We start from the raw sequence: 72,089 nt of genomic DNA, 5'->3' as shown, positions 1-72,089 counted from the left end.
TTTTGACTTGCGCCAGTTTCTAGCAACACTTGATTCGATCATCAAAGCAACTATGCGCTTTGGTTGCTTCATTCTCCCTGCAAATCATAAGCAAACGCTTCCTGATATACTTGCTTTTGCACATGCACAAACAACCAAAACTCTCACACCTGCCTCGAACGCTCCTTCCCATCACGGGACGCTATTATCTGGCGGTCTCGTCAACACAACCCCACACCTTCCCTAAACACACACTCCCCCCACCCCCTTGCTTCTCCGCAACATGCTGTCCTTTGATGAGGAAAAAACTGTCAGTAAATTCCAGCTTGTTCTGCGAGCTCCTTCTGCGATTAGCGAGGTTAACGAGCTTCCCCGGCTTAAGCTAATGAGAAGCGTCTATACGCAAGGGTCACCGCAGGGCCCCCACGACTGAGAGCCGAGCCGCCCCTTCCTCGGCTCCTCGGTTTCTCCTCCTTTATTTGTCCTTTCTCTCCACAGCACAGGCCCTTTCTCCGTCCTGCTGGGGACAGATGGGGGTTCTCATTAAGACAGGATGTACCAATGCGCTGTAAACTACTTTTTTCCCCTTTTTCTTTTACTCCCTTTTGCTTTCTCTCCCTCGCTCTCTGAGAATCTTTGGTCTGCTGGAGATCAATTGCAGATGTAGAGGGACTGAAAGCAGACACACTGTCGGCCATCGCAGAAGGAGCCTCGCGGATCACCGCAGAGAGGAACAAACATCTAAATTTACACAGGGCTGTGTGCCATGGGACAGTCAGAGTCAATGGTTCTTCTTCTTATCGAGTACCATTTGGGGTTTTCAAGTTGGTTATACGGTTCTCTGGAGAAAGTTTTTCAGTAACATTCCTCGGAACTCGGAATCACATCTATTTAGTAACCATGGTGACTTCAGTTATGTTCTCATTTAGAACACTGGAGATTTGGAGAAATGTGGCATTCCATCACTTGCTCACCAATGGATCCTATGCAGTGAATGGGTGCCGTCAGAGTCACCAGGGTCCAAACAGCTGATAAAAACATCACAATAATCCATAAAAAACATGTCTGTAAAAAACAAATCCATCAAGACTCTTAACTTAAAATCATTATTTCTGGTTAAAATATGAGACCACAATCCATAATATTGCTTTCTGTAGTGATAAAAGTTGGCATGTCTGAATTAGGAGAGAAATATGCACGATCAAGCACTGTTTACAAGCCAAAACAGACCTAAATAAATATGTTAGTGGATTTTGATGTGAAAAGACAACACTGGAGGAAGCATTATTATGGATTGTGGACAAAGGGCCAGAGGCAATGGTTTAAAGTTAAAACGTCTTAATGAAGAATTTGATTCTTACAGACACACAGCTTTTGGCTTCACTAGATGTTAACTGATGGACTGAAGTGGTGTGGATTATTTGTGGATTATTGTGATGTTTTTATCAGCTGTTTGGACTCTCAATCTGACGGCACCCATTCACTGCAGAGGATCCATTGGTGAGCAAGTAATGCAATGCTACATTTCTCCAAATCTTTTCTGATGAAGACACAAACTTATCTACATTGTAGAAGACCTGAGGGTGAACACATTTTCAGAAAATGCAGTATATCACCTGTCAGTCAGCAGCACATTGACTCCACACAGGAGCCAGAACATGCCTCAACCTGCATCTGTGTGCATGTGTCATACATTTACATGTAAGAAATGATAACATGTTCCATGTTGAGCAAGAGGAAAAGATCCACAATAATGCAATTTGCAGATTTATGAATGCATCTGAATGTCAACTTATCGCAACTTGGATGTACAGTGTTCAAATATGTTTAAATGTTTAAATATACGTGGGGACTCATCAGCATGCTTTTAATTCTTGAATTATTCTACTTCAACTCATACTAGAGTCCCCTCAAAAAATGCCATTCACAACCCACAAGACATTTGAACAAGAAAGACTTATTTTTATGCATGTGGAATTGATTGGATCTTTAAAAGTGGATGTTGCACCCAGAATGAAGTCTTGTAATTGGGAAGCCGTTGAAAACGTAAGAGCGATTTCTGTCTTCAACATTTCCCAGGCAGAGCAAGTTATTCGATTTTGATAAAAGAAAAACGTTTGCTTTCATTAAAATGACTTGCACTGATAAATTGTGCACAATAAGATCAGGAACATGCAATAAAGTAAAAAGAGTCCGTTTTGATTCACGCTGACTTTAAAAGAGAGTATATGGAATAAGGAGCAAATAAAATGAAGAAATATTAAATGTACTTTTACTTATACAAATAAAATATAAATAAATATTTGAGGTATTTTATTTATATTTTATATAAAATATAAACAAACATGAAGTTATAAATTTATTTATTTATTCAAGGAAAAAGAAAATATTTTATATATATTTAATCAAAATACTGGAGCTGAAAAGTAGGCAAATGTCCATATTATTTAGTATTTGCATTATATAGAATACATCCAATTACATATTCACACAGTGTCATACTGGATATTTCTGAGGTCACGCAGCTGAAGAAGGGTTCCATGCATGTCTGTGCGATTCCCTCTCTACTCACATTAAACTCATGAGCTGTCGCTGAAGGCAGGACGTCTAACACGATGGAGGACAATACAAAGAGAATGATCAAGACAGGGCGCAATGATAATTCAATTAAAAGGTCCCCCTCCCCACAGGAACTTGAGAAAGCTTCTGTTTAGACCTAATTGAGTGCACCTCCTACGGCAGGAGGCGTGGCTAAAGTCCTGAGGGAGGCTCAGTTAATTTACTAATTAATCTTCACAAGACTCATCTGCATGGCCAAAGGGGGAAAAGAAAGATGGATAGATAGAGAGATAATAAAAATGAATTATTTTATATTTCACTGGAAGAGTTTGACCTTCCATGTTCTTACAGTGCGGCTGCGTTTCAAATCCTAGTTAGCGGCCAACCTAGACAGCATTTCATGGAACCATAAGTGCACTCCCAATGCAAAGAAAACTGATCAAAAATGTAGGCTGCAACATCATGCTGCATCCTAAGACAATTAATTTTATCCAAATTATAATGTACAAGTTTAGTGGGGGGGAATCAGATGGCAGAGTGTGGTGATTAAAAATGTTGATTATAAATGTATTTCACTTATAATGAAAAAATTTGAAAAAATCTACTTCAAAATGGACTGCCTAAAATCGTGTTTATGTTGTTAGTTTTGCATCTTAGTAATAATAATAATAATTTCAAATAGCAAACATTTAGAGAAAAAATTATATATAAAAAGAGTTATCTAACATTTCATACCAGGGTTGTTTATATTTAAAAAAATAAATAAATAAAACCATAAAGAAAATACAATTTGTTACATGCTCTAAAATAAATGTTAGCTGAAATAAAAAATTTAAGAAAAAATCAAATTTTCATGTAGTTTAACTTGATACATTAAAACAACTATAACTAAAATTGAAATAGAAATGTATAAAAACTAAACTATATAGACTATTTTTTATTATTATTAAAAAACAATAATGGTTTTAATAAAAAATACAAATGACAAAAACACACCAAAAATTACTAAAACTAACTACAATTAAATTGAAAAAAAAAAACAAATTATTTTAAAATATTCTAATATCTAAATAAATATTCTAATATTTTACCCATTATTTGTGTAATACGTTTTTTTTTCTTTTTTTTCCTCAAAGCCTAACAACATTCCAAATCCTAAACCCTTACTAAAGAGATTCCATTAGCTAGAATTCTGCCTTAGAAGGCAACTGTCTATGTAGGGAGAAAAAAGCAAGGCAGTGCACTAGGTTATGGTCCAGATTGTTCTGATTTGGTGGATTGTTCCTTTTTAAGCCATACTGGCGATTAAACAAAGGTTTTGTGAGATCCAAACTACTCTGGTGGTAAAGTTCTTCATCATGTTAGTCCTCCAAGAGTGTAACCAGCCTGTCTTACTCCATTACACTTTAACAGAAATAGTGTTTTATGGTGTGCAATGACTGCTCTGTGCCGATATAGTGTGTGTGTGTGTGTGTGTGTGTGTGTTCTTCAGGGTTACACTGAGCTCTGGGGAAGGACAGCAGTGTGTGTGACAATGTGACGCTCACTGGAAGAGACAGCGATGTAATTTGCCCTTCCAACACCACAGGCTCTTGCATAATATGCCCCCCTTCCACTCACGGAGCGTAAAAGGGCTTGTATGTTGGACATGGAAGCTGCAACACAAAGATACATTCTGTTCCAGCAATCGTTTAAATGAATAGTCCACCAATGGACTATTGCCCACCAATATGTTTAAAGCTGCTAAAGCTGGTAACCTTAAACATTTAAGTTCTCTCAACAGCACTGTAAAAATATATACAAATAAATAAAAACTGAGCAAACTTGAAAAGTTAAAGGCAACCAGTTTCAGAAGATTTGTGAGTTTTCTCAACTTGTTTTAAGTTAATGCAACAATAAGTTGAGAAAACCTCCAAATCTGCTGAAGCTGGTTGCCTTAAACTTTTAAGTTTGCTCAACTTCTTTTTTTACAGTGAATGATGGATTTGTTTCTTACAAACACACAACTTTTTGCAAGACATTAATCGATGGACTGGAGTGGTGTGGGTTATTGTGATGTTTTTATCAGCTGTTTGGACTGTTTGGATCATTTTCACTTCCTTTAAGCCTGAACTTAAAGCCTCTCTAATATCAGTATTAGTATAACAAACAACAGAATCATAATGTAAATATAAGCTGGTGCACTTGCCATATCTGTAACATTAGTGGATTTGTGTTACTTGTGTTATTTAACACCAGCTCGAGATCACAAGCATGCAATGAGCCTTAAGTTTCTACTCTATTTCTGTCTATGAGATTCAGTTCTATGACATTTTCCTCTGTCATGAAAAGGAGTCAGGGACGATGTTATGGCATGCACTATTGTGAAAAGTGCTGCTGCGCTCCAGATGAGAACGATTAGAAGAGACAAATTGTGATAAATTGGCTTGGTTTGCTTACTTGAACTGCAATTCATGCTCAGAAAGACGCATATGTTTAGGACATAAAGATGATATTATGAGAAAGTGAAAATATTAAAATTAGTCTCAGTAAAAAAACAACAACACAGACTTGTTGCAATAAACCCTGTAAATGAAAACTGGCCTGCTTACTCGTGTGTGTGTGTGTGTGTGTGTGTGTGTTAATTTCTTCCATTCTGTCACTTTCCTCCAGTGAAACCCTGCGTGTTTAAACACGTCTCTCTCTCTCTCTCCAGCTCAGCATTGTCTCAAAATGGCTCAGTACAACACAGAGGTTACAACTACATTTCTACACTAACTCTTAAGAAAAGTAAGTGATATTTGCTTTGGTAAGGCATTGCTATGAAAGTGAAGAGTGATTGATCAAAAACCTGTCTAAAGAATAAACTGCACGTGATTACAAGGAATGTGCTATTTAAATTGATTAAGAAGGCAAATTTTAAGGTGCAAACTGATGACTTTCAGCACAATATAACTGTACAATACTATAGAATACTGTACAATAACACTAAAAATTGCCTTCTATAGAAAACATTTAGCAATTAAAAAAAAACAAAAAAACATTTACTTTACACACACACACACACACACACAATATATAGTTTACAAATGAGGACAAATTTATCCCAAGTATATAAACCCTATGTGGCAGGACATCCCATCCAGTTTCGTTACACTTAAATATATTTAGCATATTTTTCTGAATATTTTCTTCATATTAATAAGATGAAAAACCTAACCATAAAAAAAAGAAAATGAAATGAAAATTAGAAGCATTGCCTTAGTAAACCCAAAACTGAAATAAAAATAAAGTCAATTAGAAATATTTTTTAAAAATTTTTTTTTTTTATTTAAAATGAAAACTGAAAATTTGAAAAACAAAGGATAATTAAAAAATTATCTAAATTATATAATAAATACTACTCTAATAAATAATTAATAATAAATAAATACAACAATTTTAATGTAAAATATTTAAAACATTCACAAATATTTTTACATCTCATTGTCTATTATTAAATTGTTTTAAAAATATTTATCTCCATTATATCAGCCACTGTGCTCTATAAACTGATAACAAATATGAGCAGAATATCACCAAACATGGGAATCATTTTCCATATATTCTAAGATAATCTGATTGGGTTTAATAGGAATGCATTGTGTCATTTCATCAGTGTAAGGAACAGCTACACCACAGGGCTTGAGCCTAAAGACATACAGTACAGACATGGGAAATAAATACATGCTCCTCTGTGTCAAGTTTTATTTAATAATGAGGATCTTGTGCAGGTGAATCTGTGTGATCTATCCGCTTGTCCACACGTATGACCGTGTGTAAGCATGTACCGTGTGTGAGAGCTACAAGATGTGATCGTTTCCTGTTTGTGTGTATCAGCCTTGAGAAGCCTGCCGAGTGTCAGAGGAGATCCCGAAAGCCCTCTGCAAAGCTCTTCAGATGAGACCTGCAGGTCGCTTTCTCCACCTCCAGAAGCCCCAAACACCCACTGCTCGCTGCCGCCCTCGGGCTCCCATGATGCCCGGACACCCACAACGCCAGTCTAAATCCATCTTCCTCTCCTCCTCTTGCCCACTTGGATTGGTCTACAACCACAGACGTTTGCCAAAGGCTCCCACAAAATTGTGGGAGAACGGGGTGTAAATTAATATGCCACATAGCATAATTATTAGAAAAAGGATATTTACTATAGTTGAAATTTTACGTACTTTACTTAACTTCTACTTTATGGCTTTTGCCACAATATCAGACATGCATCTTAATATGTGCACAATAATTTTACAATATTGTAATGTTATGTGATGAACTGATCCTGAAATTAATCTTTTTGATAAACTTAAATGCTTAAAATATCTTTAAATGACTGCAAAACATGGTAGTATATATAATATTATAACATAAAAAATATAATCTATAAACATTATTTAAATTAGATATTTTGAATATATACACTACCAAAAGTTTGGGGTCAGTAAGATTTTTCTTTTTTCTTTTTGAAAGAAATTAATGCTTATTATTAATTGTATTCATCACAGATTAAACTGATAAAAGAAATCTATCTTCTATTCATCAAAGATACTGATAAAATTAAATTAAACAAAACAATTATCCAGAAAAAATGTATGATGGTTTCCACAAAAATATGAAGCAGCAACTGTTTGCAACATTGATAATAATCAGAAATGTTCATTGAGCAGCAAATCAGTATATTAAAATGATTTCTGAAGGATCATGCAACACTGAAGACTGGAGTAATGATGCTGAAAATTCAGATTTGATCACAGAAAATAAATTACGTTTTACAATATAATCACATAGAAAACAGTTATTTGAAATTGTAATAATATTTCACAATATTACTGCTTTTACTGTATTTCTGATCAAATAAATGCAGCCCTGGTGAGTAAAAGAGACTTCTTTTTGACTCCAAACTTTTTAATAGTAGTGTAAGTGTAACAGATATACCAATGCCACAAGACAAAAGAGTTTTTTCCCAAATTTTGTGGTGACAAAGTGGTGGGGACAAAAATCATCCATGTTCCCATTGTAAATGACGTCTTTGCTATTTACTCGGTCTCATCACTGTACTCTCTCTCTGTCCATCTCCTCTCCGCCCTTCGTCCCTCCAGATTTTCTGAGAAAATAGCTGAGGGCCAGATGAAGGCTTTGGCTGCCTCTCTGCGTTACCAGCTAAGACAAATATTTCCCAGGACGAGTCCCGTTGCCCGCAGGATGTTTACACGCAGCTCCCCTCCCACCCTTGGCCTGGCTTTGCCTCTTTCATCCACTTCCTTCGCTTCATCCCCCCAGACACACACAGACAAACACAAACAGCGTGTATCGGCAGATCACCTTCACACGCTTTCGGTTCAACTGCCTCTGACCTCCTTGTCTTGCCCTAGATTTGCGTAACCTCACCCTGTAGGCCAAGTACACAAAACAGGCTGTCAGTTAGCGTAGCGTACGGTCTAGCCTAGCATAACACACAGAAATCTTTGAGAAGAGTATTCGTGCCACACCGAAAAGGAAAAGACAAACACAATGATACTGTAGACTGGAGAGAATGTCTAAAATAAACAACAGCGGACTGAAATGGAAAACAAAAAGTAGCAGGTATTTGATCATTTTTTAGATCAACATCTGTGAACGATGGCATCATCTGGAAAGCATAAAAAAAATTTTTTTTTAAATTGCTGGAAAAACACTTGAAATATTGCAACCAGTTTATTTAATTTGATGCATTCTGTGGTGGAAATGGCATTTTATTCCTAATTTTATAGCTGGCATTTTATGCATCCTAAATCCACAGTTAAATAATATTTTTACACTTAAATGGCATCATTTGACAAACTACAGCTTGACTGGAAATGATGCACAATAATGCAATTCTGTTCACCAGGGATATTTACTTTTTGTATCTGTCTTTTGCAGAGGTGGAAAGTAACGAATTACATTTACTCGCATTAATTGAGTAGCTTTTTTGTCTACTAATACTTTTTAAAGTAATTTTTAAAATCTGTAATTTTACTTTTACTCAAGTATATTTTGTTTGAAGTATTGTACTTCGCTATATTTTAAAACGCATTAATTACGGAGTAAAAGAAATCGCTTCCTGGAAACTAGGGAGACCAAACTAGCAGCTTATAAAATCTCGACATCAACCCTTCGCAAGCATGTAGGTAAGGTAAGTACCATTATACTTGCATCATTGCATTGGTGGTTAAAATGAAGCTTTGACAGTTTAGCAAAAGGTTTTGCACAAATTAGCCAACAAGATATATATATATATCGTCTGTGATAATATCGTAATGTTATGCTCTATTTCGAACCACCATAGCACAGTTTTGAGTCTCTGAGCAAATGACAGTGATTGGTTCCTGAATGAATCAACCGTTTAAATGATTCAATTCAAAAGGACTCACTTATTAACAGTAACTTGCTGACACCTACTGGTGGTTTTAATTTCTCATTTAAAGCAACTAGTTTGAGATTTATTGGCCTATCCCAGGGGTGTCAAACTCAGTTCCTGGAGGGCCACAGTTATATGTATATAACATATAGTTTTCAAATAAGCCTAAAGATTAGATTAGCTGCATCAGATGTGTTTAATAAAACAGTGCAGGGCTGTGGCCCTCCAGGAACTGAGTTGGACACCTTTGGCCGATCCCATTTTTGCCCCCTCCCCCTGTAATTTTTACTTAAAATAGTACATTTTAAATGAGGTACTTTTTACTTTTACTTGAGTAGATTTTTAGACTGGTACTTTTACTTGTATTTAAGTAAAATTTCATTAATGTAATGGTACTTTTACTTGAGTAAAATATTTTGGTTCTCTTTCCACCTCTGGTCTTTTGTTTTCCTCCCACATCACGTCTCATATTTCATCTCAAGCTCTTCGCTGGCACTGACGTCACCTTAGTAAACAAGTACACTAACATAAATCATTACTTGGGGCAAAATTGTTGGTTGTGGAGACAGTGACGCCACAACAGAGGGACAGACTAAATGTGTACAGAAAATATTTATAGAAATCATCAATTTAACGCAAATAGTTTGTTTATTTCACTCGTATTTGGAAATAAATAAATAAATATAAATTTATTATTATTTGAATAACACTTTTTAAATAACATTATTTTATATCTAAATAGAATTAGAATAATAAAACAAGTAAATTTTAAAGTAAATAATTATTAAACTAATAATAAATTAAGATTAATTGTGGATCTGAGACAAATACCCTTTATGTATTTTGGTGTTATTATTATAGCTTTAATCTTGTTTGAGATCCACACTTTCCATTTTAAAATCTGTAAATCCACCACGAAGTTATGAATTATTATCATTACTATTAATATTGTTGTTTTTATTATTCATAGGAGTGAAACGTCGATTTTAATTTCAATATTTTATTAATTTATTTTAATGATTTATTTTTTTACTTTATTTGTAAAATTTATGATTTCACCAAATAGCAAAAATAAATGATGAAATGTTCTCTGATCCTAATCAAAAAGAAAAAACAATACAATTCAACCGCTGAAACAGAAAAGTGTGCAAAGTTGCAAAGATATGGTTAGTTGGCATCCCACTAATAATATTAGACTAACCAGCTGTATGAATGCCTACTAGCAACTGAAAATATGGAGACACAGAGCAATTGAATCACCGCCAGTGTGAACGAGACATGAAGTGTTGTGAATACAGCTGCAGAATATTGTTCAAATATCCGACAAGGACGTCATCAGGGGCACTGTCCAGATGAAACCGATCACATGGATGTTTCAGTAATCTGGGCTGAATCATTACTAAGTGTCTAATTCATTGTCTTGTCAATGTCTTTCGTAGCTCTAGATAACTTCCAGTTTTGTTGCATGTCTTGACAGAAGGCCAACATTGAGAGGTCAGTGAGTGCACTTAGATTCACGAAGTGCGCCTTTACTCACCAACTAACCATGAATAAATACAACAGACCATGACGGGATGAGAAAAAGAAAAGGAGAGAAAGAAGAAGGGGGAAAAACATACAAGTGGCAGTTTTCATTTCAGAGAACAGAGAGCCTGTCCTTGATTAACATCTCTCCTAACGCCACGTATTTTGGAAACATCCAGTAACATTTGTATTCTCTGTTTCTGTAAATCCTTTCAGTCGATTAAGAGGAATTAAGGGCTTTGGTTCTCTCATGTTGCCTTTAAAGGGTTACACATCTCGCCTTATTAAATGTACTGTGCAAATTCAGCAAAACATGTCACAGCTTGACACGTTCAGACCTGAACTCTCTCACGGGCCGCATACTTCTGCTGCTATTGAGGACGCTACATGTTAAATACTGAGTATAATCATGTGAGAACTAGATCATACTTTCTGATGAAAACGTGAGTGGTGTTTGCAAAACTCCCCCCCACCCACACAGTGTTAGGGTGTTGTGGGCGGCTGCCAGGGCGTTGCAGTGCGGTTACCGCCTGTTTTATCATCCAGCAGAAAAAATAATCTGACTTCTTAGAAAAATGCACACATATTCATAAAAGTCATGAGATTTGAGGTCTCATTCATGTCTGAAGCACAAATCATGCAGCTAACAAGCTACCAGTGTTTAATATCACTGAGATATTACTATAGTTTTATGAATGCTTTGTAATATTTAATAAATGTATTTTTTTATAATTATTTTTTTTAAATTATTATTTTAATTTTAGTTTAAAAATGTCGTAAATTTGTTGTGTTTTTGTCATTTTTTTGTAGTTTTTTGTAATACATGTTTACTGTATATAGTTTTTATTCCTTTTTATTTCAGTTTCCATTTTAGAATATCAGCTTAAACTAAATGAAAATGAGAACATTAGTTGCATTAAAACTAGCTGAAATAAAGTAAGTTTAAGATTTTTATATATTTAAATTTATTTCAGTTAAATAATATATAATTATTAAATTGGAATATAAAATGTAAGAAAAAAAAAGGAAAAATTTTAATAAATTATTTCAGTTATTTCATTTCGAGTAACAAAAATGTTTATGGTTTTAGTTTTAGTTACCAACCCTGCAAAAAAGAAAAAAAAAAATATATATATATGCCAACTGTATTCATAATTTTCATAGTGAAGCTTGATTGTAATATTTTGCATACATTTTGGGTTAAACCATTTGTGTCCCAATATATTTAAGCACTTAATGAATTATATTTCTAATAAATATCTATATATTCAAAAATATTGCTTGTTTCTTCCACTATCTTTAATCTATATTTTCAAAATAAGCTTTTTTTTTCCTTCAAAAATGCATAAGCTCATCACAATGCTTTATGAAATTGCCTTTTCCATAAACTGGCTTAAAATTTTATGAAAAGGAGGAAAGATAATTAAGTTGTCCACATTTCTGGAACAGCCTCTGGAGGACACTTTAATTCAGCATAAAACAAGACTCAATATCTACTTGTTTTGCTTCAAAAGTAGATATACTTTTTATTCAATCATATTAGAAACCAAAGACAAAAATCCTGAATAAGAAAATCACTTATTGCAATGCAACTTGGAAGATAAACTACAAAAATAATTAATAGTGGAATATAGAATATTGGCCGGCAGGGATTGTAGGTGGGGGGAGTGAATGTCCAGCGCTCTCTCCACCCTCAATACCACGACTGAGGTGCCCTTGAGCAAGGCACCGAACCCCCAACTGCTCCCCGGGCGCCGCAGCATAAATGGCTGCCCACTGCTCCGGGTGTGTGTTCACGGTGTGTGTGTGTTCACTGCTGTGTGTGTGTTCACTGCTGTGTGTGTGTTCACTGCTGTGTGTGTTCACTGCTGTGTGTGTGTTCACTGCTGTGTGTGTGCACGATGGATGGGTTAAATGCAGAGCACGAATTCCGAGTATGGGTCACCGTACTTGGCCGTATGTCATGTCACTTTCACTTTCTTTTCTAGTCTCTGCGACTGTTCACTGGAAATCATAAACAATAGTATGTCTTTCCTCACAGTGTTTATCACCACCACCCAGAAATGCGATTTCCCAATAGCTGATCTGCTCCTTGCTCTGAAACATCTGCCAAGAAGCAGCACACCTTGTTCTTATGTGTGCTTCTCAGCCCATGATGCCTCTGAATGAGTGAGTCATTGCATCTGTACAGTTGGATTTGTTTCTCACACCCAAGACAATGACAAACCATCACAACATGAAAGAAGTCGAGTTTTAATTCATCTGTGATAAAGAGAAAACACAGACACATACCTGTGAAAGATGCATTGGGAGGGACTTTTGCAAACCGGATTTTCTGGTCTTCTTGCCTCTCTTCGCCGCAGTACCTGTTATATTCATAGTAACTGTCTTAAAGATCAAATGAGCTGCTGTGACAGTGGCACACAAAAAGAGAGAATGATTTGTCTGACAACTGATGCGTGCTTACATTGCTCAATGAGGAGAACCAGAAATGTTTTCAACACATTTGCTTTGAAAAAAAATGGCACTTTTGGTGACCCTCACTCACATCGATCCAGTCCTTCTTTTTCTGTGAAAGGAGAAAGCATAACAGCTTCTGTCCATCATTCAACAAAAGTAGAAAGTGATTTATAAAGCTCAGAGTTCTGGAGACTTCCAGGAGCTTTCGATTAATGTCTCCGAATAGATGAGTCAAACGAGTCTGTTGTCATTCAGTCAGAATTGTTGTCATACACAAGCTTCAAAGCAGCTACTCAAATGTTCAAAGTAAAAGTTCGCAACGATCATTTAAAATCGCGAAAGCGTCCAATTTTAGACCGATAATAGATGCGACAAATTTGCACGAAAGCAACAGCAACAATGTGCGATTCGCGAACAAATGACTCATTTGAATCGGTTCGTTTATTTGACTCAGTAAAAAGATTCACGAACTCGTGAACTAGGAAACCGTTCCCTAAAGCTACTTAAACAAAAAACAAAACAAAAAAAAACGTGATTAAAGCCACATATTTATTTTTGTTGTAATAAAAAACATTTTAAAAATTAAAAAAAATAATAATAAAAATACACTAAAATATGTAACTACCTGAACTGACATGTGCCCTTTTTATTTATTTTATTTATTAATTTATCATTATTATTATTATTATTAATGATGATGTTTTCCTTGTCACAACTAATACTGTTGTCATACATTGTCAATATTTTATATACAATTGCTCAACATTATTTGTTATTTGGACAATAAATGAAAGAAGAAGAAAAAGAGAAAAATATATTTCACAAAAATATTATTGATTATTATTTAGCAAGGTCAGGTTCAGTTTAACAGATTGTAAACTTATGTGGGGCAAATATGGCTATAAGGACACCACTGAATTATTAAACGACTTCTAATTAACTGTATTTGAGCAATTCTGTCATTTGTAAATAAGTAGGCTAATTTGGCCCTGATACAGTAATAATGTGGATCGGAGCCCATATCGTTTAGAAATGTTTGAGTTTTGTATCTTGTCTAAACTGAGAACAGCTGGAAACATTTCCAAGATAACTGTTTTACTTGCTTTATATTTTCTTTACAATCTGCTCATCTCTTTCTCACTCATGTCTATCTGTTTTTCCCATGTGTTTGTTTTGTTCGTCAGATACAGCCGTATCTATTTGCAGAAGTGTTTGTGTCAGCAGACTTTGTGTGCAACAGTCATGCTTGTTTAGCCGTGTGAAGTGAGATCGGACAGGTACATGCTGGTTGAAGCACAAATAAGTGAGAACAAGCCTGTGTCCGGCGTGCCAGTCTACTCTACAGTAACATTCACCGTACAGCTGCTCGATTTCGCTTTCTTTCTCCCCATTACATTCCAGCATATTTAATAGGGAGTTGAATTTCAAAACATTGAGAATATCAGTGAACCACAAATATTGGCTTCCCAGATGTTTAGTCTATTCACTCAGCAATGCATTTGTTTTAAAGGACTAATTCACCCAAGAATGAAAATTCAGTCATCATTCACTCACCCTCATGTCATCCCTTTGTATTTTTCTTTCTAATGAGAAAAAAAGTGAAATATTATACTATGCTAATGACTTGGAATAAAGTGCAGAAACTACATGGACTATTTTATATATATATATATATATATATATATATATATTATGCTGTATAGGAAATGGCCTTTTAGAGATTCTTCCAAATATCTTGCGTTGTGTTTTATGCTAAAAACCATGCATTTATTTATTTATTTATTTATTTATTCATTCATTTATTCTATATCATTAATACTCACTCTTTCTTTCTAGAAAATAGGAGTTTAGAGATTCTTCAAAATATCTTCATTTGTATTTCATGCTGCAATGAAAGTCATGCGGGTTTGGAATGATGCGATGATGACAGAATTTTCATTCTGGGTGAAATATTCCTTTAATAATGAAACAGCAGTCTCGCCCTCATCCACACATTCACAGGACTGAGTATCATTCTGATGGATCTGATAAAGGATTTGCTTTTTTCCTTCATTCTCATTGTTATTTAAAGACAGGAACTTTCTGACAAGGTGGCATAGACAGATTTCAACAGCATGCAGCTTCTTCTGCCAGAAATCTTTACCCTGGAATGTGGCCTGATACAAAGTCAAACAGCACCTAAACAAAAGCCAGAGTAAACACGGTACATCTATGGTATAGTTCACCTCCAGCAAACACATTTATAGGCATCATCTTGTCATGCCGAATGTATTTAGGGTTATTTTCCACCGCCTATAAATATACTTTGCATTTACTTGTTTTACATTGTGGCTTGTGACTCCACAAGACTGGTACTGTCTATCTTCACTACCATTGACCTACAGGGACTGTTCAGCATATAGTCAAGTTCTGAATCTGAATGAAAAAGTCAATTACATTTCGGAAAATCATTCTAGCCTATCCTGCATGGCGGTGATTCGCATTTTTATTACAGTTCGCCCTAAAAATAAAACTGTCACTTTGTAATCAAATGAGATACTTTTGTCATACATTTGATGATTTTTGGAACATTACAGCCCATAAAACATGAACATTCCGCTAAACACTCCATGATCACGAATTTTCAATTTTGTTGTTGGTTTCGATTTAAATTTTCAAATCGAACATTCTCTTGTTTTAAAAAACTAACGTGATACTGCAGCTACAGTCATCCTCCCTCTTTCCATCCAGTTTTGTGCTAAAAACAAGCCCGGACAGCTAACACACCCCCCAGATAAACACATACAGGAAATGAGTGTGGTTGAGTCATGATTCACCCTAGACTGGAAACACTTAATGTCTGTAAGATTCATTCCAGGTTTTAGACAAAGTGTGGCATGTTTACTGCACCAGATGACATTTTTTAGTGGTTATTTGTTGTTTTTGTTTATTGTGAGAGCTTGAAGGAAAGAGCCCTACTTTTAAGTCACTGCTAATTTTGGTATTCACATGAGTGCATTAAACTGTGCGGTTCTCAAAGGAAACTTCAACCCTTCCCATTAGAAAGTGGAGAAATGAATGGATTTTACTTAATGGACGCTCTGCTCTGGCGTTGATGAATGAGAATTGTGGGAAAATTGGAGAAACAACACAGAATGACAAAATCTCAATTGTATCTAGACACTGATAATATTACATGCAAAACAAATTAAGACTTGATAATGCCGTGTTTCAGATAAGTTTGCAACTCAGATTTACATTTTTGCAAATATTTAATTATTTTAATATCTATACTGATTGATTTATATCTACACTGAAAAAAATTATTTGTGTAAAAAATGTTTTTTTGCTAATATTATTATTGCAAACAGCAAGAAAAATTGATTTAAACATGAAATTTTTAAGTGTTTTATTTACAACTTTAAAAAAATAATTTTGAATATCTATCTATCTATCTATCTATCTATCTATCTATCTATCTATCTATCATAGACATATATAATTTATTTTTTATTTTTCTTTTACTCTTTTTTTCAGTGTTTCTCCTGGGATTTTTTTGCAGTTTGAAAAAAAAAATGGCATAGAAAATTTTTTACCCATACATTGTTAGTAAAAAATAAAAATAAAAAAAAAAAAAAAGAAGAAAAAAAGAAAGAAATAGCAAGTAACACATTGAATAAAACGTGAAATTTTTAAGTAGAAAAATGGACAGTATTTTCTTGTTTAAAAAAATAATTTTTACAGTGGAGAAACATCGTGTTTATTCAAAACAAAATCTAAGTAAATAAACAAAACAAAACAGTGAGCTATGAAATAAAAACTATAAAAGCTATAAAATCTTCATCTGGAAACATTCATCAGTAAACCTGAATTTGTTCACATCAAGGCGTTTAGATCTATCTGTTAGCAGTTCCTCACATGCTCATTTTAGTCTATTCTGTTTTGAATCGCTGTCTTTTTCACCTAACTGGTTCCAAATTTGCATGTTATCAGTATGAAGGTGGAAGGCCTTGATACCTTTTTTTAGCCACGTTAGACAGCTGGTTGAAGATGGCAGAACGAGTAATGAGTTTTACCTTTTGCTGAACCATAAAGATTGGTCTACGCCTTTAGGCGCTGTGCCTCACTCTCTTTGTCTTTCTTAATCGCTCTCTTTCTCTCTCATAGTTTCCAATACAGCCTTCCATACGGTGCTTACCGCAGGATCTCGTTCCTTGTACCTGGCTTAGTGAGTTAGCTCAGTAATCTCCAGGTCAACTTGACATGCATCCTGATTTTCAACTGTTTTATGAAAGCTGAATGTCTGGCTTATACATATATAACCAGACCTGCTCATCATCAGACAATTCAGAAGCTGCTTTTTAGTGTTTAAACATAAATCTTAAAATTATAGCTACAATCATCTAGTCTTAAAGGAATAGTTCAACCCAAAATGAAAATATCCTCACCTTCAGGCCATTCAAGACGTAGATTAGATTAGAGTCATCAGATTTGGAGAAATGTAGCATTCCATCACTTGCTCACCAATGGATGCTCTGCAGTGAATGGGTGCCGTCAGAATGAGAGTCCAAACAGCTGATAAAAACACTACAATAATCCACACCACTCCAGTCCATCAGTTAACGTCTTGTGAAACCAAAATAAACATTTTAAGATTTTAACCATTTTATTTCTGACGGCACCCATTCACTGCAGGGGATCCATTGGTGAGCAAGTGACGTAATGCAAAATTTATCCAAATCTGTTTTGATGAACAAACAAACTGATCTACATTTTGGATGGCCTGTGGGAGAGTACATTATCAGCAATTTTTCATTTTTGGGGTGAACTATTCCTTTAATGGTTATAGTCAATTTACTGAAGATCTGATGCATATTGTACGCTGGAAATAATTGCCTCAACAGCAAAAAAAAATATAAAATGCATGGCACACAAAAATATTGGCTGATTAATAGTAACTTTTGAGTAAGAACAAAAAAGTTTACTTCAAAGCAAACTTTTTTTTAATGTATGTAAATATTTCTTCAACTCCTTCCACCATCAATTGGATTTTAGAAAACAGCAAGATGTTGCTGCCTACATTTTGGACCAGCTTTCATCTTGGATACGTGCCAGAGTTATTGTGTTTCAGTTAATAAACTTCAAAGTCTAAAAAAAAGCCAAACATTGCAGATGTCAACGTTTTGCATGACAACAGAGCTTTGCCAGTTATAATCCAAGCCAAGTAACTCCCTTAAATATGGGAATTTCCATGTTAGGGCACATTTAGCCAGGATTATTCATTAGTTTTTCATTATTCATAACGATCAAAATGAAAGTGTTTTTCCAGCACAACCCAAACCAACTTTACACCTGTATCTCGACTGGGAGCTTTGCCACGTGTTTGCTGCCAAGATGGAGAGTTCTGGTGAAATGCAAAGCAAAATTTAACTGAACTAGACACATGAAGATGGATTTATTTCAGAGTCAGATATTCCTCAATACAAGAGCAAAATGTCCATGTATCTTATTATCAGTTTGACTGTGCTTTTAGAAAGCATGTGATCAAAATGACCCACAGAAAGGGATTTAATTTCTCAATCAGTTGTAATAATGACTCTTTAAAATCTCATTAACATCTATTGAGCCTGATAATGTCTTCTGAGCTTTAAAAGAGCAACCTGAGAAATCAAATCTGAATCTCTCCGCCGTGAATACATGGCACAAAGACTCATCTAGCACCGCCAAAGTTTTCTAGCTTGATTGATGATGCTGGAAAATAATGTTGATAGTGGTGCAATTATGGTGTTTAACAACCCGTTTGGTTTGGTTCCTCGAAGCCTCTTCAAAGTCATGTGGAAAATGAGATTGGTTTTAGAGATGGTGAGATAATGAGAGGTGTCATGTTATCTGAGTCACGGCGGGTCAAATCAAGAAGGAGAAATACTGCGTCCCATGCTGGGATGAGCAGGGTGTGTTCGGGAGGGTTTGGGAGGCTCTGGACGTCCTATTTAAAACCTGATTCCACCCACAGGAAGTCAAAACAAAAGCTTGGAGGGAGGGGCTTAAAACACACATTATAATGAACAGATATAGCTGCACACATTAGATATGGAACATTGTAATATAAATTAAATTATGCAACATTCATTGATTTGCTGGAAGCCATATGTAAATAGGTGCTAACTATAGACCTGTTTTGCATAAAGCTTTAACCAAACAAATTATAATAATTGGATTGCACAACAAGGATTGCGAAAAAATCTCTAGACACCCTTTTCTTAAAATTAAAAAAGATAATATAAGCACAACTGTTAATATAATACACAAATATAATATCATATCATCTGTGTATACTGTATGTAATATATGTTTGGAGTTAAGTAAATAACCGAACTCAATGAATCATTATTCACAAAGGACACGTACAAAGGGAGTCAAAGTGATCATCAATATAAAGGATCAACATGCATCATCAATGACAGGTGGTTTACTAACAGTCATTCACATCGTCCTGTCCGTCACATCATAAGCATCCCGGCTTAAATAAGCGTCCCGGGACCATGAGAATCAACCATATGGTGGAGCTAACAATGCTGGATTAACATCAACCGTCCAATCAATACAATCTGACTGCTTTGCAACAAGACTTGATGTCAGTAGTTTAACTGATAAAACAGAGAAAATACATCTCAAATTTGGAGTGGACAAAACATAGCTTGTAAAAATGAGACTGTGTAAACTATTGAACAGACTGACTGTCCATGCACCCCCATGGCCTTGTTTTTGTGCATCAAATTTAAGACAATTAGAGACAATTCCTTACAACAAGAGAGGGTTTTTGTAGGAAAGAACAAACAAAGTACTCTTAGAAATATCTGATAATGGCTTCAAGGCTGGCCAGGGAATTCAGCCAGGTTGTTTTGATTAGCGTTGTTTAGTGCATTATAGGAGAATAAACAGGACTAGCTGTGTATTGTTAGGCGGGACAGATGCTTTTAATTAAGCTGGATATGTCTTGTGAGCCGTGGAGTAATTTCTTGCACAGGAAAGTAGGTAATGGCCGTTTCTGAGAAAGCGAGAGCCATCTTGCCGTCTCCGTCGGTGTGACGGAGCAGACGCTTCCCGCAGAAACACGGACATCTGCTGTCTGCCATGGAGGGGTGAGGAGGCCGCGGCTTCGTTAGCGATAGCGCAGGCTAATTGACGTTACGTGTTGTGATGGAGGGAGGGGGTGTTTGGGTGACGCAGGCAGACCATCGCATTCCCACAGAACGCTCAAAGAAAGAAGGAGAAGGAGGGTCAGTTCATGATAGCTTACATGATCCATAACTCCCCCATAATACCCAACATGGGTCATTGTGCATTACTTAGTACTAATATAATTAACATGAAAAAAAAAATTATCAGGGAAAAAGTAAAAAATATAATTGGAAAAAAAAATGGTTTAAAAAATATTTAAATTTATTCAATTTAATTGTATTAAATTTAAAATGCTTCATGCGTTAACATTATCTAATTTTCTATTTTTGTTTTGTCTTTAAATAAAAAACACACTACCCAATTAACGCTATACCAGAATTTACTTCATTATCAGGAAGCGGTAGCAGAAACCATTGTGTACTATTTTGGTCTCCGATGATTTATTACTAATAAAATTAACAACAAAATTCTTTGTATTTCCCCACTGGATTATATTTTTAAAACAATGAATTAATTATTATTATTATTTTACAAATAATGTGCTAAATTGTTTTCAACACTTCATGAATTTACACACACACGCTCGTGACGCTACCAGAATGTACTCAATTATTAGGAAACAAGAAACCATTGTGTAGTGTTTGTATCAGCTATGATTTACATTTACATTTATGATTCAAATAACTGGGGGGGGGGGGGGGGGGGAGTCATTTTAATAAAAAATTAAAATTAGCCAGATTGGTTTGTGGTATTTAAAAGAAATTCTTAAAATGTATTTAAAAAGATAAAAATGTAATTTTAATAAAAAATAAAAATAAAATAAATAAATACAATAGAAAGTCATTATTTTAATGAACAATTCTAAATCTTTCATGCATTTTCTGTTAGATCATTATGTTTTTTTTTTCTTTTTTTCAAAAACAAAAAAACACTTATCAAGTGACACTGTCATACAGAATTTACTCGGTTATCTGTTCAAGTTTTGCTTTATGGTTCGCCCTAGGGTTAGTAATGATAAAGAGTTGTCTGTAGTTCCCATTAGTCTTCCATTGGTCACCAAACAAAGATTCCCTTCCAAAACACAAATACAAAAGTTTAAAGAAAGTAAAATCTGGCGCAACTGGGACTGTTCTTTGAGATCGACCCCCATCAGTGTCTGTATTTCCTCCCTGGAAGCTTCTGCTTCACCCAAACATGCAGAAGAATGCCTCCTCGTCTGTAATTTAAATTCATTCCCAGCATTTTCTGCAGGAATTCTTTGTTGTTCCTGCCCCCCGTTAAACGCACACACATCCCTCCCTCCAACGACTTTTATGTTCCCATTATTTGGCTTCCTCATACCAGCAAGAAACCCCTCGGCTCGGCTCTCGCAAACCATCTGTACGACGACATCCAAGTCAAACATGTGCTGCTAATGTTCTCAACACAAGGGCTTATTCGGAAACATCTTTCTGAATGAATACGCAAAAAAATCCAGGCGCTGGAATTACAAACCCCATTTAAAGTGAGCGTCTTAAAGAGTGGTTGCAGTGGTTTGGCGTTTCTGTTTCCATCAGTGTCACTGCTAATGACTGCTAACGCAAACCAGACTGTGACACGTCTTGAGATGCATGTCTTTTTGCAGAAATGCAGAAATGTAAATGTGTTACAAAACTAAGTAGGTTATTATTAGAAGAGATTCTCCGAAATATATAAATAGCCTCAGGATTCAAGAAATTAAAGCATGACAGCAAACAGCAGCGCCAATTTAAACACAAAAATACAATGCTACGAGTTTATTCAAGCACAGACAACAAATGTAGCATTAGCAAGTCAACATTTATGTGTTTGAGCTTTAGTTTGAGAATAGAATTGTTTTATTTATGTGCAGAAAGAAAAAAAGCTCTGCAGTCATCCGGAAGCATATTTTCCGCTATTGTCTTTGACCTGCGTTAGCATAGGTCATCTAATCAAGGGATGCAAGAAACCTAGATTTGGCCTTAAACAAATAAGCTTTGCACATCTTAATAAGGATATTTGCATATATTAAGAGTAATTTATGCAAAACCAGAGCACATGAGATGCTGTTAATGTTAGCTTAGCATAGCAACACGGCGTCTGAGAGAGGCCCAATGCCTTTGGCTATTTGGCTAATTAAATTTCATTTTATTCAGGTATTGATTTGATAAATAATATGAAATATTAAGGTTAAGATGTTATTATTAACTAAATCTAGACCATTAAAGGAAATTCTGTCATCTTTTACTCACCCACATGTTGTTCCAAACAAATGAGTTTATTCTTCTGCTAAACACAAAAGATATTCTGATGAATATTGGTAACCAAACATTTGATGGTAGCCATTGACTTCCAAAGTAGCCGATAAACTGTATAAACTGTTAGGTTGCCAACGTTCTACAAAATATCTTCTTTTGAGTTCAACAGCTGAAAGAATTTTGCACTGGACAAAATGTAACAATCTGTTAAGGATTTAATATGAAGACAAATAATGTAATTATTAAACAGAGCTGTATCAGAGTCTGGGCCTCATGTTTGTCTCCATATGTTTTTAATTATATCAGTTGCCATTTTCAGAGTTGACTTGCAGCCAGTGTAAACAAGCAGGATGCATCTTCAGGACAAAGCATCTTAAAGAGATGCAATATTTTCCCAGCACTTCCGTGTAGGCATCTCATCATGGGACGTTCAAAGTATGTGTTGATGCGGGTATGTGTCTTTCTGCATCCGCATTTCACACCGATCAACACATTTCAGGTTCAAGAGGAAGTTCTGCCACCAACACCTACAGCCGACCATCAAAGCAGGTCCATCAAAGTTGCAGTGTCTCAACTTACAGCCTTGTGCAGGAAAAGAATCCGAGTAAGTGGAGGCGGTTACAGCCAACTGTGGGCGAGCGGCAAAACCACACATCTGGTCCAACAGGTTCTGAGGGAGAAGCTCACACTTGCTCTACTGTCAGTTCAGTTGCATGAGTCAGTCACTCAACAGAGACAAACACGCACACTTGCTCACACACACCTGCGATTTCATTGCATATGAGAAATTGGGAGCGTTTGCTGTGAGAACGAGACAAGATAGGGGATAGTTTTGATAAGGAGATGCGATAGTTGTATCTGTATAACGGCGTATCAGGCATTTGAATCCTGAGGTTTAAACAAAGTGAGATCTACATGCTAACTTTACAAACAAAAGGCTATGAATAAACCGTTTCGCAACCGACCACATGGTGCATTAATAATATAGTGGCACGGTAAATAAAACAGAAAACCATCAGGTCAATATTCTCTCATGGCTTTGTTTATCTCTTCTCAACAGTCCTGTCACTTCATTTGAAACCGCACGGCGAGTTTCACAGTAGAGCATTTAAATATGAAAAGAGCGATGCGGAAACTTCACACACATTAATGTTGTCCTGTCACGCCAATTTGCGAGATAAGCATGGTTATGAAAAGAGGGGAACTGTCTGTTTCGAGAAAGTGAGAAACACAAACATTCAAAGAGCAATCCAGGTATAAGACAGGTGTTCAATAGGGTGAAAGCCCACTCTTCTTTTCCGAGGAAAGGCTTCGTTTCACCTGCTTTGTGCAATGATGAGCACTACTCTTCTTTCTGTGAGCATTGCTGACATTTATTTTAAAAAGGAATCTTTATACACATGAATTGGCCATGTTCGACATGCCTCACTGGCAGGGCATGCGTGTAGTGAAGTGTACAACTCAACATCATAAAAGGGGAGTCTTGGCAGACGCAAATCAAGAGTGTTGAGTTTTTATTCCTACAGCAATATTACACATTTCTATAAAGAATATCGATCCCGTAGCCTAACCACTATATGATATAAAACAAACCCCTTTATAAAAGATTAACACATCTTTTTTTTTTTAAGTGGAACCAAACACCATAATTGTACCAATATTTACAAATCCCATTAAATTACAACATAAATTAGAAAATATTTACATTTGGGGAAAGACAAATGGAACATTTAACTTCTAGTCTGACGTAAATGCATCAAAAAGATGAACAACAAGGTTGTACGCTCATACGAAACCGAACATGAACACACACCCAGCCATCTGATATTTGATTTCATCGTGGTAACTTAATCAAAGGTCTCTTTAATTGTTCTCAGTGGAAATTTTAAGCCAAATACATCTTGAGCATTTCTCGTATAGAAGAATCCACTGATCAGTGGATAAAGGGTCGTTTGGAAATCATGTACACTCATACACACAAAACAGTCACTCATGCCAACAACACTCCCACAAAGAGAAGAACAATAACACTGCGTCCAATGAAGTCAAGCATAGAACAAGTTATAATGTCTCAAACATAATCACATCCTTGGTCCATTGGGAGGTCAGCACCAAGGAGGAGGACACGGAGAAACCCAACTTCCTCCTCCCAGATTGGTAGTGAAAGAAAATGGTTAAAATCCACGTCAACTCTTGAAATGGTGTCTTTGGGAAACTCAACAACTTCCTCTTTGCAGTTCCCCTCTGAGAGACAACTTCCTGATGACCGTCTGAATCGTCGCTCGATAAAGAACTGTCTCGACTAAGGCTTTGAAATGTGTTTGTGGAGGAGAAAGTGCTGGAAGTCCAAGGCATGAACCAAGAGGGCTTTGAGTTTAAGCTTAATCTTGATGTAGGAAAACAAAGCAGAACGGAAACAGAATCGACAACTACGACGACAACGAAGAGAAGTCAGGTCTGGAAAAACGTCATTCTGCTACAAAAACAGTTGTTGCGTTCAAATGGTCCGATCGAGTTCGACCTCAGCCTCACTTTCTGTGTTTGTCCATCTTGTCTACTTTGTTGGTGCCGTCGGAAGAGGCCTGCGAGGAGTCTCCGGTCGAACTCACGTACATTTTGTCCACCTGCTTGAGCGCCTCGTTGAGGTAGTTTTGCAGCGAGGTCATGGCCGCACAGATGGCCGGAGAGCCGAAGCCGTGGGTGATGAGGCTGAAGTGAGTCAGGCAGCTTTGAATCCCTGGCTCGAGAATGGGAGCCGGCCTAGAGTTTCCCAGAGGAGATCGGTCCTGAGTCAGCAAGTCAGTGAACTCCTTACAGATTTGCCTGAAAGATTAGATGACCAGTTAAAGTATTAAACCATAAAGCAGAGATTTCAGAAGCCTGTTCTGCTTAGGTGGAGACACCCTCAGAAGCAGGGGGACTCGTTTCCAGACTGATGACTGCTTAATGGCTCCATCAAAATGGGCTTGGCCACCCTAACCTTAATGGAATTGGGATTTATGTGAAATGGGATGGTTACTCACTTGGCTGCCAAAAGCATAGATTTGCGAGAGTTGATCTCATTGCGTTCCACGTGGGGTCGGCCGAGGTACTCCGCGATGGCCTTGGCGGGAAACTCTGTCTCACAGACGTAGCCAAAATCTCTCGCCAGGTGTACGGCCTCACCTGCAGACAGGATCAGATGAGAATCAGGTGACTCACGCAGCATATGATTGCACCGCAAAGATGAGTCACCGTAGGATCCATCGCCTTGGAAATGACTCGAAATGGCATCACGAAAAAAGTAGTTTCCTGTCTAAGATGAGATGAGTTCAGATAAAAAAGACTCTCTCTTTTGCGGACGGCGGTGGTCACACTGCATGTCTTTAATGAGCCTTTGTAGCTAAAGGCGTCTAACAGTCCCCTAGACCCAAAAGGCTCTTATTGATAGACTAGCACATTATTCACAGTCATCGTCTTTAAGGTCAGTCTCTCCTCTTGGCTAGCGAACATGTGATAACAAGCCCTAATTCAGCTTTGTAGGGCTGTAAATAACTACGCCTTCTAGTCATGCTCCTGCTTCAGACCCATGCTCCCATTAGTGGTGAGAATGGTGACATTAAAAGAGAAAGCTAAAAGTATTCTGCATTGCTCCTGGTGCTAGTTAACTCGTGATCTTTGCGCTAATGTCTCTGTGACTCATTGGTTAGCTATACTCATGCAAAAAGGTGGACATGGAATGTCAAGAAATTACAGATTGCCAATACATGAGTAGAGCTTACATAGACAATCTTTGCATGTGATCGCAAAGTCTTTTGGCTTTGTATTAAACAATCACTTGTTCTCTAGATGTTCCACTGGAAATTAGACGCTAGACAATTAGACGCTGTTTTGTTTCGACTGAACAAAAAGTGGCCTGGTAACAAGTTCACAACGTTAAAAAAAATCAAGCCAAAGCATTTGTTTTAGCATTTAGCACATTCCGTGTTGTTGCAGTTCATTTAAACCAATTTAGACAGATTTAATGCAACAAGACTTTTAAAATCAAAACAGATTTCGTCATATGCCAAGTGATTTTCTGTCAACTCCAACTGCTTTTCAGCATCTACCATTGACTTGGTCAGACTGTAAATAGAGGCAAAAGTTGTGTTGTGTATTTCAGTCTTTAACATCCACTTCATGACATCCTCCACAGATTTTGCTGTTGCATATGACTGAAATATGCTAATGTCCTTAGCATTTATGCTAAAACTACTTTTACAGTAACAATAGTGGAAAAGTGACGGACATAAAGTGCTTACCTTCCACCAGAGCAGTGAGTAAGGTGACGTTAGCGGCCTTTCTGCGACCCGCCGGCAAGTTCAGTCCAATTTTATCCAGTTTTTCCCTCAAGGATCGACCGCCGTTCTTTGACTTTGCCCTTTATAATAAAATTAACAGTGAGTGTCATTAGTGACCTTTTGCTAAACCTGCCAATGCTAGGATAGAAACGGTTGCCATCAGTCATATTATCAGACATGTTTTTGTACGTTTCCTAGAAAACCCAGATGGACATGCACAGTTTTTTTTTCCACCTTTCCAAATATTTAAACATTTAGCATGAGCACATTTTCAGAAAATTGCACTTTTTACTGAAATCTCCAGTTATTTCCAACAACATGTTCTGATCAAGCAGCAGTAACCAGGAGAGCAGAGCTTAGAGAAGGCTTAATTACTGCAGGTGAAACACATGGATTTGATTTGTTTTGTTTGTGTTATACGACTTAGAGGCCAATATGGAAAGAGGTTTTGGGCCCAGATTCACATGGATAAACAGGCTCATGAAATAAAATGATGTCACAGCTCAAGTGTTTAAAATGCATCGCAACAAAAAACGCATACAAGCGCAGACAAAATCCCCATTGCTGTTTGGGCCTCTGTGATATGCATGACTAGAGTTGTGGCCTGGCATCACCCTTCACATGTGGGATAAGGGATTGTTAGCAGGAGGCATGAGTAAGTGCCCCCTTTTTCCGTCCGACACCTCCCCCTCCCAGCGCTTGTGCTATATGACCTACTTAACGAATATCAGTGTGTTTGCGTCAGACACATGGGAACAGAAAAATATTCCCAGTAATAAGGGGCAATGAGATTAGACTGTCTGTTTGATGACATCTTTCCCCCCTAACACTGCACATGTTGGCATATGGGTCAAAGGGTCAAATTAATATCAGCATCATCTCATCAATACGCACACAAATGGAGCTTGATGGTACCAAACATGAACCTGCATAGATTGATAAACACACACATTTAACTCTTTGTTTCCATTGATTGGTAAATGCGAGAGGGGGAATCTCACAAAAACATAAAAGTTTCAATTCAACCCAAAATAAAGAGACAAAACATAAGAAATAGCATTTTGCTGAAATAAAAAATAAGCTTTTTTTTTTTAAGACCATTCAGATTTTTTTGCATTTGGGCTAAATTTGCATGATAATTAAGCATATTTTAGCCATCAGTGTATAGTTTTGAGAGTTTTACCATTCTCGATATTCTCAAACGTTTGTTCACTTGCACAGACAATTTTTTCAGTGTACTGCAGTAAAATGACTAATAAAACAATATTTTTTATTATTAAAATCAGCATAGCTTAAAAGAAACTCTTAGACCATCATATATAAATATTTTATAATTTTCTTCATATATATTTATTTTTTTATATTTAATTGATACATTATTTTTGTACATTATGGTAATGAAAATTTGTGGTGAAAATGTGTGTAACTTATGAAAATGATGCCGCATGAGTATTTTTCAATGATATTTCAAATAGGCTTTAGATTTTGGGTGAAATATGACCTGGGCATGTTGTTGACTGGTTCCATGATAATCATCCAACCTTTTTTATTTGCTCAAGTCTTACAAGTATGTAACTTCTGAGTGAACATTTTTTGTATAGTACATCTTTTTTTCAGTGCATTTATATTGCCACATTAACATATTTTCAAATATGAATGTGCATTAGCTGCTCACCTGCGTAATACTCCTCCGAGCAGGGAAGCGTTTAGACACTCCGGTGGGGACAAGCGCCTCTGAACTTCTGCAACAGTTACTTTGTACTTGGAAGTGGAGCTGAGAAGAGATAGTCGACCAGGTACTGAACAGAAGACCTCAGTGGGATTTGACACCATTCCCAGCAGGGACTCTTTCTGATAGGGAATCCCAAACGGGCTTCCCTTCGGCAGAGACACCGGACCTGGAGATGAGAAACATATCGGTCAATCATACAGCTCCAGAAATACAGGAGAGAAAGAAAGAAACCACCAAACAATCTCAAAAATATAGACTCTGAAATTGATTTTTTTTTTTGCCATGAAACATGCTGCATTAGTGCATCTTCAACTCTCGTCCTTAACATTTTTTATTATTTGAAAGGTTTAAATCTCAAAAATAGAACAAAACTTAAGTTAATTAATCAGTGGTTCTCAACTGATGGGTTCTGATATATGCTTATTATAAAATGCAACTACTGTAAATATGTGACCATGCATAGTCATCACAGCAAAATAAATAGGAATATCAACTTTTAAAAGGTTGCAGAAATGCTTTTTTTTATGGAAAGGTCATGCCCAACTCAATTAAACTCATGCATTTGTATCTTGGCAGAAGCTATCAAATTAAACATATCAAAATGCATGCATTCAAGCTCAAAAATCATGAACAAAACCAAACTAAATAAAAGAAGGTTACTAAATTGCTTTAAACAAACACTGTAATGCTACTCCGTTGCAAATGTAAAGACGTTCTTGTTTACTTTTGCATGCTACACAGTTTTAGTGCTGAATTGGGTTGATGTAACATCCTGAAGGGTCCTAAAGCAAAACCTGTTGAAACCCAATGATACAAACCCTTCATTTCAGCAGCTAGTAATCGCACAAAACAAACAGACATTCAAAACTGTCTTTTGGTTTTGCTTATTTAAGACGATTTCGTGTCACAGCATAGGACTGAACAAAATACCCATGCATGTTTAAAAGCAGCCACACCCCAACTAGAGTTGATTCTTGTCTCCTTGTGCGTGTTTGTGTGTGTGTGTGTGTGTAGTGGGGCAGAATTGCGTTCTGACAGTGCCGTTTCAAAAGACTAAAAAGCAGGCCTAGGCCTCCTCTCTCTGAGCAAACACACCATTTTAAGGATTGCCCAACATCTACAACTTTGGCTGGTCTGCCATTTTGAGAGGAATCCTTTCTTTGGCTTTCCATTCATGCTGAAAGAGTGGCAGAATGCTCCGCGGATCAATGCCAGATTAGTTAAATGGACCACATGACCAAAAGGATTAGCGATATATGTATGAACCAGCACCACCTCAACTCCGCCCACCTAAACCGTTGGCTCGGACAAGCCGAAATCTGGAGCCTGACAAATCTGGAGCCAGCAAAGGTGCAAGATTTTATTCTTTAACATAAGCAGATCAATTCCTTCTAAAGTCCTGGGTTAATATATAATTATTAAAGGCGTCCTATTATGCTCTTTTACAAAGTCTTGATTTTGTTTTGGGGGTGTACTAGAACATGCTCTCATGCTTGGTGGTTCGAAAATCGCATTATTTTTCAATACATCTCTTCCCAGCCTGACACAAACGGCTCGATTAGTTCCGGGTTTGATGAAGGCCTGCCTTTCAAAAAACGAAATGTATTGTGATTGGTTAGCTGTCCCAGTGTGTTGTGATTGGCGAACAGCTTAGATGGCGTTTCAGTATTGCCCCGCCCCTCCAAAACAGCAAGTTCCTCAATATTGCCATATCAATTCAGACCTCGAGAATACTGAACAAGAGGATCGTGCAGAACCTTTGCACGCACGGATATTGCAAGACATATTAAAGTGGTAATGTTACCGTTGTTGTTGTTTTTTTGGCTAATTCACGTTTTAGATGTCAACAACAGCTTAAAAAATAACTGCATTGACTATGTACAGATAAGTGCAACGGTAATATGTTTATTGTTCTTTAATTATAATATTATATCATGAATTGCACTGAAATTGTTATACAGTTGAATTTATTTATACCATACTCCCACAGAGTTACACTATTTGTGGCGGCATATATATGCAAATTAATTCTCTGCCAGCACACAAAATAGAGCTCATTAGACATTATATGCAAAATGAAATGAAAATGACATCCAAAATTTTCTGAAAACAGTCGGTTTCCATCAGAAATACAGTGATATAAAAACACCCGCACCGGGTTTTGATTTTGAAACGTGCAGTGCTCAACCAAGCGTTCTCTCCACCCCCCAACCATTCAAATTTCCGTAGGCGGGATTTAAAATTTGTGATGTCACAAATACAGGAAAACATTCTTGTAGTCCAAACGAGCCGTCTGTTGTAGTTTTTGAAAACTGATTTTTTTTTTACGAAATATCTCCCTTTGGAGTGGACTTTGAGATTTGTAACTTTGTAGATCATTTTATGCCCAAACATACACACTACACACTGAATAAAATTCAAAAAGTGAAAACGCATAATAGACCCCTTTAACACAAGCTGCATACATTTAATGCAAAATGATCCAGCTTGAAAGAGTCATGATACACTGTTACGTTCTTTATTCAAAGCATGCTTCACAAAATTATAGAAGTAATTATAGAATTAATTAAATTGAAAAGGCCTGAAATGCTAAATTTCATATAAAATTGTTTTAAATAGGCTTAGCATTTTGTAATCCTTACACTTCATAATTATTATGTATAATGAGCTCATATTATTTGGGAGACTACATGGCATTTTTCTACCTTCGTTTGTCTTGCCCAAGGAACATTTAATGTACAAGGTGATTAAGAAAAAAAGAAAGTATCTAAATTAGACAGCTGAATTTACTTTTTACTTTAATTTACTTTATCTCTTTCCACAAGTTTTTACAGTCAACTTTTCCACTGTTTTTGGCCAATTCAATATTATCATAAAATAATATTGTTTTTTATTGTAGTTATTATTAAATATATTACACAAAATAAATATACATTTAATAATGCTATTGTGCTGTAAAATGAAAAGAGTAATACAATATTTTTAATTTATTTTAATGCAAAATTGCAATACTCATATTCACATCCAATTTCCCATTTAAATTTGAACCTAAAAACAACCTGAAGATAAATTATTTTGTTAGAAAATAGAAATGCAACCAACCTTTTTTGATGACTGTATGATCAGGAATTACAATACTGTGATCACCGTCATGCTGCAAGAAAGAACCAGGAAATGCATCACTATCCACGTAATCCCAAATAAATAATTATGAAATCATTAATCACATCAACTCACCTGAACATCATCCAATCCGTGGCCTATATCGTGCAAACCGATGTTATCACCTATGGAATCGATTCCATGAATGTGTGGAGGCAGCAGCTCCGGTCTCCTAAAACCGTCCCGCCGCATCCCGGACGAGCCCCCTTCCAGGCCCAGAATGGGGCTGACGAGTCCACTGCGGCCGTGGGACCCGATGGCCTCTTGACCTTGCCGTCCGGGCCATGACTGTTGTTGATTAGATGCTGCAGAGTGGTGTATTTGGTTGACACTAAACGGGTCCAGGTGGGAGTACGGGTCACCGGGTTGGGTGTACGGCAGAGGCTGGTAAGGGGGAGGGAAGTACGGTGGCTGGAAGTCCGAGCTGGCGGAGTGCGAGAGGGACGGTTGCGGGCTGTAGAGGTGCTGGCTCACCGCGGGAATGTGAGGTAAACGGGGGTTTCCGTTGCTGCTAACATCATGTCTTTCCTGCTGAAATAGAGAGTGCATCACTTTGAAACCATGCACACAACAAAGAGTTAATTTGATTTTTGACACATTCTGATCACAAGAATACCTCTGGAGAAAAAGCATCTGACAAATGCATAAGTATAAATGCTTAAATTTGGAAAACAAGTAATCAATATTTGAGTTAAATAAAAATAAAAACATTTTTAAATCTAAATAGCACGGATAATTTTCATGCAAATTAAAAACTGAACTGCATGCTTTTTAATGCAAGCTCAAAAACTTTAGAATAAAATTAAAAACTTTAATTTGTTGGCTTAAAGATCTATTTCTACCCGATTAAACACTTAAACGCACTTTTGTTCATTTAGATGTTATCACATGCAACGCATATGTAAGGTTACCAAACAAACATTTTTACGAAGTCATTTGTTCTCTTTTTAATTCAGCATCAACTGCTCGTCGGTGTTCAGCTCTTGGGTGAACTGTAGCTATAGTGTGCATTCATGACTCCTATTGTCTGGCAAAGTTGCTTGATAGTTACTGTCACCAGAGACACATGAATAACAATGAGCGACGGGCTTAACTGAGACCACATGCATTACACTTGAGAGTTTTCTCCTATATTCATACTAAAAAACGATATTCAATCTTGCTTGCGCTAGAATATAGGCTCCAATACCGATTTACTGCGCCTAAAATCAAACTCACCTTTTTTGTCGGAATCATATTGTAAAGATTCAGTCTGTGTGAAATTAAAACTGTACAATTAAAACGATGTGCAATAATTGCGTCTTGAATTAAACTCCATTTATAATTTTATTATTATTGTCATTACTATTAGCCCTATTATTTTATTATACTTATAACAATAAATTTTATTATAGGCTACATGTTTTTTTTTAGTAAATTCTTATGAAAATATACCAAATGTATACATTAGCCTAAGTAAAATAGGCTATTTTTCACATATATTATTTAAACGAACGCAATTTGGTCGTCACATATTTTGTTTATTTGCGAAAGATCAAATTTAAAATATCTAATTAAAAATAGAAGCATATTTTACTCAATAAGAATGAAACATTAGGCAAGCATATCTAATTAACTTCGTACAACTCACTTTGCATATTATTTGGGAACAGTACAATACTGAATTTCCATATTTTAAATTATAAAGAGACAATGCATGCGTTTAATTCTCAATAAAATCTGCTCTTCAGCCAGATGTCTGCACATGAGAAGCGCGCTTGGGTTCGCTTCTTCCCCTTACCTCGCAGTCATCTTCATACTTCACGTTATCTGCTAATTTCCACAACATCTTGTCTTTGCAGCGCGTGATCTCAGACGTGTGTATCTGTGCTGATGTCTGTTTGCGGTCTAGAATATAATCCAGAGAGTCCGGCGCGCGCCGCGCAGAAGTGAAGCATCAACTCAGTGTTGAAGGAGGAGGATGAATGAAGAGAAACTCATGCAACTTCTTGCGCGAAACGAATTTGAGGGTTCCGGTCCAAACAGAAGCACTCGACTCCCTCTGAAGGACAACAGAGCGGCTCAGGCTCGACTCACTGACTCTCTTTGGACTCTCTACTATATTTGCATGAGACAGCGGTGGGCGGGGACCTACTGCGCGCTGGCTACGTCAGAGCGAAGAACCTGGTGCTGATTGGCTACTGTCAGAACGACGGACCAATCGCGGAACTGTCCGTCTGTTCAGAGCAAAGTAATCCTGGACCAAAAGTTGCAAACATTTGCCATTTACTGAAGAAAGAGAGAGAGAGAGAGAGAGAGAGAGAGAGAGAGAGAGAGAGAGAGAGAGAGAGAGAGAGAGAGAGAGAGAAAGAAAGAAAGAAAGAAAGAAAGAAAGAAAGAAAGAAAGAAAGAAAGAAAGAAAGAAAGAAAGAAAGAAAGAAAGAAAGAAAGAAAGAAAGAAAGAAAGAAAGAAATCATGGTAATATGTATAGTTCTAATTAAAATTAAATGTCACTTACGCAATTATAAGAACAATAGGTCTATAGAACATTAGAACTATAGATAGATAGATAGATGATAGATAGATAGATAGATAGATAGATAGATAGATAGATAGATAGATAGATAGATAGATAGATAGATAGATAGATAGATAGATAGATAGATAGATAGATAGATAGATAGATAGATAGATTAAATTTGAATGCTGATTATATACGTTGTAAAGAAAACAAACGCAGTAAATTAGGGTGAAAAAAAACAAATAATAACAATAATTAATAATAATAATAACGTTTTCACTAAATAGGCTATTTTATTATTACGGCGCTTTATTATTTTATTATTATTTATTATTAACTACAAATCAACTGTATATTTTATACAATAGTGTATTTTAAGCGTTTTCGCTTTACTAGCTTAAAATATATACAATTAATTAAAATGGATTATAATAAAACCAATAATAACTCAGTGCAAAAATTGGATAAACGAAAACATTTGTCATATCTTCCACTCAATTTGAATGCTGATTATATACGGTGTAAAGAAATCAAGCGCAGTAAATTAGGGTGAAAAAAGCAATAAATAGCCTAAATAAATAATAATAATTATTAATAATAATAATAAGGTTTTCACTAATAAAATTAGACTACAGATCAACTGTATATTTTATATAATAGTGTAGTTTACGCGTTTTCGCTTAACTATCTTAAAATAGAAAATGTATTAAAATGGATTATAATAACACCAATAATAAATCTAATAATAATAATAATAGGCCTAATAGCACAATAGTTTAAAGTGGAAAATATCTGCATTTGAGATTTAAAAAAATCCGTAAACAAAGAGATATCAAGAGAGAGAGGAAAGAAAGACTTAATCCCGGGTTAGACTCGTCTGTCTAATGCAGGTGAATTAAATGTGTTGTGGGTCAAAGCACCTGCGGCTCGAGCTGGACTGAGATAAATGAAGCGCACGAGCGAGTTTGATTCCTCTGTGATCTGAATGAAGTTATAGTTTCACTCTCAGACTCTACTGTAACCCCGAGGGAGAAACATCTGCTTATGTAACCTGCTGAAATCGCAAGCAAAACATCCACTCAGGCAAAAATTACATGCATGAATGCCAATTGTCGTATAAGACAATGATTATTATTTAGGCCTAACCTGAAGACTCTGTATTCTCGTTTTGCGTCGTTTCTGCAAAACGGAATCAGAGTGATTTAATAACTGTCTGATGAATCATCAGTGTGAGATAGTTATTAATTGTAGGAGGCAGAGACTGTCATTCACCATAAGCGTTTTATTTCAGCTCAAAACTCATCGTCTGAAATAACTAAGAATAAGTGAACGGAATCAGCAAATCAGCATATAGCCAAGGATGTAAACATGTATTGGATTGGTCTTAAAAATAAGAAACACATTAGTAAAAATCGTAATAATTAGACGGATTATTTGATTTCGTTAAAAATAAATAAGACGCATTTCTAGATAACAATCCGACATCATGCAGGTCCATGATGCACTGACACAAGAAGGCCTACAAGCTATAGAAAAATACCATTTAAACGATAATATACATGCTGTCTTTAATTATTAATTTAATAACCCATAGCCTAACAATATTGTGTGTAGTGTGACTGAAATGGTTGTAACTCTCTTTGCTTTGAAGTCTGTAGCTCAGTGTTTTTCCATCATATATTTTTCCCATTTATCTGATACAAATTTAAGAAATTTTGAAATATACAACTTATCCTACTCTAAAACTGTGTAAATGAATGCCAAAAAAGCGCTATTGTTTAAATCTAACGCATGTTGTAACATTAAGATAAAAAAAGGATGAAAAAAAAAAGAATTCAAATCAGTTAAAATGTTGTATATGAATTATTGTAATAAACTAACTTCAGAATTATTGTACAACCACCTTAACCACGACCGCATTTAATTTTAAGCAATGAAATTAATAAAAACGCACGTAAATATAGTATTATAAAAGATCAAACAGTAACAGGCTAACAATTAAAAATGTGCTTGAGTGCATGCATCTAAACAAACACTGGAACCATCATCGTCTGATCAAACATTAGGCTATTTTCAGCTTTTTTCTTTTAGGTGGAAGTTGAATAAATCAAATTTAAGAAGAGAATCTGCTGAATCAGATGCACAAATCAAATAATAACCAATTAGTTAAATGTTGCTTTTTTTATTCAGCCTGTAAATGCTATATTATTTTTACAGAGACGTATGACCTCACGTGGTATGATTTGCTCATTTTAATTGGTTAAATTGCTGGGTGTTAAAATACTCCCAATTCTCGTCTCGTGTTGTAAATTTTAGTGATAAAGCGCGTGCTTTCCTTCAAAAAGGCGTCTGCTAAATTCATAAAATCTAATAAAACTGCTTTTAAATGTCCAGACAGGTGTTGAGTTTCACACCCGAGAAAATAAAAGCACTGCAATTTGGCAATTATTTGTTATTGTTTTATTATTACTATTATCGTTAATAGCTTGTTATTATTGCCCTGCTTCATTTAAGCTGTACATTCTGCAAACGCAAGCAAAAGTTCAGGCACCAGTTTGAATTTAAGCCCTTTACTATACTTTAACAAAATGTATCGGTTATTGACAAATGTCGAATTTATTGATTTTTTTCCCCGTCTTGGCATTAATAGCAATAAGACTGTAATGGAAACGTACCCGCCAGTCCAGCCTCTCCAGCAGCGACATCTGTTCAGTCCCACTGTGAAGCTGCTAATGCTCTCATCAGCCGCGCTCGCGCCGCTCATGCACCTGGTTGCGCAGGGCACGCAGAGCGCATGCGCAGACTCTCAGAACACCTGAACGGGGGCCGCTGCATTCCGATGGATGAGGATGATTAGTCATCGCTTCAGCTCTGTGGAGCAGCACACTATTGCACAACGGCGCTTTAATTAAAGAAACGTCCACGATAATTAAAAGTCAAGACGATCTAAAGAATTCACACACTTTTCCACGAGTGCGTTTTCATTTAAGAGAGGCTGTACCAATTAGGATGTTTTAGAGCTAAGACATTTCCCATACAAATCCGTGTAAGTCTATAACTTGTATTGGAAGTTATATTACAAAATTACCTGATATTTCAATATTTTCTATGACGGTGAGAACCTTGAATATATTATTATGTGATAGTGATGAAAACCTTTTCAGAAAGCCTTGGAGATTTAATTTTGCCTGCATGACTTTCTTGTATATTTGAAAGTTTTTAAGTAAAAATTATGCCTTAATAGGAACAGCTTCTTCAGCTGGATATTCCATGTTCCACATGCATCAAATTCTGCTACCACGAGTAATACAATTCATTTTTCAGATTGACATCCCAAGCATGCAGGCTAGCTATTTCACAAGCCTTCTCACGCACAGGATTTACGACATATACCTGAAAATGCAGATTTTATTTATGCACCTGCCATATGAACATAAACGATTACAATATGGGGAACTGCAAAAAACCAAGAAGCAGACAACCACATCAGATCTCATACTGTTTGACTGCGGCAGCGCTTATTCTTGGACAGCTACTGCCACCCTGTGGTCAAAAGCAATGTTGAGGGTCATTACTGACAAATACACAGCAACAGTGCATGATTTCTCCCAGATCAGACCTTTATTGTGTTCACAAATAATGCATGTTTAAAAAGTACAATACATAATTACTGTAACTAGTAGGTTATTTCTGTGATACCGTAACAAGAAACGCTCAAGCGTTTTAAGAACACGCATTTATGCTCCTTTAAGTTTGTTTTTTACTGCAATACAGTTCATGTTTAAACCTGAATAAAGTGGTTTAAAACAAGATGCTGCTGCAAAGCACAATCCAGTCAAAAAAAGATAATGAAAAAGACATTTAACACTCTAAAATGAACACTTAAGCATGCTAAACTAAATTAAGATAATTTTATAAAGGTAAATAAAATGCAATGGTGAAAAAATTAATTGGCTAAAAACAATGCATCAATCCACCAACCAGAATGTTGCTCCTACAAAGCCTGACCACTAGAGAGCGAGCTTCACTCAGAAGAAGGCACTCAAAAGTGGTAAGGCGTGTGTGTGACCCAGTTGGACGTCTGGTCTTTGGTACGTTTGGCAGAGCTGTGGGAGGTGAAGAGTGACTTGTAGGTCTCAGATTTGTCCTTCATCTCCTGGATCGATCTCTTACTGCCAGCGACGGGTCCCACGGGGGCCTTTAACGTCTTTGAGCACTCGCCGGATGTGGACGGTCCGGGAGCTGAGCGGGAAAAAGACAAGCACAGCTTGAATAATTGAACAAACAAATGCATGACTTCTCCTGGGGCAGACTGATCTTTAACACCCATTCTTAAAGGAATAGGTTCAACCAAAAATTATAATTCGCTGAAAATTTATAAAAAATATTTCTTCCTTTATTAGAACATATTTAGAGAAATGTTGCATTCCATCACTTGCTCACCAGTGGATCCTCTGCAGTGAATGGGTGCCGTCAGAATGAAAACAGCTGATAAAAACATCACAATAATCCACACCACTCCAGTGCATAAATTAACATCTTGAGAAGTTGCATATTTGTGAGAAAGAAATATCACTTTCAAACTATTACTTCCAGCTATAAATATTCCAATCATAATATTGCTTTTTCTTAAAAAAAAAAAAAAAAAAAAAAATATAAATATATATATATATATATATATATATATATATATATATATATTTTTTTTTTTTTTTTTTTTTTTTTTTTTACAAAACAGTCTGAAACCAATAAATTGATGGATTTTGAAGTGAAAGGGCACGAGGAGATGGACTTTGTCACTGGAGGAAGCATCATTATGGATTATGGTCTCATATTTTCAACAAAAAATCATTTATTCAACAATTCTTCTCCCCTAGTTACTGTCTTCCGCCATTTTGGAGAGTATCCACTAAACGTAAACAACGTAATCAATGTAAACAACGCTGAAAGCGTGCGTATGCTGAACGTAAACTACACTGATTACGTTGTTTACATTCAGTGGATACTCTTCAAAATGACAGAGGACGGAAGAATTGTTGAATAAATTATATTATTGTTTTCTTTGCACACAAAAAGTATTCTCATAGCTTTGTAAATTTACAGTTGAACCACTGATGTCACATGGACTATTTTACTGATGTCCTTGCTAAGTTTCTGGACCTGGGAACATTTCAGTTGCATTGCTGTCTACAGAGGGTCAGAGAGCGCTCAGATTTGATAAAAAATATCTTAATTTGTGTTCTGAATACGAACGAAAGTCTTACAGATTTGGAAAGACATGAAGGTAATTAATGACAGAATTTGTGGGTGAACTAACCCTTTAATTGATGGACTGGAGTGGTGTGGATTATTGTGATGTTTTTATCAGCTGTTTGGACTTTCGTTCTGACGGCACCCATTCACTGCAGAGGATTCAGATGTGAGCAAATGATGCAATGCTAAATTTCTCCAAATCTGTTCCCATGAACAAACAAACTCTTGGATGGCCTGAGGATGAGATGAACAAACAAACTCTTGGATGGCCTGAGGATGAGCACATATTTTCAGCAAACTAACGTTACATGTGCCCTTATTTATAATTCTGCATGACTGTCTTCAATGCACATGATTATATTCTTATTTTAAAGTCTTTCTAGATTATAGCCTTTAAACCTAATGTGCACATACAGGTTGACGGATATAACAGCTCTCGTTTTGAGGACAAGACAACAGAGAAGCCTGACATACATGTCCCTAAATGACATTATCACTTCATTTGTATAGTAAGGGTAATTCATTTGTTTGTTAATATCCCGTGTGGCTTGCACAGATTTATGAAAATGATGGCTAGTAAGATGTTGTGTGTTATTATATTTTCATGCTGATATTAGCATTGCAATCGAGAGAGTTATGGAGGACTTATACTTTCATATTTGTATGATGTGTACTTAAATGCCTATTATTAAATGTAAACGTACTACCATTCAAAAGTTTTAGGGTGATTTTGTTCCAGCAAGGATGCACTAAATTGATCAAAAGAGACAGTAAAGACATTTATATTGTTACAATAGATTTCAAATTAATTCTGTTCTTCAAAGAATCCTGAAAGAAATGTATCAACATTGATAATAATGAGAAATGTTTCTTAAGCAGCAAATCAACATATCAGAATGATTTCTGAAAGATCATGTGACGCTGAAGACTGGAGTAATGATGCTGAAAATACAGCTTTGATCACAGGAATAAATTACACTTTACAATGCATTCACATAAAAAACATTTATTTTAAATTGTAATGATGTTTGACAATATTTACTGTATTTTTGACCTTGGTAATCATAAGAGACTTCTTTTAAAAACATTTTAAAAAATCTTACTGTGCCCAGATTTTTGAACTGTAGTATACATGCAAACATGTACATCATATACTCCAGCAAAAGGTCAATTAAATGAAATAAAAACCTTTCATTCACTGCTAACATAATTTATAATCATCCAAATTAAAGGAAATAAACATTTGAAATATATCAGTCTGTGTGTAATGAATGAATCTAATATACAAGTTTCACTTTTTGAATGGTATTACTGAAATAAACTTTTTCATGATATTCTAATTTTATGACCAGTACCTGTACATCTAGCCCATGTGTAATTTGGAATGCTGGGATACCTGAATTACTGCAGCTTCCACTGCTGCCTTCTCCATTCAGTGGTGAAGCTTTAGTCTCTGAGGTGTCACAGTTTCCTGCAAGAGAGAGAGAGAGAAAACAAAACAAAAACATTATTTAGTTTAATAAATAACTACAATTAATTGTTCAACCACTATTAGGGAGTTCAAACCAGTGCTATTTTTAGTATCACTGAGATATTAGTTTTTATTAATATTTTAAATGATTTTTTTGCTATTTTTATATAAAAAAAACAATTAATATGTCTATTTAGTTTTTATAAATGGTTTTTTTTAAATATTTACTTTCACAAATGTGTTCATATGAAAATTAAAATCAATTAAAAATTGCACTTGCAGTGAAGGACTATGGGCAATTCTGGCAGGGAAGTGCTTTTTATTCTTTAAAATGTCCTGTCTTGGGACTGACACAAAAGCAGACTTTCATCACAAGCTTCATATTGCTCCAGAATGCATTTGCGGTTATCTTGAGTTTTAACTTCTGAGTTAAATATAATCTAACGCTGTTCGATATCAATGTCCTTTCAGTGAGAACACTGATAAAGGTCTACTGTGCCATTACAGTTGTTACCATGGGACTAGTGTGATTGAATTTCTTACTGAGCCCATTCTTTTTTTCTTTGTCAACAACTGTTAATTGATTTTTTTCCGGGAACAGTAGCCCAAAACAAAAAGCAGCTGCACAAATCCACAGAATCTACTCCCCAAAAAACAAAACCTGCCTAAAGCTCCTTGGGAACAGAGATTAGATGACAGATTTGTATAAAAACGTTTCATTGGAGTCAAGTAAACTCTATGTAGCTATTTCCAATGAATCATTTGATGATTAGGGTTTTTAGAAGACAATTTAAACACACCCCATACCCGATCAGAAAATAAAACATGTGCATCCTCATTAAGATTCAAGAGATAGGTTGACAAAACAAGAGAAAAAAGTAGGGTCAGGAGTACAAGGGGTATAAAATGAAAAAAATGAAATATTTATATTCTTCACCATTGTTTTTATAGGTGTTATTCTACCATCTGTATCACAAACTTTATCTAAAATAGTAATATTTAAAGTCCTCCAGACCAATATTAGGACACCCTTGGTTTTAGTATCCGAAGATGAGTGAGATACCACTTCATAAAACTTATTACATCTGTGTATATCCTCCTCTTTCAAATGGGATTCTTGAACTAACACTATATCATTCTTTCTTCTTCAGAAAAAAATCCAGAAAACCTGTACGTTTGTGAGGGCTATTTGGGCCATTAATATTACAACTCAGAATATTAAGGTCAGTCATGTGTGTCAAACAGAATCACTGCATAATAAGACAAAATACAAGTTTGAAAATAAAACCAGTCTAGACAATAAAGGTGACTTAAAAGTCAAGTCAAGTCACGTTTATTTATATAGTGCTTTTAACAATACAGATTGTGTCAAAGCACTTAACAATATCAAATTGGAGGATAGAGTGTAAAAAACAAGATTAAACACTCAATTTTCAGTTAAGGCATTTCGTTATTGAATTCAGAGTCAATGCCATTGTCTAGATCAGTTTAAATAGTATCTGCGAAATCAATGCAATATGGTCCGTGGCGTCAACAAAACCCTGCACATTAGTGTAGCACCAACATTGGCCCCATAGTCAATAGTCTAGGTAGTATCTCTATTAAAAAATAAATAAAGAAAAAGAAAGAGAAGGAATAAAACAAATAAAATAACATCATAATCAGTAAGCGATACTGTATGCACAGTGAACGCTTCTAGTAACTATGAATTAAGAAGTGAACATTAAAGTGAACAGTGAAAGACACCATTTTTTTAGAGCATCTCTTCTCCGATTAGACAGCAAATGTCCAGATGTTCACTGAGAGTTGGTGGATGAATGGAATCTGAGAAAAACTACTGCTTCTTCTGGGGAATATAGCATTTTAGGTTCACCTTGATTGAGAATGACCTTCAGCGTTGCAGGATAAAGGAGAAAATTCTGGATGCCAGAGTCTCTCATCTCCTTCCTAATTGGCGCAAATGCATTTCATCTTTTTGCGATGACTGGAGAAAAATCTGGAAATAAAGACAGCGTTGCTCCGTCAGAAGTTTTCACCAGGGCATGAAGTCTGGCAGCCCACAGAATGAGCTCCCTGTCCGTGTACCACAGCAGTTTAAAGATGAAAACCTGTGGTTTAGCGTGATCGGAGGAGAGCCTTGTGTACACGCGATGCGCTCGCTCCACTTCAATCTCTTTGCCCGCCAGAGACGGGAGCCACGTCGATAGCGATCTTTTCAATAAACCCATAGGGTCGTCCTTTTCGGATCCTTCAGGCAATCCAACCAGACGCAGATTGCTGCGCCTATTGTGATCCTGTAAGTCCACAACCTGTTGCTCGAGCGCGGCAACGCGCCTATCGTGATCTGCGACGACTTTCTTTTGTTCTCTCATCTCCCCTGTAAGAAGATCCAGTTCAGAGCATAGCGACTGAACAACTGACATGTGAGAAGCGAACTCGTTCCGCATCGCAGACAACTCGGTTCTTAGAATGTCCTCAAAGTGTGTAACAGTGTTCGCCATCTTGTCCATCATATCGCTCGCAGTCGGAGGCTTGGATTTATTCTTAATCGGAGAAGCCGACGGAGACAACTCCTGCTGTTTACGATTGTATGCCATCAGGGAAAGTATTATTAATGAATAAAACTTAAAATAAAACAAAAAAAAATCAGCAAAAAGAGGCTAAACGTACGGAGCTCTACTCAAGTGCGACTAGGTTCATGAGCACGTCACGTGACTCCTGAGCTCATTCTTTTAAATTCAAGCTCAATCTTTCAGCAAAGCTGTCTTGATGCAATGCCGGTAAAGCCGGTAAACCAGGTACAACTTTCACATTACATGCACAAAAGGACAGGGGCTGTTTACATACAGAAAAAATCCACCTACAGGAATTACGGCTGTGAGGCAAATCAAAACATTCTTCTACCTAGAAAAGTCTCCTAATCTCACTCCTAATCACAACTCAACAGCTCAAACAATGAACTTGGATTTAAAGCAGAACTGAAGCAGATGGTGAACTGCTGTATAACAGCTTTAAAATGGATAAAACAGCATCACAAAAGTAGCTCATATGACTTGTGCACCTATATTCTAAGTCTTACAAAACCAAATAAATCATATATATGTAATTATTAAAAATTTAAAAGCTCAACAATTTAAAATCTGAAAATCTAAAAAGAAATGTAATTTACAATATGAAAACAATCTATAAGTGTATAAATAATAGCAAAATGTTAAATGTAACATGCAAGTTTAAATATCAATTTTAACACTGCATTGCTCAATATTTTACATCACAGACAGTGGCATCGAATCATCATCACATGGTTGATTGTCACATGGTTGATTGTGACATGCTGCAAAAAAAGGTTTGTGTTTCCTTAGAAAGCGTGAATACATTTCATTGTCCACTGATAATGTATTCACGCTTTCTAAGGAAACAATCTCAAACTTGATCTAACGATGCTTCATATGAAAAGAAAGAAATGAATCAGGGCTTGGGATAATTAAGGTGAGTAAATGATACCTTATCTTTATTTCTGGGTCAACTACTGCTTTGCTGATCATTTGTACAAGAAATTCTACACACCGATCAGAAACTTTAATGTGATTTATATTTATGTGAGTTACTGTACCTGTTGAATCCAGCGACTTGGAGACTTTAGTATCTTTGCTCTTCTTTGATTTCTGCTTAGAAAAAAAAACAAAAAATGCCTAACATGAAAAGTGTTCTTAAAAATGTCTGTAATCATATGAAATTAAAAATAATATGGAAGTAAAAAGAAAGGAAGTGAAAGCAGTTTTTGTTCATTCAGTATGTTGAGGGTGCATTTTAATGTCCTCATCTCTTACAAATTATATTGCGATAATGAATTTGCTTTTACTGGCCATTTTTAATCTTAGCTTCCACCAAGCACATCCCAAAAAGCACTGCAATTCTATATCAGCAAGGCATCAATTTACTTTTGCAGTTTTAGCCTTTAATCGGCGCTCCTCCATAGCCTTCTGTAGCTTCTCCACCTCCTCTTTAGACCCATTCAGCATCACAAGGTCGTCTTCTTGAAAAGGATCTCCACACTATAAAAAAAAAAGACAAGAACGTGAATAGTAAAATTACACAAAAATTAATACGGTTAAATGACTAGTTTTGGCACACAGACAAAAAAAAAAAGAATACATAAAGTAATAGTAAAATAAAATAAAGAAAAACAAAACCATATGTATAATAAAAACAAAATAACATTTATTAAAATAATAAAAAATAAAATGAAAAATAAAAACACAAAAAACATGTATACACAATAAAAACAAAAACAATTACAAAGAAATGGCATGACACTAGGGATGTAACGGTATGAAAATTTCTTATCACGATTATAGTGACCAAAATTATCACGGTTATCAGTATTATCACGGTATTGTTAAAATGTGCTGGAGATATTCAAAAAGTACCGATACATAAATCACTTCAAGTTTTATATTTAAAAATCAACAAACAACAAATAAAATGACTTTTTGTTTGCATAATCACTAAAACAATAACATGACCAATGATGTTCGGATTTTAAATGACAACTTGACTGACAACAGTTTAATAGCATATTCAAATATCTCATGTAAATGTTCAAATAAAGCTTTGAAAAAGTTTCATAAAAATGTAAACCTCACATATCAGCCTTTAAATAAAGAAAAGGATTAAGTCAAAATTACAATTGATTAATAAATGATTATATATATTTTATCTGCTCCAAAAGTAATTATATATAGCTTATCTGAATTGTTTAAATGTGTAGAATCCCCATAAGCTTGTTTTTCATCAGTCGGTCAAAATTTACAGCAGGGCATGCAAATTTGGTCCGTTTTTGGCCAGACAGAAACTGCACACAGGCTGAATGTAAATATGTGTCTGTATATCCACTCTCTGACAGCAGGTGGCGCTTTATATGGAAAAGCTGAATTACAGCTGATTCCCGTGAACTCCGCGAACAAAGCAGTATTGTGTTTAAGAACACTTCCTTTAGGTATTACATGGAGCTGAGATGAAAACAAAATGCCATCGAATCGTTTCTGAAGACAGTCAGACCCTTCAGAGGTACATTCATATAATTAATTCATTCATAAATTAATTTGCATAATTCCCTCAGCACTCTTTTAAAACCTCCCAGCTTTTCCGACCAATTTTCACTCAAAACGAAACTACTCTGCACGCTGTGCGCACGTGAGACTGTTACTTAAAACTGCGCTTTATGCTGGACAGTATTTATTTACCGTGACTTGTTCAAATCGTGGTAATCGAATACGGTTTTAATGATAATTAAAATATGAAACGGTAATACTAACCGTGGGGAATTTTATCATGATTTATCGTCAAACCGGTAATCGTTACATCCCTACATGACACACATTGAATTGACCATATGCACGATTACTTCCTGGTTTTAGATAAGCCAGCTCAGTCATTTCCGGTCCACTGTGCTGTGCCGAAAGGGGAGTGTCCTCACAATTTGGAGAAAAGTTTTATTTTTAAGAGGATGTCCACGTATACTGTTTCAGGAATGAGAAAAGCGAATGTTAAATTATGCGGCGAGTCATTGCTATGATTGACAGTGGCAACGGAGTGAATCATCTGACGAGCCGATGTCAAAACAGAAGTAAAATAAAGCAGACTAACAAAACTACAGCAGCAAGTCTGTGTTGGATAAAACTTAAACGATGTAGCTATTAAATGAAATCTAAATTCAAAATATTGAATGCATTATTGTTATACCAACTTATTTTGCATTTAGGAATTTTAATAATTCAGCATTATAGGCTGTTGTCTGGCCTTATTTATTTATTTATTTAAATGACAAGTGACTTTGTGACTTCCTGCACTTGCTATACTTTATACTTCAGTGCTATGAAGTACAAAATTTGTTATAATATTTATTTTATAATAAATCAGAACACGTGAAAAAACTAGGCAGTTGAAATGGCAGCTGCAGCCAATGATTGATCCTATACTACCATCTCTTGGTTATAACGGTAATTTCATTTTCTTCTTAAAAAGTCTTTATTTTTCGCCGAGACATGTTTTTGACACATTTCTTCATGTCATCGTCATGAATGAAAAGTGATGCTTTAATAATATGAATTTTACTGCACAGAGTTGAGAAATAATAAAGGCTTTAAAATTTTATAAGATTTTAAGAATGTGTTCATGGCTCTGAAGGTAAGATATTGATTATCGAGAATACCATTACGACGTCGTTTAAGAGAATAGCTGTTACTATAGTGTTTATTTGTCAGCATTTAAATGCGTCTGGGTACTTTCCTGGGATTACAAGACTCATATAAAATGACATGTTCTTTAATAACATGAAACTTTATGTTAATGCCGCTGTCATCATTTAAGGTGTTGCAATTATTTTTTTCTTAGATTCTAATAAGAATGAGGCAGGAGAGGTTTCTGTGACAGTCTCTACCTATATACAGCACATATCAAATGAGCTTCACCGGAAGATTATGAGCTGGCTTATCTTTATCCGGAAGGTCTAAAAAGCGCTCCGTGCATATGGTCAATTGAATGTAAATTTTGACGTAGCATTTTCTTGTAAAACGCTCCAATAATCATTATTTACAACTTTAAAGGGGTCCTATTATGCGTTTTCACTTTTTGAATTGTAGTCAGTGTGTAGTGTGTATGTTTGGGCATAAAATGATCTACAAAGTTACAAATCTCAAAGTCCACTCCAAAGGGAGATATTTCGTTTTAAAAAAATCCCTTTTCAAGAACTACAACGAATGGCTCATTTGGACGACAAAGTTGTTTTCCTGTATTTGTGGAAAATTATAACATTATTATACCATGCATAATTTTACCTTTTTCTGTTTAACCTATAGAAAAGCAATAAAAGTTCAGGAAGAGTGTTTTCAGCCTTTTTTTATATATATATTTTATATAAAAATATGGCATGCAGCTTTAAACAATGGCATAAATCTGTTCAAAATAATCGTTATTAATAATCGGAATTACAATCTCAAGGGAATAATCGACAATTATGATTTTTGTCATAATCGTGCAGCCCTAATAGGACCCCTTTAAAACAAACATTTTTTTAAGTGTATTAAAGTCTATGATAAGACTATGATAATACACAATTACCTAAAATATTGTCTGAAAGCAAAGTGCACAAACTGTAGAACTGTTATATGTCACTAAACAGGCCATAAAGCAGGTATGACGGCTTTGCCTGAAAAGCAGAAAAATGTTGCACTGATGACTAAGTTAACCGAAAGCCAAAGGCACACACAATGACACAGGCATTCAGCAGCAGCTATTGTCTTGCATACGAGCAGCACTGGCACACACAAGAGCGCTAATCTCCCTCACTCATCAGCAAACGCACGGACCGCCAGCCTAAGGGCTCACTACAGGTTAGTTGCTTTCTGTCTCTGCGCTCAGGTCGGGAAAAAACAAGGAGCCAATGCATCTGGAATCATATTTATCTGCAAAGCAAGCATCTGAAGAAAAGAACAGGAGCAGGAGGTGGAGAGAGCAAACAGAGATGAAGATTATGAAGGTAAAGCTGAAGAGAGAAACAAATCTGCAGCATCTACTAAACAAACAAAACTAAATCTGGTTGATGCTTTAAAGTTAGTGGTGCAAGGGATCACAGAACTCACGGTTCAGATCATACTACGGATTTTGAGTCACGGATCGGATCATTTTTCGGATCAGCAAAAAAGTTTGCTTTTAGTTTATTACGAAAATCATACTTTAAATACTTCTATACCCCAGCAGAAATTACTGGCTTAATTACTAAAGTCAGTAATACAACAAGAACAACTGCACAAATTACAAGCATAGATGAACAGCCTACAACATAAAATGATAGGCTATAGCTCATAAAGACAGTAACAGTAGTATTCAGGTGCAGAAATGTAATAATTAAGGGTAAAACAGCACAATAATGCTTACTGCATAAGTTAAATACAGATTAATATTTGTTAAAACTGTGGTGTTGTTTGATTAGCAGACCAGACAGAAGTAGGTACACAGGGCTCGCAAAATTTCAAAATCCCTGGTAGCCCTTCGGGCAGGTACTCTTCAGATTTTGGTAGCCCGAAAATGAATTTAACTAGCCCAAATAAGAAAAAATATTTTTTTTTAAATATAGAAAATCAGATAGTCTAAATGTCAATCAAAAATATTTTCAATACACAAATAACAAATATGAAGGAAGGAATTTTATTTCACTATTTACAGGGTATCTGCAGAATTTAAAAAAATAAATTTAAGGCAATGTATTACCCATTTTAAGAGCCGGGGTTGGACAATGTATATGGTAACATACAGTATTATGCCATAAAATGACACGATTTACAGTTCAGATACAGGTTTCACAAAAACAAAAATCTTATACAACAGCATTTCAGCCTTTAGACCATTTTTATGAAAAGGGATAAATCAAGCATATAAATTATTATATTAATTTAAAACGAATAAATATTACTGTCTTAAATGTTTAGATTTTTAGAAGGCACATTAACTTCTTTCTCATTTACAACACTATGTGTTTACTGCTTAAAAACATGGGTCAATATTTGCATTGACCTGACCATAAGCAGCAAGAAAGGCTTATTGGAAATGTAAGTTCTTTCTCTGCCATGAGGTGGCGCTTTAGGAGGGGCTTAATATATAATATGAAATAAAAATGCCAAAGACACGTTTCTGAAGAGTCGGTTCCCTTCAGATAGCCTACATTCACATAAAGACATCCGTGCCGTGTATTGACTTTGAAATGTGCAGCGCTCATATTTATTCAATGACATCTTTGCCTTTTGAAGTTTAATCCAGCCGTATTGCCATTCTTGTCTTTCCGTCCCCAACTGAAAAAAAGACTAATAGGCCATATGCCTAACAATAAACATTCAACTGAACGTGTCCAACAAAGCATTTTTGCCAGGTGCTCTTCTGAAAACGGCCAGCTGGTGGCGCTTGAAAACGCTTTGGTGGCACAGCGTTTTTCCAGCTGACGATTTGGTTGCTATGATGCTATATGCTATATCTCATTTTTAAGAATAGGCCTATTACTAAATATAAAAATGCAGTAACCAGTAAAATTGACTTCTCGATTGTTGTTGCGCAAGTAGGATGGTTGGTCGGTGCAGCATTTGTCCCGCCCCTCCTCCACTGATTGGATGGCTTAAGTGACAGTGACGAGCGCTGAGCTTTACCCAAAGTTGAGCAGCTATCAACTATTTCTATAGTCTTTGTCTCAGCTCCAAAAGAAAAGAAAAAAAAACAGAGCAAATGAACTTATAAAATATAAAATAGTCGTCAGTTTGCCACAAAGAACACAGAACGTTTTACGTACCATTAACACATGAGCAGGTGTACATTTCTTTCGTACCAACTAACATTTGGAAAGACACTCCGAACTTTTTTTTTTTCTTCCCCTCGCTTGGGCCCCAAGTGCACATGGGCCCCTGGGCCCGTGCCCATAATGCCCATTGGATAATCCCGCCCTGTCCTTATGGATCACGGATCATCTACGATCCGTTGCACCCCTATTTAAAGTCAACATAAAAATCAAAACTAGCAACATTTACTTCCTTAATACACATTCCCGATCTTACTGTGCACAATTTCCTCAATGCACATTATTGCAGATTAAACAAAAAAAAGCATTTTTGCAATACAAATGTAACATTTTGCTCTTGTTTCTAAAAAGCTACTGTAAATGGACTGCTAAAGTAGCTATTTTTTTAAGCTTGACACTCTGTTTACATTCGAAATTCAAATGACTAAACTAAATGATTACAGAATTTTAAGAATTCATTTATGAATTAAATCAACAAACTAATTCTCCACTGCACCTTACTTATGTGTATGAAAACCATTCTTTAAGACCATTATAACTGCTTTAGTCAACTGTAAACTTGAAACCATAAAATCACTAACCGTAACCATTCACTTTCTAGATCATATTGTGCACAATTCCCTTTTATTATTTTTGCTATAAAATTTTGTAAGCTATTTTTTTTACCGAGCTTTGTTATTTTTGAAGCTTGACAGTCCTTGCTCACGTTTAAAATACAAATGTCTAAATGACAGAATTGTATTTTTATCCATGATAGTAATTCAAATTGACTCAAGTACTTTCTTAATGCACATTCATGATCTTATTGTGCAATTTCCTCTATGCAAATTATTCCAAATTTCCTTGTTCACAGACAAGCGGCAAATAATCAAAATAAATGACAAATTAAATTTTTACAAAAGATAGCAGCTATTTGTTTAAAAATGTAATCAAGCCATTATGAAAATCAAAATGGATTTTCAATTTACTTTCTGATCTGATCGTGCACAAATCAATACACATTATTGCAAATTTAAAAAGCACTTTTGCAATAAAAATTAAAAGTTTTGGTTTGCTATTTACACATACATATATGGACTGCTAAAATAGCTATTTTTGTTGGAGTTTTTTGTTATTTGAAGCTTGACCATCCTTGTTCACATTCAAAATGCAAAGTGATCCAAAAAAATGACTAAATGATGACATAATTTCCATTTTTATGCATGACGGCAACTATAAGACTGAACCAATTCCCACATTACTAAAAGTTACTAGAAGTGCATAATTTAGACAAGCATTTTTGCAGTAAAAATGTACAATTTTGGCCAGTTATTTAGGCTACTATATATTAAAGTAGCTATATTTAGCTTTGTTATTTTTGAAGCTTAACGGTCTTATTAAAATTCAAAATGCAAAAAGTGAATAAATGACAGAATACAAAATTTTATGCATTACAACAACTATTTGTTTAAAACTGAACCAGTAACTAATTCCCACATTCCTGATCTTATTGTGCACAATCTCCTCAATGCATTTTATTTCAAATTTAAAAAGCATTTCTGCAATAAAAATGTAAAATTCTAGCCTGTTATTTACACAAAGCTACTATGCATGGACTGCTAAAGTAGCATTTTTTTCTTCCTTTTTGTTGTTTTTGAAGCTTGACCTTATTCACAACCGCAAAATGCAAATAGTAAAAGAACTGAACTAATTATAACAGAATTAGCAAGTATTCATTTACAAATTTAAGCAACTAATTCCCCACTGTCTCTGTGTATTAAATGCATTCAGGACCAATAAAACGTTTGCGCTTTAGTTGGGGGTAAAACCTGAAACCATATAACACATCGAACCAGTTCCGCTGAATACAACAGGTTACAGAACTGGTTAGACATTGTGCTAAAGATGAAACGCCATGACAACACGTTTCTCATGAGATAAGAGTGTTAAAAACACAAAAGAGGTGCAAAATACAGCAAGGGCTGGGCCAACCATTTTTCACCTCCTCACGCCCCTCCTCCTGTCCTTCCATGGGGAGTGTAACTGAGCAGCCAAACCCCACAGTCACACACAGCGACATCATAACAGCAACAACAAGCTCACACCCCAAGCAGTTTCACTCTCTCTCAGAGAAAGAGAGACGCGTTGACAGCAAGCGATCGGCAGGGATTTCAGCTCACGGAGGAGCCATTTAGACAAGAGGTCATGTGGATGTTAGCACGTTTGTGAATGTTTAATCCCATTTCCTATTTAAAGGAGTGGAAACGGCTTGAGCTGAAAGGTAAGCACACTTTGACTCATGGAATTATTGGCCCGTGTCTAATGCACTTGATGTTGATGCTTCAGAAAACCAAAACATGTGTTGGAGAGAGCCTGTAAAGAGCTTTCATTTTACTTTTTAACTACAAAAAAGACGTATAAAGGCTGGTTATACTCTAAAGAGTTGAAAAAATTTATATTTCTCCATCAGCACGTTGTTAGTGATACCAGTCTGTTACTCTTGAAGCCTGAGGTTTGATTGTACACTCGTTATCTTAACTGGTGCTTTAGTTCATTTGCTACTGAGACATTTAGAAAATTAATCATCTTTCGATAAAAAAAAAACATGTTATGGCTCTGAGATTGTATGAAAGCATATGTACTAAAATTCAGAAAGTGGTTATAATATATAGCATTGTGATTAATACAGTAACGCCACTGTACACCTAGAATGAATTTAAAGTTCAAGTTCATGTGCTTTTTAAACACTTCCTTAATCAATAGTCAAGACTTCCAACACTACAAAACTCTATATATTTGCACTACACTTGATTTCAGTTTACGGTTCAATTTACGCTTGATGTAAAAGTTTCCACAAAGCTAAGTTTTCTTTAGTAAATGGTTTGTTTGCCGAGTTACCTGAGCAACTGTTCTTCGAAAAATTGTCCCATAACCATTCATGATAATGCAATTCCTAATAAAGTTATCAGCTAAATGGTGAGTACACAAGGTGTCAGGTTAGAGTCTTTCTTTCATCACTCTGTACAGAACAACACCAACAGTCAATATAGTCTAATACAGCCATTAGTTAGTCACACAAAAAACAAGCATGCATCAACATCCCTATGCTAAAATTTGCTCAAGAAGAGAAATTTAGAGGACTTCAATAACGCAAAATGTTTTATAACTCATGGTGGTTATATTATAATAATTATATTTCTTAAATAGGATGTTGATGATGCATTTCAACAGAAATACATTTGTTTTCTATCTAGACACAGCATCCTGCCATTTTGATCTATTTTCTGCAGAACTTGCAATGCTTGCATTACACGTAACCAAAGAACTGATGAAGAAAACGAAAATAAAATGCCAAAAACACAAAAAAACGAAAATATACAAATAAGAATATTATTAAAAACTACAATAGTCTCACAACAATAGTAAAATAATACTTGGGTGATGCAGTATAATGCTCTTAAAAGCATAAACATAGCTAAATAAGTTGTTAAACCATTTTAAACTATGTTTTATAAATACATTTCACTGAAAAATTAAGTATACTCAAAAATCATTGCATACCCCATTTTTTTTTTTGGGGTCGCAAAACACTGTACTTTAAGCCAACCATGTTAAATCACGCTAAACACTAAATCTTTAGGTGAAATGTCATACAGTGCTGTTAAAATAATTTTTTTGCAATCTTCTGGCTGCCTTTAAACTAGAATTGATTTGATAGTAATATCTTAAACTCGAGCTAAAGTGTAATAGGTCACACACTGTACACACTACATGATGCTGATACAATGGTGTGTGCTTTTCATTCTTTAAGGTGACAATGGACAATGTCAGCGTGTTTTATAAACCCCTGAGGGTTCATTAAACGACTTAGCAAAAGCGATATCCAAAACTCATTTGTGTCCAGCAACTGGGACCTCCAGCAGTGAACGCAGCTCTCTAGGGTGCTATTAAAATGAAACCCAAGAGTTGCTGCGCTTAGAAAAGAGTGACACAACAGAGTTACATCCAGGTGGGAAAAGACTTTTGTACCCTCATAGAGATGTAAATGCAATCGACGTTACTGTCAAAGGGTATGATGGGACTGCACCATTATGCGTCATTATGAGAGTGAACTAATTCTCTTGAGTAATGGAGACGCCCGTTCAAAAATAAGTTTGTCCATGTATGTAATGATATGATCAATTCTGTCCATGACTTCACATCACCGCTGAGACAGAGCCACCCAAAACATGTGCTCTAAAACTCCTCTGAGTTTCATGTAGTGACACGATTCACCTTAATGTCATTGATTAAAATAAATAGTTTAGAAATAATTATAAGTATTTCAAACAACTAGATGTGTAGATGTTTATTTTAAAAAATTAGTTTAGCTAAAATAAAACAACAAAATGCTTTTAATGGCACTCACTACTGGTTAATGTTAATAGTAACATTTCAAGCTGTAAATAAACATAATACAATGTATTTTGAATGAACGATGCAATAATGAATTCATTTTAATTAACTTTAACCTAGATTAATAAATGCTGTAAAAACAGTTCTTACTTGTCAATATGTAATGCATTAACTGATGTTAATGGTTATTGTGAAGTGTTACACGTAATGTCTAATTAATGATTCTGTGTGATACTGATCACCACAAAAATAATTTTAACTTGGGTAAAAGTGGGAAAGTCAAGCATATATTTGTTTAAAGTACAACAATTCTTTAGTAAAAATAAAGTCAATAAAGACATTTATAATGTTACTAAAGATTTCCATAAAAAAAAAAAAACAATTCCTGAAAAATAAAATGCATCATGGTTTCCTCATAATTATGAAGCAGCACGTCTGTTTTCAACATTGATAATCAGAAATGTTCGTTGAGCAGTAAATCAGTATATTAGAAGGATTTCTGAAGGATCATGTGACACTGAAGACTGGAGGAATGATGCTGAAAATACAGCTCCGCGTCACAGAAATAAATGACATTTAACACACATAGGAAACATTACTTTCAAATGATAATATTTCTGTCATTTTCACTGTATTTTTAATCAAATAAATGTAGACTTGATGAACAGAGGAAACTTCTTTCACTTCTTTATTTAACAAACTGTTTTGCCAGAAGTTTACTGTGGTTCTGTGCTTATTTAATGATTAACAGAAAGGGGTAGGGCTGTGCGATTAATCGAAATTGAATCGAAATCGCGATTTGAGACGTTGTGATTTGCTAATCGTAAAGTCTGCGATGTGGACGCGATATTACTCTGTTCCAGATCATATGCATGACTGCCAGCCTTGAGTCTTACTAACCAATAGAGGGAACCTCCGTTCTCCCCGATCAGCACTGCTCTAGCCAACTGCGTAAACGCCCACCATTTAAAAAGGGTCAGATCGAAAGTTAGGCAAATTAAAACTAAAGAAAAACGTATTCAGCTTCAGCTTCGAAATGACAGACAACGAACAAAAAAGGTAATTTGCAAGAGCTGCATCACAACGCATATCAAGAGCTCCCTTATCGGTTCTGCTTTCAGTACTGGAGAATAAAAGATACATTTTTAGATGTTTTATTAGTAGACTTCATGAACGTTATCTTACACATGTTATCTCCCCAACAGATTAATTTGAAATAAGTTTATAATGCATGTTCGCTAATTCAGAAGACCGCTCACACAGCCCGTGTCTCTGAATACTCGCTCCGCTCTGCCCCACGCTGCGCATCTCCTGCGTCTCACGGACGAGACGTTTACATGCAGCTTGTCTCGTAATGCTCTTTTATACTCGCGGTCTCGCGTCTGAGTCTCTCACGAGCGCATCTGGCAATATGGACGAGGCACTGTGTCCACTCGCACCTGGCTCCGCGTTTAAAACGAATGTAAATTAAGTCTAACTGCTTGCCAATTTCACTTGAAATGAAACATTCAGCACATTTCCCACTTGTTCTTAAAATCCCAAATACTTAAAAATGACTAAATCAGCCCGTGTAACATGTAATACTTTAATAATTGACTAAAGAAATACAGTTCTTTATTTATAAAAAATAAACAAATCTTTCCTGTGAAATTCAGTAATTCTGTAAAAGTAGTAATACCATTATAATCTTCCCATCAGAAAAAACAAAACAAACAACAACAAAAAAAACCCCAGCAGAACCCCTCCCAAAACAAAATAGAAAATTTTATGGATTGTATTGATTTTAATGTAAACTATAATGGTGTCTACTGGTATTTGATGCATTCTATTGGTGGGATGTAATCTAGCAGATGGCAACCAACAGAACAACAGTAATTCCTATTGGAATAACGCCCAAAACAAAACAGGAATTTTAAGGGGTATGTATATTTGAGCACTTCCCCATGTTGTGACAATTTCCTCTCTTAATATGTTCCTCTTCTGCTCCGTTTCAGGAGGTTTGTAGCTGCTTTTCAGATGCTGGACTATTATGGTCCAGCTTGAGAAGACCAAGTGCAGTTTTCTCTTCTGCCTTGGACTCTGCATCCTAATATGTTCCGCCATCTACCTGAAAGGCAAAATAGCCAACACCCCACTTCCTTCAACTGACTTGAGCAGCCAAACCACGCCAGCCCCTAAAAGCTGTGACATTCTTCCACCTGCAACTCCTGGGTTTACATGGCAGCGAAAAGACTGTAAGAAAATCAGCTATAAGACCAAACCGGACGCAAATTGCACTCTATTGCAGTCAGATCTGCACTTTATTACAGCGCCGCTGAGCAAAGAAGAAGACGACTTTCCTTTAGCTTTCATAATCACCATACACAAAGAGCTGGAAACGTTTGTGCGGCTACTGAGAGCCATTTATGTGCCACAGAATGTGTACTGCATTCACATAGATGCTAAAGCGCCAGAGGAATACAAGACGAGCGTACAAAACCTAGCCCGGTGCCTCTCGAATGTCTTTGTGGCATCCGTTAACGAAAAAGTGACTTATGCTGGCTTTTCCCGTCTTCAGGCTGACATCAACTGCATGAAGGACCTTCTGAAGTATCCTACAATATGGAAAAGAGTTATAAATCTGTGTGGCCAGGACTTCCCAATCCAGACGAACCTGGAGCTGGTCCGGTACATGCAAAGACCTGAATGGAAAGACAGGAACATGACGCCGGGAATGAAGCAGCCACCCACTATGAAGCACAGGACTGAGTTTCAGTACGAGGAGGTAAAGGGCACCCATGTGGCACCAAAAGGCAAGGGTCAAAAGAAGGGGCCACCTCCTCACAACCTGACAATTTACTTCGGGACTGCATATTACTCCTTGACGAGACCGTTTGTGGAGTTCGTCCTCAACGACAAGGTGGCCAAAGACTTGCTGGAGTGGTCTAGAGACACCTTCAGCCCGGATGAGCATTACTGGGTGACGCTGAACCACATGAAAGGTAAGTCAGAATGCAACAATCATGAGTATATTTTGCTTTAAAATGCAATGTTGACTCCAGTCAGTGAATGTTGAATGTTCCAGTCAGTGATTAAGCAAGATAACAGAAATATTGATGACAGAAAACTGCTCAGAATCATGTGATCTCCCAATCATAAAATTGGTCTTGCATGTTTACTCAGAAGCACCTGGCAGTTATGTAGAAGGCGAATGGGAAGGTAACGTTCGTGCAATCAAATGGAGGGACCAAGAAGGAACAGCACACCAGGGCTGTAAAGGTACGAGAATGTCAAACGAACACTTTTTACGCTGACATAGGATACGGTTTTATCTGGGTTTGTTTTATATAATTTGTCACAGAATCAACAATATTTCTAGTATACAATGCCACGTTTATCCATGGTTTCTGCAGGTTTTATGAAGGCAAATGTAATATATTTATTTTTTACGTTTTTAAGACCAAGTAAAGACAATGTAAGGAATAAATTGAATGGAACACAATAAGTCAATATGGTCTGCAGAAGTAAATGTCTTGTATTAGCAACGAATTTCACAAATTACATCAAATAATTATCTGTTTTATAAGAAATGTATCAAAATAAACACAAACAAGAACAAATATCTGCTAATGGGCTGAGAAAAATCAACTTAATTCCATGAGAAAAAGTTTGACGGGTGTGTGGGTGTTTAATTTTATATTTCTTGTTTTAAGTATAAACTCACAATTTCTCAGAAAACAAGACTGAATATGTTCAGTTTGCATCTAAAGTAAACATATCTTGATTTAAGGCTTAAGATATTTGTGTTCCAACAAAACAAAAAAGCAGTGTATGTAACATTTAATGGAATGACTTTATGAATTTACATTTTTCTGCTCTGATTAATTACCTTTTTAGGCCTTAATTTGCGGAGAATTAGGACTTTTTAAAATCCCAAAGAAACCCTGTTATTAGAATGTTAAAGTTAGCATTTAAGACCGAGTCAATTGAGGCTTTTGCACAGTCATTTTAACCATAGATCTTACCAACAACAGTCTGTATTTCCATATAAACATAGGTCTGCAATCTCGTGTCTATGGATACCAACACCATTGTGTTTGTTTCTACAGGACAATACATCAGGGATATCTGCGTTTACGGGATTGGCGATTTACCGTGGCTTATCGAAAAAGAGAGCATGTTTGCAAATAAATTTGAGACTGCAAACTTCCCAGAAGCCCTGGATTGTCTAGAAATGTGGCACCGACATAAAGTTCTCCAGCACGCTACGGTTCCCATACAACCATCATGGCGTCTCACCAGTGAGGTCGAAGTCATTAACGGCACACTCATTTTAAAACCAGGGGACTGTGTCTAAACAAACTCCCACGAAAAGTCACAAAGAAGGTGAAACTATGCACAATAAACTCCTACATGCACTCAAAACCCTGTATTTCGCATATATATTACTCTTGACGTCAAAGTACCACATGGACACAGTAGACATGAAGGAGGAAATAATAGAAACCTCACTGGAACATTTTCTGCTGTACGGTGCAAATTTGTTGAGTCGATATTAACGCCACATGGCAATGCAGCTCGTGATGTATAAATGCTGAAAACATGTGAACACTGATTGTTATGTGAGTGAAGTGTAATATAACTGTTGTGTGGTTAATAGTAATCGTAATTTCTATTTATTTTTATTTATTAACTGCTGCATAATACACTGTTTAAAGTGAATAAATAATTTTTTGAAAAAATCATTTTTGACTTACAGAGCCAATCGTTAGTCAAAAGTTTAGTGAGCATCATTATGGCATGTCTCTGTAATACTTTCATAATGTAAGCCGCATATTTTCAATATGTAAATATGTATGGAAATTATGTACACATGAACATCTGCTCAAGTCAATTTTGTTTTCAACACTTTTGTTATCTGTTCATACTGTTCAGTTTCTGTGCTTCATTTTTAGTGCCGTCAACTGCATTGAATTGATAAAAACCACAGCCAAACACATCAAGCACTTTCATTTCCATTGTGGTCTTAATAAATGTGCCTCTTTAGCAACTTGTATAGAAAACAATTCTCTACTAACAACAACGTACATTTTTGGACGCTGACAAAAGAACATATTATAGCCATAAACATTTACATCATGACCACTAATAGACATTTAGTCAAATAGATCACCACAAAGTGGTACTACAGCTGATGGTATATACTGCCATGTCTCATCCATTTGCAATACAGACAAAAATGATTACTCGATTAGAGGAGAGATGTGCTGATACTTTATTCAGAGTTCACCTGGTGGACAGAAAACAGGTGAGCAAGTACTACTCACGTGAAAGTCTCCTAAGATATCTGTATTTGCATAAATGCTATATTTACTACCAAAAAAAAAGGTTGAAGCCTCCAATCTGGTCAGCTTTCCTTGATGTTAAAGACAGAATGAAAAATGCCTATTCAAGACCTAGACACGCAATATATAACCACAGGGTTATGATTAACAGCACCAAGAATAGTTAAAAATTTGCTTGGAAATGGATAACCCTGAGAGGTTTATATTCTATATTAAAATACAGCTGATTGTTTGTCGACGCACAGCATGCCATGCACCGATCTGACCTGTTTATGCCGGTTTGGAGAAGAGATGGACTGCAGGATGCAGTTTCCCTATTTCCGCCTTAATGCTCGGATTAATTGAGACAAATGCCACAGAGAAACAGCAGCTAGCTGAGGCTGAGCCTGAAAGCAATTAGACTGAGGCAGGGGACTGGGAGGTTAATGATTCACTACTGAGAGTGAAAGACAAGTCGCACTCATTAGCCACGGTCCAACTCCGTCCAATCACAAGCGTAAACACAGCAGAAAGAGCACGCATTACGAGAAAGGTGACAAATCACCTGGACAAAGAAAAACACAACCAGAGCTGCTGACTGCTTAACTCAGCGCTTATCTTCACCTACGATAACAACTCATTATCCACATCCGCATTTGAAACTGTCAAACTAGATAAATGTGAGAGACTAGAGTGTGAAATTGTGACTCACAGTCTGCAATAAAGCACCTAAAATGTGCCACAGTATACTGTAAATACTGTCAAAGTGGCCATCTTGCTAACTCTCCCAAACAGAAAGTACAGCTTTAATATAGAAATCTGATTGATTGTTACTTTAGTGCCATTAATATATTAACACATACCACTCAAAAGTTTGGAATAATTAGATTTTTTATGTTTAATTAAATTTTTTATGTTTTTGATTGATATTTAAGCACAAATTTTACAATTAAAAATAGCCGTTTTCTATCGTAAATTTAAAAAAATAATTTATTTCTGTGGTGCAAATTAGGAATTTAGCAATATCATTTTTTTACAATTAAAAATAGCTGTTTTCTATTGTAAATTATTTTAATATAATTTATTTCTGTGGTGCAAATTAGGAATAAAATAAGCAATATTTGTAGGCTTGTTCAGGCTGTGCATGTGCATTAGCGTAAACATATTATAGACATAAGCTCTATGAAAAACTGAATGTTAAATGAAAACGCATTAAGATCTATTGAAAACCATTATCTCTGACCTTTGATCAACATTTAACTAAGATTATATGGACAATTTTCTTAAAGTAAACAATGAATTACATTATGCCTCTGGTCATTTATGGTCTAAGGTTTCAGGAACATTATTAACATACAGCTGCTGTAATAAAGCGCCTATGCAAAGACAAAAGGAAGAGATCGATAACAGGCCACAGAAACGTGAAAGACTGAAGAGAATCAAGAGCGCTGCTTTTCACCTACCTTATGGCAGATTTCAGTCTTCACCTCTCTGAGCGCTCGTTCGGAGAAAACACACCCACAGGTCTGCAAGTATAAAAACCTCAAGACAGACAGAACAGAACTGATTACAACCACAAGAACCATCTCATGAAAACAGGAAAATATCAAGAGGAATCGAACACATAATTTCCACTTGGCAGCTTTAAACTTTTATTACTATAATTAACAACTACATATACATTGTTAAAAAATTACAGTTAATAAAAAATCCAATTAATATTTGAATTCACCTTTGTTAACTTTTGATTTTAAAAATGTGTTTGTAAATACTGAAATTAGCATCAATTAATGTAGTTATCTGCTATTAACAAACTAAAGCTTAGTGCAAAATGCCATCAAGTAAAGTTAGTTTAGAGAAAAGCTCTAGCAGAATTGGATTTAGATTATGTTTTGTTTATGATATTTTCATCATAATCTAAACTAACAATAAATAATATTTTAACAGCATTTATTAATATAGCAGTTTAATGTTAAATGTTCTACATATGCCAATACATTTATAATTTCATTATAAACATTAACAATGACCATTCTAAGCTTACAAATGAACATGTTCATTGCTATTTCATGATACCTACTGTCCAAATAATATTGGAAAGCTACCAAGCAAACTGGCTTGATGATTTGAAAGCAAAATGCGAAGAAAAAAGTAAAGTAAAAAGTAAAAAATATAGAAAAAGCTGTTAAAAAAAAGGGTGTTATTTGAGATGTTATTCAACCTGATCAGTAGGGGTGTGCGATATTTAACAAAAATGATATCTCAAATTTTTTTTTTCAATAACGCTAATTAGACGATATTTTGCAGAGTGTGTTGTGCTGATATCTGACTACCGTGGACAGCTGCAGTTTTTGATATTCTTCATATTCTGTGTGGTCAGTTCACATCAGTGATTAATTAATCTTTTCATTTAAGTTTAAATAGATTTTTACCTTTAATACAGCAATTGTTTTCTAAAAGTATACATCTTTTGAGTCAAATAGTTACATTTAATCAGTCAATTAAGATAATACACATTTAGGCTGTTACCAAACAAATGAAACCAGTCTCATCAAAATGAATCTTTGCAGACGTTGCATCTGAAGTGGCATTTAGATGTATTTACACACTGTTTAATGCAGCTCAGTGGGACATGGAGTTTTACCAATGCATATTTTTTTTTACATTTTAAACATAAAACACCATTAGATGGCAGAAAGTCACTGGTAATCAGTGAGTCATTGCGACTGAACCGAATCATTTAACGGTTGATTCATTCAGGAACGAAAAACCGTCATGTTGCTCAGAGATGCAAAGCAGTGCTGTAGCTGTTTGGAACAAAAACAGGCAATATGGTGACTAAAACGTAAGTCTCCTAATATTAAATTATTGTTTATTTAACTGTTGTATAAAATCAATATCACATTTGTAATCATGCTTATTTTTGAAGTACGGCATTCTTTGTGTGATTTTAACGATATGAAACGTAAATATATAAATTTTCTGCCCCATATCTTGAATTTTGCGATCATTCTTAATGCATTTTAATAGACTGAATCGTGCAGTGAAAGAACACTAAATGTGCAACTGTTTAACCCTCTTCATCACCACGTAGGCTAATGTATGCGTGCACTCCGTAGGTGATTTGCTTGGTTTTTGCAAAATACTCAATATTGTCAAATTGCACATCGTTAAAACAATTCCGATAGTATCGCAGACGATATATATCGCACACCCCTACTGATCAGGTGATATTTTTACATTACTGAAATTTATAGTGACAAAAAATACACCCAAACTATCACCAACCAATGTATTATACTACATTTTCAGTGTATAGGCTAAAACTTTATATGAACTTTTAATTCTATTTTAGGTGAAGCATATCGTTTAGGCTTCATTAGTGTTGCTGTGTTTTTTCAAAACGTTTTCTGAACACCAAATGTTTTTCAGAGGAATCCACCAATGATTAGTTCGCTGAAAGTTGAGTCTTCACATAACACTGAGACAGAGGGAAGTATACTAACACCGCACACTTCGCTGTGTATGAGTCAGATGTGCTGTGGTTAAAGTCAAAACTGGTGCATGAACAAGATGTGGTCTTACTTGTGTTTTCCGTTCATCTCTAGACCAACCACAGGACAGATGAACATTGCACAGTTCATGTCTTCATAACAGTCCCCTTTAATGTTGTGCCTCTCACCCTCCCATGCTGGGTTATCCGTCAGATTCAGCTCCTTCACATCCTGTCAAACACACCAGGCTTATTAGATTTGACTAAATCCATTAAAAAAAACAAAAACAATTTTTTTTATAAAATAATATAAATGCTAACTAAAAACGTTTTTTTCTTCTAGTTGTCAAGGCAACATTTGGGGTGTACTAAAATAGCTAAAACTGAAATAAAAATGGATAAAAACTACATCAAAGACAAGATATCTCATTTTGGTGTCTGCATCAAATTAAATCCACAAAAGTGATTTCATATGCATCGACCCATAATAAGTAAATTGTATAAAAGTAAATTGTCAACTTTAATGTTTCAAATAACGTTTGTGAAAATCAAATAACAAAATACGGGTAAAATAATGTTCCATCCTATAAGTGATTATACTACATTTTATTATATTTTAAATGACTTCTAGCTGACAAATGGGATCTGAATGATAGTGGCAAAGATCTGTGATGATTTAAAATTACAATTAATTAGCTTTTAGGGCTGCACTGTGATCATTAATAGAATATATTAAATAGAAAATATTGTTACATTGAATGACATTTTAGTGGGTGCCTTCTGCAAATCACTGTCAATATATATGATAGTCATGGATAATATAAAATAAAAACTATGACAGTATCTCAGTGACTATGTTTACATGTGCACCGATTATGAAGACTTAATTGCAGTTAGATATTTACATGGCATAAGCAAGCATTTTCACTCCTGTTTACATGCTTTTTTTTTCACTCGTCATACTCCACATATTTTAATGTGATTACGGTTACTATGATTATGAGCTTAACTGCATCAGTTTGATTGAAGTATTGCATTTACATGAGGTAAAGCTTAATTGCAATACTGCCTAAATCGCTTAAAAGTGCATTATGAGGGTGCATGTAAACATAGTAAATGATGAAATTAAAAGCATACAGTTTAAACATCATGTGCAGGCATATAACCGGATGAAACCCTTTTTTTCACCACAAGTTGTCATTTAGAGTATGATGATCATTTGTCTGTGTTTACTGACCTTGATGCTACGGATCTGTGTAACAACCTCGACGTTTGGCCTCTCCGCTGATTTATCCAACAAGTACTCAATGATCGCATCTTTGTTATACAGTCTGGTGGAAGAAAAATGATTTTTAAGCAGAAAATGCTAAATTCACCATGGTTTCACTATATTTTTAGTACAGATAATACCATAATTGTTCACACTGATTCATGCATCATGAGTGAAATTCAGCAGAATGGATTTAAATATGGTAAAATATGCCAACCAGAGCCGTGAATTCAACACTTTTATTGGGCGCTAAAACACGCTTATTCAAAAAAATTCAAATTCTATTGAAAACTGTGGATCTTTTTCATGAGGATCCATTCATGGTGGTTAGTCTGATCTTATTTCAGATACCACAGTTAATACCACCTTTACCACAGTTAAAGGTTGGTTGTTATGCAATAATAATGGTAAATCTAAAGAACAGGTGTTATGCAAGGCAGAAAGTCATTATCGGTCAAAATATATCCCATTTCAGCCTGAACCTTTGATTTTGTAATAACCATCTGATGATAATTACGTTGCACTGATCCTGCTTATCATATGGTAACTTACTGAATAAATACGTTAAATAACAACTGCTTTAGCTAACGGTATATCACCTTTATAAGCAAAATCATGCACAATTTAGGGATGGGGAGATTCCCCGATTTGCTCAGTGCATCGGCATAAAAAATTAACGATGCGATGCATTGGTTTAAAAAACTATTTATTTATATATAATTACTAGTGGATGCGCTATATTTGATTTAAAAAGTGACCAATATTTCATCTGTAGATTGATTTGACCTCTCTAATCTGTTGCTCAAGCGCGTTCTCATCACCACTGCTGCTGCTGTGTGAATATGACAAATCACAGCACTGCGGAGAACTGAGGAAAAGCGGGGATTAAAGTCCAAAACCTAACCTGAAATAACCTAACAAATCAATCGGGCTAAAGCAGTTCCATAAACAACAAATTAAGTTCACACAATCTCACTAATTTCTGCACGTTTATTTTTAAACAGCCCTTAAAGGGATAGTTCACCCAAAAATTAAAATTCTGTCATCATTTACTCACCCTCAAGTAGTTCCAAGCCTGTATGAATGTCTTTGTTCTGCTGAACACAAAGGAAGATATTCTGAAGATTGTGGGAAACAGCAGTTCTGGGGCACCACTGACTTCCATAGTATTTTTATTTCCTACTATGGAAGTCAATGGTACCCCAAAACAGCCTGGTTACAAACTTTCTTCAAAATATCTTTGTGTTCGGCAGAACAGAGAAATTCATACAGGTTTGGAACTACTTGAGGGTGAGTAAATGATGACAGAATTTTCTGTCATCGAATCGATGTTGTAGAGGCTCTAATTAGAAATTTTAAGGCATACCTGCTGCCACTGCCAGACAAAAAACTGACGACAGCTGTGGTTAAACGAGATAAAACGAGTGGACTGGACAGAAACCATCGTCAAAAATGCTCGCATTTGCAGCGCACACTTCTTATCAGAAAAGGTTAAATAAAGCATTGTCTTTTGTAGTTATGGGCTACAAAAGACAAAGATTTCTAAAGATTTACTAAAGATTTCTTATGCATCTCACTATGTCGTGTATGAAATAATGTCTGTGTGCGTGTGTGTAAAACAACAAACTGACGATTTATATGCTTTATCATATGTAATTGCATATACATTGTGGCTGGAATAATAATGTAGCTGTAAAAATAGTTGCCTGCTGAAATTGAAATATATATACATCTTCATGACTAGATAGACACTGTGAGTTTGTCTGTACTATACACGGTAGATGTGAGTCACTCAACCGGAGGGAATCCTGTCCGATCGACCAAGCTTCAAGTGAGCATGTGCAGGTCGGCCGATCTGGTTTCGTCCGTTAAAGTTAACAATCGAGGTCCTGGACAGTGAGTGACCTTACATATGCAGGTAAAATCGGAATTTCTCTAGTTATTGTTAAAAAAAAACAAGCTGCAGTCTTCATAGCTAGCGTTAGTGAAGCGGTCAGAGGAATCTTTCTGCCTCCAGCTAAGCTCCGCCCACAGAAAAACGTCACAATGTTTACTAACAGAAAAAGGGACTATTGTAATAGGTAGCCTAAATCAAATGTAAGCTACAGTCCTAATTACTAAGCTCAAATGAGTTAATGTGTGTTTCTTATAGCAGTTAAAATAGTCATTTTCTTTATTATTTATTTTCATTTTTAATTCAGTGATTTTAACATTTAATTAGTTATTTTTTGCTTTAAAGAGCAATTTTACATTTTAATGTTCTGCAAATTATAAAAGGTACAGCTGTAATAAAACCAGAGAGAAAGTCTGCATAGCTAGAAACTGTAAAAAAAAGTCAAATAATAGTATGTGAGAGTCAGTGGTAATATCATTGTGTTCCTATTGATCAGAGTTAGAGGAACTCAACTTAGCCTGACAGTTAGCCTGCTTTAGACCAGGATAGTTTCCCAGCATAAGTTGCCACAGTGACTAAGCTTGATCTAGACCTATGTTAAATTTGCTTTATGGAACCAGAATTTGATATTTTCTGCATTGCATCGAATCGCATTGTGTTGAATCAAATCGAAATTGGATCGCACTGCATCGGAATGGCATCGCATCACTAGCTGCTTCATATGTATCTTTAATGTATCGTATTGTTGGCTATGCATCGAGATGCGCATCGTATCGGCCTGAGTCATGAGATGCACACCCCTAATGCCCATAATTTAATAACGTACCTGCCCAGCTCACAGGCGACTATGGGCCGCTTCAGCTTCTCCTGACTCAACGCACAGTACTTCCATTTGGCAGCAAGTTCTGCATTTTTATCAACCTGTAGAACAAAAAAGTTCAGATTTATGAACCAAAACAATAAGTATCTGGTTTATGAGGGCCTTACATCAAAAATTTAGGGCATTTAAATAATTCCATTTAATACAAATATTGCTAACACTTTATTTTAAGGTGTCATAATACAGAGTAATTGCCTAATTAAGTACTTAGTAGCAGCCATTGTTCTTACATGTAAGAAAATGTGCTTAACTAAGTTATGGAACAGCCTGTAATTAGTTTGTAATTATGTAGATGCAATAGACAGCTACTGTTACACATATGCATCAGATCGAGTCTGTTACACAGCTACTTGTACACTTAAGTACAATCTTGATACACTTTATTTTAAGTAGCTTATGCCTGTGTAATATTCTGTAATTGTAATGTAATTAAAAAGGTATTACGTGCATTTAAGATGTGTACTGGTGGGTTAAATCAAACTAAGGTGCAGCCGGATAAGGTGTACAGTATAGATACACATTATAGGAGCCATGTAAACATTTGTGTGTGATGTCATGTGACCATGGGAAATTTGGGAGTGCCACTAATTATGTGAGAATTAAAGCACCTGTTGTGGGGAGAGGACGGAAGGACGGAAGGAAGAAAGGGGGTGAGTGTGGGAGCACACATTTTTTTTGTTGACCGTAAATTCATCAAACATCCTTGATTCAAAATGATCTTTAAATGCCTCAAGAAGTCTTTCATTGTACATTTTTGGTGGATTGAAATAAACCTCAAGATGCAATGGTAACAGATGATTGACGCGTCACAAGTTATTCCGCACTCAGCTCCTGCGGCTTTGGTTGGCTTTTAGGCCGCTACACACATAAAGGACACTTAAGTACAATCTTGATACACTTTAAGTAGCTTATGTTTGTGTAATATTCTGTCATTTTTATGTAATTAGAAACGTATTACATGTATTTAAACTGAGTACTGGTGGATTGAATCAAGGTGCAGCTGGATAAGGTGTACAGTATAGATACATATGAAGTACAATCTTGATACACTAATGTCTTATGTCTTACATTAATAATTACGTTATATAAAGTCTGCAACACATATGTAACAATCTTTTGGTTACATAGTAGCTGTGTAACAGACTCGGTCTGATACATATGTGTAACAGTAGCTGTCTATTACATCTACATAATTACAAACTGTAATTACAGGCTGTTCCATAACTTAGTTAAGCACATTGTCTTACATGTAAGAACAACGGCTAAGTACTTAATTAGGTAATTACTCTGTATTATGACACCTTAAAATAAAGTGTTACACAAATATTAAATGCATTCACAAAAAGCCTTAGTACAGATTCAATAAATTGATGTAAAGTTTGTGAGCTAAAAAAGCTACATGTTTACAGAAATCAATTCCAAATGTTATAAATAATAGGATATACTTTAATATTAAAATATTTAACATGAAATATAATATTTTAGGTGTGTGCATATATTTTTTGTGTGTGTAAACTTAACATTTATTTGTGAATCGCATTGTATTTATTTGCATATTCATAAAACCTTACGAAAAATATCTGTACTTTTTGCAAAGGTTTATAAATATGCAAATAAATTAAATTATAGTATTTCAATATTTAGGACGGTGCTGGTTCGTCCTCACTCACAGTGATACTGTAATAAATTAGTAAATAGAACTTCAAGAAATACCATGGTACTACAAAGTAAAGATAGCAATACTGTGATACTTTGAAATATGCAATGGTACTGAAATTTAGTTTAGCTCTAACCCTAATCAAACTTTTACACCTGAGCTGCTAATCAGAGTCTTCAAGATCAGGGAGGTGAGTTTGATCAGGGCTGGACCTCCGGGAAAGATTTGAGGAACCCTGCTATAGCATCCAGAATGTCCAGAAATAAAGGAGTATTTAAGACACAATAAATCATGCTTAGTTTACTGAAATTCTACAGCAGCTGAAGAAAATACAGATGTTAAACTCACGAGCTACTGACATGCTAAGACGCTACATGCTAATTTCATAAGGTTTATGAAAGCGCAACGTCTTTAACTTACCTTTTCAACCTTTTTCGGTCCTTTAACCAGTTCGTGTCTTTTGGGGATGGTCCCACCGTCGCATCCCATGCTGAAAATACGATTCACACGGTTTTACTGAGAGAACTTGAACTGAAGCTAAACGGCAAAACTGTAAACAACCGAGGAGCTTCAGCGAAGAGCGTCAGCGGCGAGTTTGCGTTTATTTTCCAGATGCCGCCGCCTACAGGGCGATTTAAACATTACACCTCAGTTACATGCTGTTTCAGACAGAGACCACTAGATGGCGACATGACTGCAGCGATCGTTCACAAACGGTTAAATGACTACATGTCGGAGCTAAAATAAAATCTTTTTCAGAAATATTGTTCTTTAGTTATTTATCCTGACATAAGCCACTAAGAAAAACGGTTATTTGAAATGAATACCAAATATACCATGATACCACCAGCACAGCTAACAGGGAACTTGTCCTGAACATACAGTAACGTAAACACAACGTTCATTTAAAGTTATCTGGACTTTAATATAAAACTATAATTATACATGCAACTCCCATAATGTCTGAAAAACATGTTCCCCTTAATGTTGCATTATTTAAACATTTATAAATGAACATTCAGAAATAACGTTTCTGTAGTGGAAATTTAGCAGGCTTCATGTGGTGTTTATTTGCTGTACACAACAATGAACAAAAAGTAGCATGGTATTACTTTTTCTGTATTTTATACCTCTGTATAAAAGCATGTAGGCTGCTTTGCTAAAATAGTAGGCCCATTTCCATCACTATACCACCACAGTACACCTTTTGTAAGAGATCTGTGCTACAACACGCTTGGAAACTGTTTTTAATGCATGTTAAGTTGTCTGTTTTGTCCTTTTAACTCACTGATATCTTTTGGGAATGGCTTGACCGACTCCTTATCTGAGTGTACGGCCAGAACATTCAGCGTTTTCATGCCAATTCTGACGCTGCGGACAATGAATATGAATCGAAATGGTCAGTGACAGGCCACTTAGTCTAATTGTGTGGATGAGAGCTAAAAGTTGTCTTAGGAGAGGAGGTGAGTGCTAATAAAGTCTATTTCCTGTGCCTTCAGGAACGACTGATTGGTTTAACATTGACGTGCACATCAGAGTGACCATTAGTTTGTGCAGCGGTATGTAAAGTACGACTGTGGCTGTATAATTTATTACAGTGCATGCCATGGTGTAAAACCATGGATATGGTTAAGTCGGTGTTACTGCCAGTGTGTGTTTATATTTCCAATATGAGGTGTAATAATAATGAATATGAGAATATGCATGGGTGAATTTTTCATTATATTTGGCATTATCAAATAAGGCCTATATAGTTCATCTCCATTATCTATTTGCTCTACCAGTAATTCAGAAATTGTGTTACGTGTTTTATTAGATTACGTATGCCTCTCTCATGGCTAAATGTTTTGCAATATGGATTTTCATTAGATCAAGGAGTGCTCTAATCTGTTAGTACACTCTTTCAAATACTTTAAAGTGTCTTTCAACACAGTGGTGCGGATCCATATGCGTTTTCTTGCGCTCTCAAGCTGTAATAAACAATTTCACTCTCTTAGACTCACGTCTGAGCGCGCTCAGAAAAGTATAGCCATTTATCTCAATTTAATTGCCACTACATTTACCCTTCAAATTGAGTTTAGCTTGAAGTCAACATGAAATCAAAACTGACCTCATGCGCTTTCTTAGGCATGTTCCTGGTTTTGCTGTGCATGTTATTTCCAAAGACGGAAAAAAAATGTTTGTGTAATCTTATATCAAGGCAATTTCACTTTTTCCAGATGATGCTACGGATCCGAGGAATACCTGGAAAGAACTTTCCATTAGCATCCCAATTAATCTCAATGGCAGATTTTTTTTGAGCCAACCACCTAAACAGTAATGCATGATGTGACTGATCACTATATCAGACCCTATTTGCAGTCTATTTCAAGCAACTGGTCAGTGGTGAAGCATCTATAATATAAAGATGTTTATGTCAAATAGGCCTATACACTAAAAAGTTTGGGGTTAGAAAGTTATAGTTTGTTTGTTTGAAAGAAGTGAATACACACGGTAATACTTTATTTTAGGGTCCCTTAACTAGTTGCTTATTAGCATGCATATTGCTAGAATATTAGCCATTTATTAACAGTAATTAAGCACATATTAATGCCTTATTCTACATGACTTAATTATGCATCCCTAATCCTACTCAATACCCAAATTTAACAACTACCTTACTAACTATTAATAAGCAGCAAAGCAGTAGTTAAAAGTGAATAAGTGTTCCCTATTCTAAAGTTTTCCCACAGAAACTAATGAAAAGTGAGAGTAAAGGCATTTACATTTAATAATTTATATTGATTAAATCATATTAGAATGATTTCTGAAGGATCATGTGACACTGAAGACTGGAGTAATGATGCTGAAATATTAAATTCAGCTGCGCATCACAATAATGTGAATTACATGTTGTATGCAAAACCAAAAAGATGTTATTTCATCAAAATACAGGGCTACGTGTGAATGGCTGTAAATAGAGAAATACTTTTTAGTGCAAAATAATTTCATTTATCAGCAGTGGCTAAAAAAGTTAAAAGTTAACTAGATAAAATCCGAAAAGGCTACTTTTTGTCTCAATGAATATCCTGTTTAACTCTCAGATATGTCAAATTATACAAGTAAAATCAG

The 72,089-nt window shown here is 35.6% G+C and overlaps 3 protein-coding genes across 8 annotated transcripts; 1 reads left to right on the top strand and 2 right to left on the bottom strand.

Annotated features, from left to right (window-relative positions):
- Positions 1-21,833: 21,833 nt before the first annotated feature.
- Positions 21,834-36,780, bottom strand: LOC306878762 (transcription factor AP-2 gamma-like). 3 transcript variants are annotated; one of them, XM_079431279.1, is made up of 7 exons: positions 33,320-33,613; positions 31,615-32,067; positions 31,480-31,531; positions 28,321-28,543; positions 26,607-26,725; positions 25,350-25,491; positions 21,834-25,149 (listed from the first exon to the last, which is right to left on the bottom strand). In XM_079431279.1, the coding sequence occupies exons 1-7, from the start codon at positions 33,365-33,367 to the stop codon at positions 24,855-24,857; spliced, it is 1,332 nt and encodes a 443-aa protein (XP_079287405.1). In that variant the 5' UTR covers positions 33,368-33,613; the 3' UTR covers positions 21,834-24,854. The 3 variants fall into 3 exon arrangements, with proteins under 3 accessions (XP_079287405.1, XP_079287406.1, XP_079287404.1); XM_079431280.1 differs by lacking the exon at positions 33,320-33,613 and adding an exon at positions 36,716-36,780 and having other exon boundaries at positions 22,525-25,149; XM_079431278.1 differs by having other exon boundaries at positions 22,525-25,149; positions 31,615-32,070; positions 33,320-33,640.
- An 857-nt stretch (positions 36,781-37,637) lies between these two features.
- LOC306879572 (replication termination factor 2-like) lies at positions 37,638-69,592 on the bottom strand. 2 transcript variants are annotated; one of them, XM_079432617.1, is made up of 9 exons: positions 69,399-69,592; positions 67,268-67,362; positions 64,515-64,608; positions 63,370-63,509; positions 61,248-61,326; positions 44,706-44,819; positions 44,378-44,432; positions 40,690-40,764; positions 37,638-38,282 (listed from the first exon to the last, which is right to left on the bottom strand). In XM_079432617.1, exons 1-9 carry the CDS (start codon positions 69,465-69,467, stop codon positions 38,083-38,085), a joined length of 921 nt encoding a protein of 306 aa, XP_079288743.1. In that variant the 5' UTR covers positions 69,468-69,592; the 3' UTR covers positions 37,638-38,082. The 2 variants fall into 2 exon arrangements, with proteins under 2 accessions (XP_079288743.1, XP_079288744.1); XM_079432618.1 differs by having other exon boundaries at positions 44,378-44,429.
- LOC306879571 (beta-1,3-galactosyl-O-glycosyl-glycoprotein beta-1,6-N-acetylglucosaminyltransferase 7-like) lies at positions 44,134-59,519 on the top strand. 3 transcript variants are annotated; one of them, XM_079432615.1, is made up of 4 exons: positions 44,134-44,253; positions 56,476-57,462; positions 57,644-57,739; positions 58,570-59,518. In XM_079432615.1, the coding sequence occupies exons 2-4, from the start codon at positions 56,511-56,513 to the stop codon at positions 58,815-58,817; spliced, it is 1,296 nt and encodes a 431-aa protein (XP_079288741.1). In that variant the 5' UTR covers positions 44,134-44,253; positions 56,476-56,510; the 3' UTR covers positions 58,818-59,518. The 3 variants fall into 3 exon arrangements, with proteins under 3 accessions (XP_079288741.1, XP_079288742.1, XP_079288740.1); XM_079432616.1 differs by lacking the exon at positions 44,134-44,253 and adding an exon at positions 48,051-48,304; XM_079432614.1 differs by lacking the exon at positions 44,134-44,253 and adding an exon at positions 52,149-52,367 and having other exon boundaries at positions 58,570-59,519.
- Positions 69,593-72,089: the final 2,497 nt, after the last annotated feature.

Source organism: Barbus barbus (assembly GCF_936440315.1).
Source record: "Barbus barbus genome assembly, chromosome: 13".
Lineage (NCBI taxonomy): Eukaryota > Metazoa > Chordata > Actinopteri > Cypriniformes > Cyprinidae > Barbus > Barbus barbus.
This window is presented reverse-complemented; position numbering and strand designations above follow the sequence as displayed.

Bases quoted from the DNA above. Each gene is read 5' to 3' on its own strand.
- LOC306878762 (XM_079431278.1), bottom strand. From the start codon at position 33,367: ATGTTGTGGAAATTAGCAGATAACGTGAAGTATGAAGATGACTGCGAG. The intron at 32,071-33,319 runs GTAAGGGGAAGA...TCTCTATTTCAG, and splicing joins AGTATGAAGATGACTGCGAG to CAGGAAAGACATGATGTTAG. The intron at 26,726-28,320 runs GTGAGCAGCTAA...TTTATTATAAAG, and splicing joins CTCGGAGGAGTATTACGCAG to GGCAAAGTCAAAGAACGGCG.
- LOC306879571 (XM_079432614.1), top strand. From the start codon at position 56,511: ATGGTCCAGCTTGAGAAGACCAAGTGCAGTTTTCTCTTCTGCCTTGGA. The intron at 57,463-57,643 runs GTAAGTCAGAAT...ATGTTTACTCAG, and splicing joins GACGCTGAACCACATGAAAG to AAGCACCTGGCAGTTATGTA. The intron at 57,740-58,569 runs GTACGAGAATGT...TTGTTTCTACAG, and splicing joins AGCACACCAGGGCTGTAAAG to GACAATACATCAGGGATATC.
- LOC306879572 (XM_079432617.1), bottom strand. From the start codon at position 69,467: ATGGGATGCGACGGTGGGACCATCCCCAAAAGACACGAACTGGTTAAA. The intron at 44,433-44,705 runs GTAAATTGATGC...TTTTTTTCTAAG, and splicing joins TAAAGGCTAAAACTGCAAAA to CAGAAATCAAAGAAGAGCAA. The intron at 40,765-44,377 runs GTACAGTAACTC...TCTCTCTTGCAG, and splicing joins CAAGTCGCTGGATTCAACAG to GAAACTGTGACACCTCAGAG.